Below are 72089 nucleotides of genomic sequence, written 5' to 3' on the forward strand. Positions count from 1 at the left end.
AACATCTCAATTTTCTCTGTCTTCCTTCCACTTGCAAATGTCTCCCTTTCTCCCTCCATTGTCATTTAACAGAGGATTTCTAATGACTCAGAACCACAAACCTCTACAGCTTGAGGCAATACCACCTGTGGATTTTTTTTCATCATCCAAGAATAATCAGAAGTGTCTTCTACTTACTTTGATATTAAAAAGAATAATGCATGATGACCAAGTGTGATTCATCTCAAAATGCAGGAAGGGTTTATCTTCCCAAAAGCAAATAATGTTATTCATAATGTTAATAAACAAAAATAAAACTGTATGATCATCTCAGTAGGTGCAGAAAATCTTTGAGCAATCTAAAATCATTCTCAACAAAGTAGGAATCAAAGAGAATGTTCTTAACCTGATAAAGGACGTCTATAAAAATCCTACATAAAAAATAGTGGGAAACGAAAACTTTATCCTACGATTAAGAACAGGACTGAAATTTATACTCTCATCACCTCTGGACAGCATTGTACAGGTGCATCCAGTCAGGTCAGTAAGGCAAGCAAAAGAAATAAATCTACTCAAATTAAAAAGTAGGAAATACAAATGCTTTTATTCATCAATGTGTTTATTTTGTTGTTCATAATATGCTTGTCTATTGTGAAAATCTGATTGAATACACAAAAAAGCTAGTAGAACCAATGAGTGAATTTTGCAAGGTTGCAAGATACTAGACTAAAATTTTAAAAATCTAATTTTACAGTCAGCCCTTGGAGCCTGTGGGTTCCACACCTGCAGATTGAACCAACTTTAGATTGAAAATATTTTTAAGACTTATTTTTATACTAAACATGTACAGGTCCTGTAAGGATAATGTGATTGTCATTAATAATGCCTTTATCATTATCACCTACACATTACAATATAATTATTTTCATAACAATTATGCCACACTAGGTATAAGTGATTTAGAAATTATTTAAAATATACAGGAAGTGTGGGGGCCCACGCTGTGGTGCAGTGGGTTAAAGCCCTGACCTGAAGCACCAGCATCCCATATGGGCACCAGTTCTAGTCCCGGCTGCTCCTCTTCCAATCCAGCTCTCTGCTGTGGCATGGGAAAGCAGTGGAAGATGGCCCAAGTCCTTGGGCCCCTGCACCCACATGAGACGACCTGGAGGAAGCTCCTGGCTCCTGGCTTCAGATTGGTGCAGCTCCGACCATTGCGGGCTTCTGGGGAGTGAACCAGCAGATGGAAGACATCTCTTTCTGTCTCTACCTCTCTCTGTAACTTTGTCTTTCAAATAAACAAAATAAATAAATCTTAAAAATAAAATAAAATATACAGGAAATGTGCATAGGTTATATACAAGTACTATGTCAACTTATATAAGAACCTTGAGCATCTACTGATTTTGGTGTCTGGTGCAAGGGAGGGCAGTGGCCCTGGAACCAATCCCCCATAGACATAAAGGGACAATTGTATTTCCATATATAAGTAAGGAACAATTGAAAATGAATACTTAAAAAGCAATAGCGTTACAAGAGTTTCAAAATGACAAAATGGGAGAAAGTGTTGGGCCTAGCAGTCAAGATGCCTGCCTTCCTCATCAATGTGCCTGGATTTGATACCCATCTCCACTCTGGACGCCAACTTCCTGCTAGTGCAGACCCAGGGAGGCAGTGTGGATGCTTCAGTGATTACGCTCTCAAGTGACTGGGAGATCTGGATTGAATTCCTGGCTTCTGGCATTGGCTGTATCCAGGGACCATTATGGATATTGGGGGGGGGGGAGGGCGGTGAACCAGCATATGGGAGCTTTCTCTCTCTCTCTCTCTCTCTCTCTCTCTCTCTCTCTCTCTTCATCTCCCTCTCCCTCTTTCTCTCCCTTTCTCTTTCTCTCTCACTCTAACACACACACACTCACTCTCTCCTCTCAAAAAAAAAAAATAGTGACAGAATTCATAAATTCCTAGGAATAAAATAAATAGATAAAAATTTTTTAATGGGCAAAGAACCTGAATAGATACTTGTTGCTTCTGATCTGGCTCCCTGCTAATGCTCCTGGGAAAGTAACAAAAGATGGTCTAGTGCTTAGGCCTCTGCCACTAAGGTGGGAGACCTAGATGGAGTTCCAGGCTTTTGACTTCAGCCTGGACCAGCTCTAGTTGTTGCAACCATTTGGGGGGTGAACCAGAGTACAAAAGATTTCTCATTTCTCTCTCTATTTCTCTTTATCTCTCTCTCCCTCCCTCCCACACTATCTCCCTCTCTGTTGCTCTGCCTTTCCAATAAATAAATCTTCAAAGGAAAATTTCCACATGTAATAAACCTTTAATTTTTAAAAAAAAGAAGTTCCCTCCAAAAATAGAAATAAAATTATCATATGACCCAGCAATTCTACTTTTGGGAATATATTGAGAAGAATTCAAATAAAGATCTCCCGTTGCTGATTTAACAATTGACACTCTTATTTATGACGTCAGTAATCACCCAAGGCTCTTGTCTGAGCTGCCAGGCTATGGAAGCCTCTTGAGTTCACAAACTCCGATCTTATTTATGCAAGGCCATAAACAAAGTGGAAGTTCTCACCTCCCTTCAGAGAAAGGTACCTCCTTCTTTGATGGCCCATTCTGTCTGCTGGGATCTCACCACTTGAGTCACTGTGCACCTACCCCCCATGTAGGATCTCTGTCCTTAATGTGATATACTATGCGAATTAACAGTAAAACTACTACTCAAACAGTACTCTATACTTTGTGTGTCTGTGTGGGTGCAGTCTGTTGAAATCTTTACTTAGTATATACTAAGTTGATCTTCTGTATATAGAGATAATTGAAAATGATTCTTGATGAAGAATGGTATGGGAGAGGGAGTGGGAAATGGGATGCTTGTGGGTGGGAGGGAGGTTATGGTGGGAAAAGCTGCTATAATCCAAAAGTTGTACTTTGGAAATTTTGTATTTATTAAATAAAAGTTGGAAAAATAAATAAATAATAAATAATACATAAAAATATAAAAATAATAAAAGTAAGTAAAATAAATAAATAAATTATGACAGTATTCATAATTATCAAGATGTGAAAACAACCTAAATGTCCATCAGTAGACAGGAGGATAAAGAGAACATATATATATATGTATATATATATATATAATTATTAGATATTATATATAATAAATTAGGCAATGGTATTTGGTCATAAAGAGAAAATCCTGCCATATGCAACATGAATGAACCCTTTAAACATTGTTAAATAAACCAGTCATAGAAATAAAAATATTGCATGATTTCACTTATACAAAATAGCTAAACCCATAAAAGCAAAAAGTAGCATCTTGGTTACCAGGAACTGGGAGTGGGGGAAATAGGGAATCTGTTCAATGGGTTATAATGTCTCAGTTATGCAAGAGATCTTCTGTGCAGTATTGTGCTTATAGTTAACATTACTGTAACATACTGGTAGAAATTGGTTGAGAAGGCAAATCATGCTGTATGCTCTTAGCACAATTTTTTTTTTTTTTTTTTTTTTTTTTTTTTTTTTTTTTTTTTTTTTTTTACAGGCAGAGTGGACAGTGAGAGAGAGAGAGACAGAGAGAAAGGTCTTCCTTTGCCGTTGGTTCACCCTCCAATGGCCGCCGCGGCTGGCGCGCTGCGGCCGGCGCACCGCGCTGATCCGATGGCAGGAGCCAGGAGCCAGGTGCTTTTTCCTGGTCTCCCATGGGGTGCAGGGCCCAAGCACCTGGGCCATCCTCCACTGCACTCCCAAAGAAGACTAGTCATGTCACGTGCAGGTGCGGATTCAGAGAGCTGGAACTCTCCTGTACTATTGGACACTGCTCATGAGAATGCTAAGTGGAACAGCCTCTTTGGAAAACATTTTGGCAGGCTCTGAAAAGTTAAACCTCTATTATTATCTAACCATTCCACACTAGGTATTTACTTAAGAGAAGTCAAAGTATATATCAATAACAAGGCTTTTGTGACTGTTCATAACAGCTTTATTTATAGTCAAAACTGCAATAACCTAAAGTCCCTAGATGCATGAATAAACAAACATAACATATCCATGTATGATAATAAGCAATGAGTTATGTATATACATAACAACATTAATGATTCTAAAAATCTGTAAAAATTTCTAAGAGATTCAAACTGATGTATAATGACAAAAAGCACATAAATTGTTGCTTGGGGTGTGGAGAAGGAGGGCTGGAAAAGAGCACTTTGGAGAATGTTTAGTGAGGCACATTGAAATTTTTGGGAGTGGTGCATACATTCATTTTTCATGAGGGGATGCACACATCAAAACATAAAACTGTATACTTAAATATGCAAAGCTTATTACACTCAAGTGAACCTCAATAAAGCTATTTTATACACTTGATCTTAGCCAAAAGGCTGAGAAGCAATATTTTTTGTTTGTTTGTTTTTTATTTGACAGGTAGAGTCATAGACAGTGACAGAGAGAGAGAGAAAGGTCTTCCTTGCGTTGGTTCACCCTCCAAATGGCCGCTACGGCCGGCACTGCGCCGATCCAAAGCCAGGAATCAGGTGCTTCCTCCTGGTCTCCCATGCGGGTGCAGGGGCCCAAGCACTTGGGCCAATCTCCACTGCCCTTCTGGGCCACAGCAGAGAGCTGGACTGGAAGAGGAGCAACCAGGACTAGAACCCAACACCCATATGGGATGCCAGCGCTGCAGGCGGAGGATTAACCAAGTGAGCCACAGCGCCAGCCCCGAGAAGCAATTAATAAAGCCTTTTTATAAATTTTAGCTAATTAGAAAGAATTTTGACCATATAGTTGAGTAATATCTTAAGACAAAAATTAGATAATCCATTATATATACACATGTATATAAGCAATTGGATAATTTCATATACTATTGTTAGAAATATCAATAATTAGTGTTTGGAAAGGAATTTTTTATTCCTTAAAAGATCAATTAAAAATCAATTAATACATCAATTAAAATTTTAAAATATTTGAAAGCAAGGTTGGTGACACTTTGGTGGCACCATCTGAATAGGTATTTACTACACAAATCTTTGACCCAACAGGCATCCTGGAACAACAGGCATCCTGGAAGGGCTTTTTTTTTTTTTTTTTTTTTTTGACAGGCAGAGTGGACAGTGAGAGAGAGACAGAGAGAAAGGTCTTCCTTTGCCGTTGGTTCACCCTCCAATGGCCGCTGCGGCCGGCGCACCGCGCTGATCCGAAGCCAGGAGCCAGGTGCTTCTCCTGGTCTCCCATGGGGTGCAGAACCCAAGCACTTGGGCCATCCTCCACTGCACTCCCTGGCCACAGCAGAGAGCTGGCCTGGAAGAGGGGCAACCGGGACAGAATCTGGCGCCCCGACCGGGACTAGAACCCGGTGTGCTGGTGCCACAGGCAGAGGATTAGCCTAGTGAGCCACGGCGCCAGCCCTGGAAGGGCTTTCAAAGGCACCTGAGACAACCCTGCTCTTTCTGGAGGAGCTTCAAATTTCCCCAAATTCTCCTTATTGATCAGCAAGAGGAAAAACATGAAATTTACACATTTCACATTTTTATCAGTCCATAATATTTACCCAAGTTAACCCAGCCCTACGAAACATTGAGACTATGAGTGCAATTGAAACCCAAACCTTGGAAGCAAATTGCAAGAACTGGAATCAAGGAGAAAGAGAGAAGAGAGTGCAGATGAGTAAATATGAGTTAAGAGGAAGCACTTTGAAGTAGAAGAAGCCCGGGGTCAGAAATGTCCTGTCTGCCACTTCTTCATACATAACTTGGATAAGTTATATAACCTTTCTGGGTCTTGGGTTTTTTCCTTATGCTGTTGGGTCAATAATAATTATTCTCTACTAAAATTGTTAGGACTAAAATAAATTATTCATATAAAGCTTTTAGCATAGTGTCTTTCACATGGTAAGAGTGCATTAGCTTAAGAGTTAAGCTAAAAATTATTAGTGAACTTTCCACTCTGGACATGTTTGAATCCAAAGCTAATCTGGACCCAGGAGGGAACAGCCCAGCCAATTCTGAAATAAAAAGGCCCAGAGATGAGCTATGGGTCCCTCTGCCTCTCGTTACTCACTGGACTCTGGAGCACCTTTACATTCTCACATCTGTCAGGTTGTTGTGACAATAAACGAGTCTGGCCCTGAGTAAGTGCTCGGGAAGTGTTCTTTCACAAATGAGAAGCAAGCTGCAATCTGAAGCGAGGCAGCTAAGGACAGATTCAACACTTCGGGGCCAAATACTAAGTCCTTTCTCCAGCTCAAATGTGTCTAACATCTGCTACAGATGCTCCTCTGTTAGAACAAGAGTGGCATGCCAGTGAATGGTTTTAAGTTGGCCTCCAAAATACACTCTGTAAAGTGTCTTCACTTGGTTCTTCAGTTTTTAAGTGATTTTCGCAAAGACATGCACAAAAGCTGATGTGTGAACCCAAATCTCTTTGCTACCCATGCATTTTTTGCATGTATCTTTTCTTAAACAGGCCTTTCTCATTCCTAAAATATCATCATATGTCCTTAAAGTGAAAGTTTCTAGAATTTCGAAGCCACTATTTAAGCCAGTATTTATTTAATCTACATACCTCACTTTCTCATACAAAACCACACACACACACACACGCACACACACGCACAAGTTTTATTTCCCAACATTAGTACAGAGGGGCTATGAAATGAATGTTGTTACTGCCTTCTACCTCCCCATATTGAACTTTTAACTTTTCTTCACCAGATAGAAGGAAGAAAAGTCCAATAGCAATGAATTCTGGGTGAGTGATATATGTAGTATGCCACAGATCGCAGCTAAAGCTAGAATGGTGGTTAAGAGCTCAGGATCTGGCTGGATGGCCTGCTTGCTTGCTGACTTCAGAAAATAACTTGATCTCTCTAGGCCGTAAGTGCCTCATCTTATCTAGAAAGCAGGAATAATACTAGAACACGCCTCTTAGAGGGGCCTTGAACATTAAATCAGATAATACCTATAGCAAATGCACTCTAACTCCTGGAAGTAAAAAATGCATCATAAATGTTAGTTGCTATCTATTAGTTGTTGCTACAACTTTAACATTATTCAGAAATAATAAGAAGGTGATAATAAAGAATAAATGTTTGGATCAAAACAGTAGTTGCATTTATAGCTAGCTTCATGATTTTCCAAATATGTTTTCATTGTGCATCAAATATTTGTTGCACCAGGCAATGTACTGCATCCAGCAGATACTACTGAATAAGACATACAAGGCCTCTGCCCACTCATGCACTGGGTTCTCAAAATTCTAGTCCTGTGAAGTATGTAAACCCAAATGGCAGGTAAGAAAACTGAGAACTGATGAAGTTGGAACTTGAAGGTTGACACTGGCTTCTGAGACTCCTTCATGCATTCAACATATACTTATGGAATGCTTTTGACGTGCTAGGTGCTTTGCCAATCACTGGGCATATAGAAATGAAATTCACTTGTAAATATGTTTGGTCTCATGTAATTTACTACCCAGTTGTGAGGGTCAGACAATACTAAACACATAAGTCATATATTGCATCAGATGGTGGCAAGTATTACACAGAAAAATAAACCAGAAAGCAGAAAACATATGGAGTTTGAGTGCAATTTTAAGTAAGGATGGCTAGGAATGCCTTCTCAAAAAAACAGAAAGGTTGCAGAAACTGAGGAAGGACACATTTCACAAGGTCCATCTAGGGTGTTCCAGAAGGCTTTGATCTGCACAGCAATTTCAGAACAGCCTCTTTGACTTCCTTGTTCCTCAGGCTGTAGATGAAGGGGTTCAGCATTGGGGTCACCACCGTGTAGAGCACGGACACTACTCGGTCTCCCTCCGAGGACTGGCTTGAGTTATCTCTCAGGTACATGAAGATGAGGGTGCCAAAGAAGAGAGCCACAGCAGTGAGATGGGAGGCACAGGTGGAGAAGGTCTTGGCCCGGCCCCCAGAAGAGCGGATCTGCATGATGTTTGTGATGATCAACACGTAGGACACCAAGATCACCAGGATGCAAGCTGGCATGACAAAAATGGCAAACACAATGATCACTACTTCCTGGGTAGAGCTGTCCCCACAAGTGAGTTTTAACAGAGGAGGGAGGTCACAGAAAATGAAGTCGATCTCATTGTTTCCACAGAAGGAGAGAGTGAAGGCTGTGACCGTTCGAACAAAGGCACTGGAAAAACCAGCCCCATAAGCCCCAGCTACCAAGCCCAAGCGAGCTTTCTCAGTCACGATGGTGACATAAAGCAGGGGCTGGCACACAGCCGCGTAGCGATCATAGGCCATGATGGCTAAGAGATAGCAGTCAATGGAAGCAAAGAAGGTGAACAGGAAGAACTGAGCTGCACAACGAGCTTGGGAGATGACTGTGCCACGTTCCCACAGCACAACCAGCATCTGAGGAACAGTGACAGAGGAGTAGCAGAGGTCCACCAAGGACAGGTGGCTAAGGAAGAAGTACATCGGCGTGTGGAGCCGGCGGTCTCTGCGGATCAAGATGATCATTCCTGCATTCCCCACCAGCGTGGTCACATAGAAACTCAAAAACACCAGGAAGAGAGGAAGGCCCCATTCAGGGTGTTCCTTGAATGCAATAAGGAAGAATTCAGTCACCAAGGTGAAATTCGTTGCAGCCATCCATTTACAGTTCACCTGGGAGGTAAGACAAGAGCCAGATTAAGAGGACCTCCTTGAGAAGAGTTCAAGTCATTTCAAGTGATACAACTTTAAACTGAGAGTCTGACATGTAGATATTCAAATTCAACAAACTTTGCAGTCTATAGAAAAATACAGAGCTCACTACAACACAAGATAAGAATGATGAATGCTCTTATGGCGGGAAGAATGGAGAGCAGGTGCTTCTCCAGCTTACCAGTCTGCTCTTGTTCTTGCCACTCTGTCTCCAATTAGCTGTTTGATCTTTACACAGGCACTTAACCTATCTGAACCACAAGTTCCTCCTCTTCTGCCCTGTTTATGAGATAAGGTTAATGTACATATTAAAACAGGCACATTGGAAAGCTAAAAGCACTCCACATACACATGATGGTTATTTACATTTTAAAATGTCTGCTGTAAGGAAGGAAAATGTGTATTCTGGGGCAGGCATTGTGGCATAGCATGTTAAACCTCTGCCTGCGATGCCAGCATCCCACCTGGGTACTGGTTGGAAACCAGGCTGCTCCACTTAAATCCAACTCTCTATTAATGCACCTGGAAAAGCAGTGGAAGATGATCCAAGTGTTTGAGCCCCTGCACCTACCTGGGAGACCCAGAAGAAGTTCCTGACTCCTAGCTCCTGACTTCAACCTGGCCCAGCCCCAGCCATCGCAGCCATTTGGGGAGTGAATCAGCAAATGGAAGATATTTCTCTCTATCTATCTATCTACCTACCTACCTATCGATCTATCTATCTGTCACCTATCTGTCTATCTCCTCTGTCTCTCTGTGTCTCTCTGACTCTCTATAACTCTTCAAGTAAATAAAAAAAATTAAAAAAGAGAAAATGTATATTCAATCAACAAAAGAGCATGAATATAAAACCAATCCATTGGCAATCAGCAATGGGATTTGGTGGTAAGAACATTTCTATTCTCATTCTAGCAACATGAATGTTTAACGAACAGCTGTTATCCTAATTAGAGTTGGCTGGCTTATGAAGGGTGTGTGTGTATATTTGTATATATCCATTAACCTTGGATTCAGAGTGCAAGCATAAGCTCCTTTAGTGTCTAATAAAGCTCTATGGGCCCTGCTTGGCTATTCTCAAAGTCCCTCATAAAAGCTGTACTTTGATAATAAAAAGCACCCGAATTTGAATACAAGAAGGAAGCAAACGTATTTCTGAAATCTAGTGTTGTCTGTGTTCTGCTTGAAGAACCAGGCAGAGTCCTAGAGCGGGGTAGTAAAGGAAGGCTTTGATGATGTTAGCATATCTAGGATGTACCAGTAGCCAGGCCAGGACTAAGCCAATCTGTCTGGGCTCACAACCAAGAGAAGAAATCACCTCAGGAAACCATGAGCTGGGCATGAACCATCCTCACCTGAATTCCACCTTGCACTGTCTTCCTTCTTTGTGTAGCGTTTCCTCCACCTGTGAGCCGTCACCCATCCAGAGGACATGCAGGTTCTAGCTCCCCCACACTACACGTGTGACCCTGGGCAAGTCTTGTCTTTGTGCTTCCAGCACCTTGTCTTTGTTCACTTTCACTAAACAACAAGGCGGCAGGCGTCCACAATCACAGTGAGCTGACCCAGATGGCATCACTCCCAGGACCTCAATGCCTTATTCTCACTGCTAGGAGTCCCTTTCCTTTACCCTTGACAAAGCAATACATCACTCACACCAGAAGTTCCAGGGATTCTTTTTAGTCTCAGTTCAGTAAAGGAGGACCAGGGGACCAGCCTTTCTCCCCGAGCTTCCACTCCAGCACTGGACCTTACTGGCAACACACCTCATATTCACCGCCCCCACATTATGCCCTGATTGGCTGCTGAGTTATCTCTCCAGGGGAAGGTAGCTTATCTTCGAGTACTTCCTAATAAGCAATCTAGCATCTTTGAAGATTTCTGTCTAATTTCAAACTCCCAAAGCCCCATGCTATTTTTTTGCCCTCCCTTTTCAGGCTCTTATAAGGCTGGTCTCTAGCCATGTTTTATTCCTGTCTTGTAGCAAAAGAAATGTCTTTGACAGTTTCCAATATCTCAGTTGGAAATTTTGTCTGGAGGGTTTTTTTTTCCTACATATTATTATTTATTTTATATATTCGTCTTTCCATTTTATTTATATTTTTAATTTGTAGTTTTTAATAAATTCAATGTGCTTTGTAGATATAATTCTTTTTTTTTAACTTTTATTTAATGAATATAAATTTCCAAAGTACGATTTATGGATTACAATGGCTTCCCCCACATACCGTCCCTCCCACCCACTACCCTCCCCTTTCCCACTCCCTCTCCCCTTCCATTCACATCAAGATTCATTTTCGATTATCTTAATATACAGAAGATCAGCTTAGTATACATTAAGTAAGGATTTCAACAGTTTGCTCCCACACAGAAACATAAAGTGAAAAATAATAGATGATTTTTTTTTAAATGATGATGAAATCAGATCAGACCTATTGTCATGTTTAATCCCAGTGAGAGTCAAGTTGGGAGTTGATAATTTCTTTCTTTTTTTTTTTTCTTTTCTTTTTTTTTTTTTACAGAGGATCAGTTTAGTATGCATTAAGTAAAGATTTCAACAGTTTGCACCCCCATAAAAACACAAAGTGAAATATATTGTTTGAGTACTCGTTATAGCATTAAATCTCAATACACAGCACATCAAGGACAGAGATCCTACATGAGGAGTAAGTGCACAGTGACTCCTGTTGTTGACTTTACCAATTGACACTCCTGTCTATGGCATCAGTAGTCTCCCTATGCTCCGGTCATGAGTTTCCAAGGCTATGGAAGCCCTCTGAGTTCTCCGATTCTTATCTTGTTTAGACAAGGTCATAGTCAAAGTGGAGGTTCTCTCCTCCCTTCAGAGAAAGGTACCTCCTATATAATTCTAAGAACATAATGATATTCCCGTCCTCCCTCCTTCCCCCTCTCCCTCCTACCTTCCTTACCCCTTTTCTTTCTTTTTCTATTTTTTGAGATTACATTTTAAATTTGCAATACAGTAAAATGCTTAATACTTCACCAAAAAGAAGTTTAACAAGTAAAAAAAAAAAAGACCCTAGTTTAGTGGGAGTGTAGAAAATGGCTATAAACAATAATTGAGTGGAAAAGTAATCATTTCAACTACATACAGTAAATTTTAAAGTAATCACAGATCATTAAAACTATAATAGTATAACATTCTTACTCATTGGTTTCACAGAGGTATAAGAGTTTTACAAAACTATATTCACAGCAATACTAACACACACGGACATTTCTTGTTTTCTTCTTCTTTTTTTTTTTTTTTTTTTTTTTTTTTTTTTTTTTTTTGACAGATAGAGTTAGACAGTGAGAGAGAGAGACAGAGAGAAAGGTCTTCCTTTTCCATTGGTTCACACCCCCCCCAAAATGGCCGCTGCAGCCGGCCCTGTGCCAATCCAAAGCCAGGAGCCAGGTGTTTCCTTCCTGGTCTCCCATGCAGGTGCAGAGGCCCAAGCACTTGGGCCAACTCCACTGCCTTCCCTGGCCACAGCAGAGAGCTGGACTGGAGGAGGAGCAACCGGGACTAGAACCTGGCGTCCATAAGGGATGCCAGTGCCACAGGCGGAGGAGTAACCAAGTGAGCCACAGCGCCAGCCCGTTGCTTGTTTTTTTGAATTTTAGTTCCCACATGTAAGGGAGAACATGTGATGTTTGTCTTTCTGGGTCTGGCTTATCCCTCTCAATGTGATGCCCTCCAGTTGTGTCCATTTTGCTGCAAATGGTAGAGTTTCGTTCATTGTTATAGCTGAATAATAATCCATGATATATATACACCATGTTTTCTTTATCCATTCATCTGATGGTGGCCACCTTGGTTCATTCCATATTTTCGCTATTGTGAACAATGCTGCTGTAAACATGGTGGTGCAGGCATCTCTTTGACACAACGTGTTCATGTCTTCTGGATATATAACCAGTGGTGGGATCATTGGATCACATGGAAAGTCTATTTCTAGTTTTTTGAGAAATCTCCACACTGTTTTCCATAGTGGCTGTATTCCCACCAACAGTGTGTAAGTGTTCTGCCCATCCGCATCCTCGCCAGCATTTGTCACTCTCTGTGTTTTAGATGTCAGCCACTCTGACAGGGGAAGGTGCTATGTCATTATGGTTTTGATTTGCATTTCCTGATGGCGATCAACCCCTCCAGGACAGCATGGGTTCTCAAACTTCAGTGTGCATAAGAATAACCCAAGGAATTTGTTTAAAATGTGAATAGGCGGTGTCCACCTCCACAGACTCAGTTATAGCAGGTCTGCCTTCCAGGGAGAGGACAGGGGCCTACATTGCTCACAGACAGCCACGGTGATTCTGACACAGTGAATCTCCAAAAATTATAACTAAAGAAAGCGCTTTGGGAAGCACTCTCAGGAGCTCCAGCCCTGCTGGTCCAGTGCTGTGCCCTAAACCAAAATAATTAAAATGTGCTTTTTGTTTTCTTTTTTATGTTGGATTAACATGTAATAATTTTACATACTTATGGATAGAATGTGCACACACACATATATGGCATTTTCTAATCAAATCAGGTTAATTAACATTTCAATTTCCTTATCATTTCTTTATATGGGGAGGCTTTGGGCTTATGTCTTCTAGTTCTTCATAAGGCATGCAGGTTGTTGTGGACTGTGGTTGCCCCAATGTGCTATGGGAATGCAAGAGCCTGTTCCCTCCGGCTATGTTTTGGTGTCATTCAAGCCCCCTTCCAGTCCCCATAACTCCTCACTCTTCCCAGCCTCTGGTCATCCCAATTCTAAATTCAAATCAACTTTCTTAGCTTCCCCATGTGAGAGAGAATATGAAGCATTTATCAAGAGAGACACGTCCTGGGAGAGCATGTTTTCTCCGCAGTCCCATCTGTGCCTGTCTCCCTCACAGGAGACCTGGAGACACGGTGAGTTTGTTGTTTCCCTGGATGTTCATGAATTTTAAAAACCTATATTCTCAGAGGACTCAGAAGCTTCTTGGTAGCAAATAAATAAATAAATAGAAAAGAAATCAAAGCAGGTCAGTGCTCTGTGAACTAAGCCTGGTCAGAAAGAACAAAACAAGTTCAGGGCAGTGGTTCCCAAACTTTGCTTCACAATGCAATCACCCGGGAGCCTTTAAAAATCCCGAGGCTCATGCTGTACCCCTGAACAATTAAGTCAGAATGTCTGAGCTTGGAGTCAGACACCAGTGCTTTCGTAAACCCCCAGGTGATCACAGTGTGCAGCCAGGCTTGAGGATCTCTGGCAGAAGGCTCCTGTTTTCCCCAGGTATCTTAGGTACATGTTCTCACGTGGAAAAATCACATTGTATATCAGCATACCAAAGGTTCAAAGTCCTATAATCAAGCAAGCTCACCATCTTGCTCTAACCCACAATTTCCCGATTGTGTTTGGCCACAGAACCTCTTTTTCACTAGCATCCTACAAATCTAGAGTTCCCAGCAAAGGACACTTCTTAGGCCATACAGCTTTAAAGAGCCTCAGAAGTTTCTCAAATGCCAAAGAGCAAAGTAGTGACTGTTCCAGCAAACAAGATCTCTTGCTGATTCATCTGAGGATCTGTTCCTTTAAGTCTCTGTGGGACCAGCCCCCCAAGGAGCAATCGCTCCTACGCAGACAGGAATATGGAAGGAAGCAGGAGGGACAGCAACCTTCCAGATGGATCCCTCAGGAGCCATGGGAGAGGGAAGTACCTTGTCCTTTAATGAACGCTTTTCTTTCAATGGTGAAATGGGCTCCATAGGTGACACTTGCAAGTTTTCCTGCATAAAGAGTGGTAACCCCCAATGCCCCCAACCTCAGGGGAAATAGGTGCTGAGGCCAACAGCACCAAATCTATTCTTTTATTGCAGGTTTTTTTTTTCATATTTATAGAATGCAATGCAACAGTTCTATACCCGCTTTCAAGGTTTAAAGATCAAATCAGATTGGTCTGTATTTCCAGCTTCTTAAACATTTAAGAGACTTATTTTGACTAACACTTAATAATTATATATATTTATGGACTACAATGTGACGTTTCAATAAGTGTATACAATGTGTATAGATCAAGTCAGGTAATGAACGCTTCACTTTCCTTGTCCTTAGTTTACGACTGGAGCCCTGGAATTCCTATCTTCTATTTACTCAGAAAATATACACTAGATATCCTATTATGCTGTGAAACATTAGGAACCTATTCTCTCTATCTTACTGTGTTTTGGTACCTAGTACTCCACCACCCTTATCCCACTTTTCCTTCCACCATTCCTAGACCGATAATCACTATTCTGGTTTCAACCATCATATTTCATTAGGATGTTTAAACCTTTCTACAGTATATTTGTAGTTCAAATATCACATTGTACTCCATAAATAGACACAATTATTATTTTTTCAATTAAAATTCTTAATTTTTTTAAATGGTTAAAAAATACTATGACAAGAATGATTAGTAAAATGTGGCCAGCCCCTGAAAAGAAGCAAAGTGAATGTCAAATAGTATAGATTTAAGAAAGTATATAATATGAATATTGGTAAAAAGACATTTGGATCCTTTTTACCTAAGACCTGGAGAGCTGACCAAAATTTGGGAAGGAAATGCAACAGGATAATTATAGCAAAAAGTATCTAAGCTGCTTACTATATGCCAGTTCACTCTTTCTAAGATAGATGATTGATAGAAAGATAGAAAGATAGATAGTAGATAGATAGATAGATAGATAGATAGATAGATGCTATTATTACTGTTTTAAGAAGATGATAAAATTTAGACACCAGTAGTCCCATGGTAAGTGGCAGAGTTAGGGCTTCAACCTAAGCAGTATTACTCAAGAACGCACACTCCTAACTTCTATCTTCTACTGTAAAGCCTCACAAACCTCATGTTGGAAATAGTTGAGCAGTTCTTCTTTCTATGTCTGTGGTTTCCTTTTAGCCTTTTCAGGAAGATAAGAACTTTGCCTAGAGATAAGACCTACATTACAGAGTGAGTTAAGGTTGTGATAGAGGGGCCGGCGCCGTGGCTCACTTGGTTTAATCCTCCGCCTGCTGCGTCAGCATCCCATGTGGGCACCGGGTTCTAGTCGGTTGCTCCTCTCCCAGTCCAGCTCTCTGCTGTGGACTGGGAGGGCAGTGGAGCATGGCCCAAGTGCTTGGGCTCCTGCACGCGCATGGGAGACCAGGAAGAAGCACCTGATTCCTGGCTTCGGATTGGCGTAGCTCCGGCCGTAGCAGCCATTTGGGGGGTAAACCAATGGAAGGAAGACCTTTCTCTATGTCTCTCTCACTGTGTAACTCTATCTGTCAAATAAATTAAAAAAAAAAAAAAAAAAAAGATTGTGATGGAAAATTCTTGGGACATTTAGCCATGACCCCTATGAAGTATCAAAGTCACTGGTGAAGGGGTGGTCTTAACATCTGCTGTAGCCCCATGTAGCCTCACCTTTCTAGACAAAGTTAATTGAACAAACACAAGACTTCCCTTGAGTCAACTGCAAGAAATAATTCTCTCTTTTTCCCAAAAGCTATTTGAATGAACTGCATTAAGTGCATATCTGTTCCTTGTAACAAAAATGTCGTGACCTGTGGCCTGGAGGAAGCACTAGGAAGGATGTAAGGACATGTCTTCAGCATCACCCTGGGATCCATCTCCACTATCTCCCTGCATCAAGACTTGGATGGATATCAGGCCAAGGCCAAGCCAAAGAACACCTAGTGCTTACAAATTTATTTTGGAAGGACTTCAGGAGAAATTATTAATCTACAGAATTTCCCCCTCTTAATTTATCATTGGTATCCCTGCCCTCGCTTTACACATATTCTGAAACTGTTGAATTTTTACAGGCTTTTGTAAGATGCCAGAAGCAAAGTGGATATTAGAGGTCAAATGACCCACTCTTTCCAATTTACAGGACAGGCTGAGGCCCCTAAGTAGGAAAAATGTTAGTGGTTGGATTAATTCATTTGATTCCCTGACCCTAGCTTTTTAAGGACAGATTAGTGAGGACTTTATCCAGTGATCTCTTATTGCTCTCAAATTCAGAAGAAACCCCAAATAATGACGACCCAGATAACAACGTGAATTCATCTTGATCCAATTCTGTGTATCTGCCTTTCCTATCCCCCAAGTTGTCTCAGAGATTTCCCTCATTGCTCCCTGTGAAATTTCTTCAAGTTTTTTTTTTTTTTTTTTTTTTTTTTTTTTTTTTTTTTTTTTTTTTTTTTTTTCCTGAGGCTCCATATCTGAACTGCCTCAAACTATGTACCCAGAAGGAACTTTGGAATCCGGTTCAACTCTTTACCTTGTAGGTATGGTGAAAGAGTTCCTGAATGGGTGATAACCTGTAGTCCCAGGGTATCTCATTGAAAACTTCTTTTGTCGCAAGTGAGAGAAACCCAGGGCATAACATGGCTCGGCCACACAGGCGAATTCACTACAAGATTCTCAAACAGGCAACGATGCCGCTAAATCTCAGTGACTGCTGTGACATCGGGGATTTCTCCATTCCCCATAATTTTCTCCAGATATAAGCTTTATATTCTTCCCAACTCTACTTCTGCACAAAGTAGAAAAAAGTCCCAAAAGCTGTTTCCACACATCACATACCATAGATCAGATTTTTTTCCACCACAAAAGAGATTAAAATCACTTTTAATGGAACCAAGTTAAAGCAAAAAAAAAAAAAAAAAAAAGACCTTAGATGTCAGATAGCCAGGAGATGGTGTATCAGGATTGGTTCAATATTGGTCAGTTGCCAATTTGTTAAGACAAGAAAGACAGAATCTACAAGGCAATGGAAGAACTCGTGTGAACCCCATAGTCAGAATAAAGAGAGGAGATTTTGGGGCCAGTGCTGTGATGTGGTGGGTAAAGCCACCATCTGCAGTGCTGGATCCCATATGGGCGCTGGTTCTAGTCCTGGCTGCTCTACTTCCGGGGTAGCTCTATGTTATGGCCTGGGAAAGCAGTAGAGGATGGCTTAAGTCTTTGTGCCCCTATACCCATGGGGAGACCCAGAAGAAGCTCCTGGTTCCTGGTTTTGGATCAGCACAGCTCTGGTGACCACAGCCATCTAGAGAGTGAATCAATGGATGGAAGAGGTCTCTCTCTCTCTCTCTCTCTCTGCCTGTAGCTCTCTGTAACTCTGCCTTTCAAATAAATATAAATCTTTTTTTTTAAAGAAAGTAGATTTTTTTCCCAGATGAGAGAGGATGCTGTTTTGGGAAACATAAAAGAAAAGCTCTTCTCCACTCTAAAGTAAGGAGAATCCAAGAAATTCTCAGTGCACCTGTGTTGCAGGGCCTCCCACAGACTTGATGTCTGAGTAGTGATTGACAGAGGTAACAGGTGGCAGAGCTGAAGTAAATATGCCACTGATATTTAAACAATTCATGTCTACATCCTTCCCACCATAAAAAGGCATTGGAAAGAGGTCAACTTTATGCTGACCTCCTAGGGCCAATATAATAAATAGAAATTTTGTCTATGACCACTCCATCTTCCTTGGTCTTGGCACTCTGTACTTCTCAGTTATCAGCTTTGCAAATTCTCACTGTCCACCATACCCTGTGCTTTGAGAGAGAGCTGAGACAACTCCCTTCTGAAGGAATTGGCTAGCAATGTTTAATGTGAGATTTTTCTCAGATAATTTCTTTTTTTTTTTTTTTTTTGACAGGCAGAGTGGACAGTGAGAGAGAGAGACAGAGAGAAAGGTCTTCCTTTTGCCGTTGGTTCACCCTCCAATGGCCACTGCAGCCAGCACGCTGTGGCCGCGCACCGCGCTGATCCGATGGCAGGAGCCAGGTGCTTCTCCTGGTCTCCCATGGGGTGCAGGGCCCAAGCACTTGGGCCATCCTCCACTGCACTCCTGGGCCACAGCAGAGAGCTGGCCTGGAAGAAGGGCAACCGGGACAGAATCCGGCGCCCTGACCGGGACTAGAACCCAATATGCCCCGCAAGGTGGAGGATTAGCCTATTGAGCCACGGCGCCAACCAAATAATTTAAATTTTAACAAGATAAAACCCCAGAGAAGCAGAATCTAATGCCACAGTGGGAATTCCTTTGTTCAACAATCTCCCTCATTTTGTAGATGAAGAAGGAAATTCCATCAGAGAAGGACATAACGCTGGTTCTGGCAATCATCACCCAACTCTTTCTATTGTATCCAACCATCTGCAGAGATCAAGAAGCCTACTTTCAAGCAAAACAATTGCAAATGAAGACTGGAAGTTTAAGAAAGAAACAAGCTCTTTGTTGGCACTTCTGAAATCACGCATATCGCTCATGTCTTGCTTCAACCAGAATAAAGTCATATCTGCTTATCTGGCCCTGGAATGCATATGGCTTTCCTTCTCCCGTCTCTTTTACTAAGTAGAGCAGTCCTCAGAACACTTCGTTTGTGTCTGAGGCAAAAGAGGATGCAGAGATCTCTTGCGGCTCATCAGAACAGTCATGATACTAACAGGTCTCTTCTTTGACAGCTCAGGACGTGGCTCCTGGTGGGGAACTTCTGTTCAGAGAACACCAGGTATTGGCAGGCACTTGAGAATGGTAAGCAGAAGTGCCTAGCTGAATGCCAGGGGCGAGACCAGGCAGGGTTCACGTAAATTATTATACTGGCCATCCCCTATTAGATGTGCAAGGCTTCTCTTCAGAATATCTTTTTTATTCTTTTCAATATCAGAGCCACTTTCAAAACCTCCCAGTAGATGGTGTTCCTAATCTGAACAGCCTGGTTTTCCCAAGACATGTAGATCCAAAATCAGACTTCTCTAAACTTTTAAAGCATAATGGGTATACAAAAAGTATTTACTTAATGTATTCATTTTGTTGAGTTTGTACATATGTGTATACTTGCAATCTCAGGGTACTACAAAAATTCACGGAAATGAATTTAAAAGTATATTTTGATACAAAATGCTTGAAATCCTTGTACAGTTTTTCATAATACACATTTTCCATGATTTTTTAAAGACAACTTATATCATCACCATAGTCGAGGTTATCATATTCATATATTCATCATCTCCAAAAATGTCCTTGTGTTCTTTGGTGGGTTTTATTTTGGGGGAGATTTTTGGACGGTTGGGTTTTGGTGGTAGGAACACTTGAAACAAAACCTGTCCCTTTAACATATTTTAAAGTGCACAATATAATATTGTTAATCCAGGTACTATACTATTAAGCAGATCTCTAGAACTGACTTGTCTTGGATAACTGAAATGTTCTATTCACTGAACACCAGTTGTCCATTTCTTCCTCTCCCAGCCCTGGCATCCACTATCCTATTGTCTACTTTTATGAGTTTTATTATTTTGAATATTTCTTACAAATGAAATCATGGATTATTTCTCCTTCTGTGACACACTTACTTCAGTGAACATGATGCTGTCCATACAACTGGTAGGATTCTGTTCCATTTAAAGGCTGTATAACAATCCCTTTGATGAAGATAGCACATTTCCTTTATCTGTTCATCTGGTGATGGACATCTGGATTATTTATCTCTCATGATTATTGTGAATAATGCGGCAAGGAAAATTACATACCCATTGGATATGTAAACAGAAGTAAATATGCCAAATCGGGAATAATTCCATTTTTATTTCAAAAGCAGATTTTCAAATAACTTATCAGCTAGAATCAGAGCTTTTAAAATTAAAATAACTAAATAAAATCAATCACAAGTTTTTAAAAATAATAATTGTCCGTGTTTATGGGCTGCTGTGCAAAGCTTCAACCCATGTGTACAATATGTACTGACCAAATTGGAGTAATCAGCATTTCACCTTCTTTGATATTACTTTATAATTGGAACCTTGTAACCCCTTTCTTTAATTTTTTTCTTAAATATATAATAGATTATTATGAACTATAGTTGGCCCTCTATGCTGTGTAATACTAAGAACTTTTTTTTCAATCTATCTCTGATTTGGTACCCATCATTGAAATTTCCTCTATTCTCTCCATCCCTTTCCACCTCTAATAATCACTATTTTGTTTATAGATTGAGAGTTTGTATACCTTATTTGATGAGTTCACCATAAGTTATAAAAGTAAGGATATACAAATCCTCATTTAGAATCAGGCAACTTCCTTATTATCACTTATTTTTTTAATTCCTCATTGAACCTTGTCTCCCCTGCAATACATAAGTAGACAGGCAATTTTTTAACTACCCCTGGGTTCTATTCACAGACTTAAGAAGCTTATGGAGTCCTATATACAACTTGGGGTTTCATGGCACCTCTTCCTTTTTTTTTTTTTTTTTTTTTCTGACAGGCAGAGTGGACAGTGAGAGAGAGAGACAGAGAGAAAGGTCTTCCTTTTGCCGTTGGTTCACCCTCCAATGGCCGCCGCGGCCGGCGCACTGCGGCCGGCACACCACGCTGATGCAATGGCAGGAGCCAGGTACTTATCCTGGTCTCCCATGGGGTGCAGGGCCCAAGCACTTGGGCCATCCTCCACTGCACTCCCTGGCCACAGCAGAGAGCTGGCCTGGAAGAGGGGCAACTGGGACAGAATCCGGCGCCCCGACCGGGACTAGAACCTGGTGTGCTGGCGCCTCAAGGTAGAGGATTAGCCTAGTGAGCTGCGGCGCCAGCCGGCACCTCTTCCTTTAGCCCTTACTTCGTGAATGAGCATCTTTACACACCTGCTTAGCATTTAATCGGAAGGAAGCATTAGCTTATTTCCTAAAGCCTGGCCATGCGTTCTCCTAGTACTCCCTTTTGAGTTGTCAGGGAAGAGAGCAAGCATCTTCTCAGCACATTGATTTTATTCACTTAGACCAAACATTCTTTTTTCAATCAGGAGGGAATTTCATACATCTAGTTCAAACTTTCTAACTTCTTTCTTATTTCACACCACCTGACAATGGACACATGAACTATTTATTAATCTTCCCCCTTAGTGGAGCTATAAGTTTTCAGCCTGGGTTTTAATATCAAGGCAAAACACCATTAAAAGGATAAAATACTTCTTGGGAAAATTGTAATGTGTGTTTTAAAGTGCCCTGTCTTCTAGAATAAGCATAATGTCTTTAAAGATTTAAGATGTGCTTCTATTGTACTATAGGCTGTGTTAAAATGAATTTCCTCTGACTCCATGAACTCTGAATCTTCCATCTTTGATGCATCTGCTTCTTCTAATATAAAATCCTGTTACTGGAATTCTATGTGTGACACAGCATTTTTGGCTAGCCAAGTTTTGAATCATCCTGTTTGTAAGATAGTATTAACTCCTGCAGTACTCCTCCCATAGTTGTTTATATCATTTATATACCTAGGTTTTGCTTTTTGATAATTCAGGTGAGGAAGAAAATTTTGAGTTTCAAGGATAAAAATCCAAGAAAACGCAGAAGAGATGAATAGATGTGCCAGGGTTCCTTCCAGTGCCTTGGGTTTGATGGAGACAAAGAAGGTATTGGTAGAGAATTGAAGATTAAGACCCTGTAGATTTTATGGGGCTTTGGGCAGAAGTGAGCAGTTGCAGAGCACAGGGACTCAGGATAGAAAATGCCACCCTCTCACCCACCCCTGCATGGAATGCAGCACTATTCTGCCTTCCTGAAGAAGAAGCATTAAGAACATAGAGAGTCACCAGTCGCTGGAAACACCATGGTCAGCAATGGGAAAGCATAATTTCACCAAGTGGATCCTCAGTCCAGGAATGTGACAAATGGGAGCTGGGGTAGGTAGGGAGGAAGAACAGACAAGCCATATTTCCAGTGGCGATAGGTATTAATGACCTCCTGTTGAAGACATTTATGGATTTGTGTGAGGCATCCCTGGGAGCTACTAGGAAATTCTAAAGAATATATTGAGCAGAGTCAGCTTTACTAATTGGGTAATGAAACGACCATAATTTCACCATTATAAGTAAATGTAATCTACTCCTTGAATCCTAGTTAGTGATGTAATTCTGAAGTGCACATAGATGAAGGGTACCAATGCTGATGTCTGCAAAGCACTTTGAAATGGATCAAAACATAAGAAGACTTGATAGATGGATATATATATATATATATGTCAAGAAGTAAATATAGAAAAATATAGCAATTGCTGAATCTGCATAATAAATATAGGGAGCTCACTATACATTATTTTTGACATTTGTAGATGATAGCATTCTACAAAATAGGTGATAGAAAAGTTTTCAATAAATGGAATCTTTCTGAGGTGTACAATTTGGGACATGCTCAATCGGACTTGCCCCAAATGGTAGAGTTAGAAATGTGCCAGGGGATTCCAATTCAATCTCATCAAGTTGGCATGTACCAATGCCATCTCACTAGTACAAGTGATCAGTTTCTGTTCACAACTGATCCTAATGATAGGACTAAGAACCAAAGGGATCACATAAATAAGAATAGTGTCTGCAAATACTAGCTGATAGAATAAAAAAGGGAGAGAATGATCCAACATGGGAAGTGAGATACACAGCAGACCCATAGAATGGCAGATGTCCTAAACAGCACTCTGGCCTCAGAATCAGCCCTTAAGGCATTCGGATCTGGCTGAAGAGCCCATGAGAGTATTTCAGGCATGGAAAGCCAAGACACTCTGGCCAAAAAAAAAAAAAATGACCTAAATGAAAGATCTCTGCAAGTGAGATCCCAGTGAAAAGAAGGGAGGAGAGAACTTCCACTTTGACCATGGCCTTGTCTAAATATGATCAGAGTCGGTGAACTCAAAAGGCTTCCATAGCCTTGGCAACTCATGACAAGAGCCTAGGGTAATTACTGATGCCATAAACAAGAGTGTCAATTTGTTAAGTCAACAACAGGAGTCACTGTGCACTTAATCCTCATGTAGGATCTCTGTCCTTAATGTGCTGTACATTGTGATTTAATGCTATAGCTAGTACTCAAGCAGTATTTTTCACTCTGTGTTTCCGTGTGGGTGCAAACTGTTGAAAGCTTTACTTGATATATGCTAAATTGATCTTCTGCATATAAAGAGAATTGCAAATGAATCTTGATGTGAATGGAAGGGGAGAGGGAACAGGAGAGGGGAGGGTTGCGGGTGGGAGGGAAGTTATTGAAATCCATAAGATGTACTTTGGAAATTTATATTCATTAAATAAAAGTTAAAAAAATGTAATCTTTCTATGATTGTTTACAGCCCTTGTCTCCACAGTTCAGGAACAGTGTTTTTTTCTTCATACTATTTGTTGAACTCTACTTAGTGTAGGGTTGAATTCATGAGTATAAAGTTAACTGAAAATAGATCTTTGTAAAAAATAAGAATGGGAATAGGAGAGGGAGGAAGAAGAAAGGTAGAAGTGCAGGTAGGGTGAGAAGAATCACTGAGTTCCTAAAATTGTATATATAAAATACATGAAGTTTGTATAAATTAAATAAAATTTTAAAAATTAATAAATGTAATCTTGTATAAATACAGCCTGATGAGGTCTGTGAGTTGCACTGAATTACACAGGATTTAATTTCAGATTCTATTGTGTTTTTTTTTTAAATTTCAGATTCTTTTGTGACTCGTCCTAGAAGTCATAGTTCTCACTCCAATGTCTTCTCAAGCTACCTCTTCCTTTTCTTCTTTCTTCTCCCTGGAGCTGAAATTTCTGGGGTTTTGGTTTGTTTGTTTGTTTTCTGGATTTTTTGAAGATTTATTTGTTTATTTATTTGAAAGTCAGAGTTACACAGAGAGAGAAGGAGAGGTAGAGAGAGAGAGAGATCTTCCATCGACTGGTTCACTCCCCAACTGGCTGCAACAGTCAGAGCTGCGCCGATCCAAAGCCAGGAGCCAGGAGCCAGGAGCTTTCTCCAGGTCTCCCACATGAGTGCAGGGGCCCAAGGACTTGGTCCATCTTCTACTGCTTTCCCAGGCCATAACAGAGAGCTGGATGGAAAGTGGAGCAGCTGGGACTTGAACTGAAACCCATATGGGATGCCCCCACTGCAGGTGGCAGTTTTACCCTCTACGCCACAGCGGAGGCCCCATTCTGGTTTTTATAAGTTTGCACCACGAGCTATCCACTTAAACATTAAGTGTGCTATAAATAGCTAGTTCCTAGGATACAGAATACGTCATTCCTGAAATTTCCTAAGGTAGGAAATATTCAGGACCGCTTGGTTCTACTGAGAATTTTCCATAGGGCCTCCTTCACTTCCTTGTTTCTCAGGCTGTATATGAGGGGATTCAGCATGGGAATCACTGTTGTGTAGAACACAGATACCACCCGATCCGTTTTTGAGGACTGGCCAGAGTTATCTCTCAGGTACATGAAGATGAGAGTTCCAAAGAAGAGAGACACAGCTGTCAGGTGGGAGGCACAAGTAGAAAAGGTCTTGACCCTCCCTCCTGCTGAAGGGATCCTCATAATGGCCACAATAATAAACAGGTAGGACACCAAGATCACCACCATGCAAGCAGGAATGACAAAAATGGCAAACACAATAATTACCATTTCCTGAATAGAGCTGTCCCCACAGGTCAACTTTAAAAGAGGAGGGAGGTCACAGAAAATGAAGTCGATCTCATTGTTAGCACAGAATGTAAGAGTGAACGCTGAAGTGGTCCGTACCAGTGCACTGAAGAGACCAGCAACATAAGCCCCAACCACAAAACCCAGGCGAGCCTTCTGCGTCATGATGGCGGCGTAAAGCAGTGGTTGGCACACGGCCGCATAGCGGTCATAGGACATGATGGCCAGCAGGTAGCAGTCAATGGAACCAAAGAAAGTGAACAGGAAGAACTGAGCAGCACAACGCATATAGGATAAAGCTGCTCCATGCTCCAATAGCACCACCATAGTCTGAGGAACAGTGACGGATGAGTAGCAGATGTCCATGAACGAGAGATGGCTTAGAAGAAAGTACATGGGTGTGTGGAGTCGGCGATCTATGTGGATCAGAACAATCATGCCAGAGTTCCCCAGTAAGGTGATGAGATAAATTAATAAGAACAGGAGGAAGAGAGGGAGTGCCCATTCAGGAAATTCAGTGAATGCAATTAGGAAGAATTCGGTCACCATGGTGAGATTTCTCTGCCATGAAGCCAGTGCTTCCTGAGAGATCTATAAGAGAAGCATGTTAGAAAGCTGCAAATAGGATGTACCATTGTTTCCAGGTTGCACTTGTTGAATACGCACCATGCACAAAATGTTCCAGGTACTTACGTGAGGCTTCAGAGATGACTGGCAGTACTGCCTGCCTTCAAAAGAGTTCTTGATGTACAGTCACCTTAGTATGTCAAGAAAGCAAATACAGGAAAACGTTTTTGGAATAGGAGTGCTCACTGTCTCACCTCTGCTGCAAAGTGGCTGAGTGAGCTCTGCCTGTTGGACAACTACTGTGAACCAAAATCTCCCCATAGCTCCAGGAAGAGTTAGGATGTGGGATCCTGCTTCCATGCATCTGTACATCTCAGGGCTCTATTCCTTTTGCTCCATGACCTCAGCTCTGCATTTTTTTTAAACTCTAATCATCTCTTACCAGGATTAAGAGTGGAGCTAACTGCTTTCCCTGCCTTCAGATTTGCTTCTTTTCCAACTCTTGCTCCTTTCTGTGGCCAGAATAATATTTATTAGATTTTGATTTGATTATATCTCATCTGTCTATTAAAGCCTCTAGGGTATTATTTAGACTTTTCAGCATATTGTGAATGAACTCAATAAGATCTCTGCTTACTTCCTTACCTCTCAAGTCCTCACCACACCTCACCTTGCCACACTTTTCTCCAGCCATACTAAATGATTGTCACTAGCTTCTCTTTTGCTCTGTATTCTGACACCATTGCAATTTTGCCAGGATACCCCTTCTGCCTGGAATACCTTCCTCTTCTCCCTGAGGTCCCTCCCAATTCCTATACTACCTTCAAGCCCCAACGTAAGCTGTACCTCCTACTAGAAGTCTCTTCTTTTTTTAAGATTTATGTATTTAAAAGTCAAAGTAACAGAGAGAGGAAGATCTTCTGTCCACCGGTTCATTTCCCAGATGGTCACAACAGCCACGGCTGGACCAAGTCAAAGCCAGAACCCAGGAGCTTCGTCCTGGTCTCCCACATGTGTAGCAGGGGCTCAAACACTTGGGCTATCTTCCGCTGCTTTTTACAGGACAATAGCAGGGAGCTGGATGGGAAGTGGAGCAGCTGGACATGAACAGGCACCCAAGCAATGGCTATACCTACCACACCACTCCAGCAAAAACTCTTGAATCTGACTTGTCAGTTGTATGTTTCCCCAGAATTCACCACATTACAGTAAGGGCTTAATGTATTTTTGTGGAATAAAGTTATCATGTGAAGTGTGAATCATCTCGCAAAAGGAAAACTACTGTAGATACTTCCAAGTGATTATTCTTATTTTTGTGTACTATTTAAACAGAAAAGGCTTAAAGTCTAAAAACTCCATAAGATCAATGAACAACCACAAAGGTCAAGCCATGCTTAGGTTCTCCCCTTGACCTAACAATGTGTCTTATCCAGAGCCTCCTCATTCTTCAAATTTAGATTTTATAAGAACTATGATTGTCATGAATAATTGAAAATACATAATAAGATATTATTCTACATCATTTGTAAATTAGCCCATTTATTTCCTATAACCACTTTGTGATGTAAGACATTTCCTTATCCTCATTCTATGGATGAGGAAATTTAGAAAAATTTGAGTCACTCAACCAAGATTGCTCAGCTAGTTGATGGTGGAACTGTCACTGAGAACAAACTGCAGAAGCTCAGTTTACCTTGTAACAGACTTCACAGGCATCGCATGACTATTCCAACAGCCCTTACTCAGGAAGTGGCCACCATTAGGTAAACAAACACCAGCACTGCAGTCTATTAGTATCTAATGGCTGATGGAGGCTTTTGAGCTAATGGATAGAACGTCCTTTGGCAGAGTTGCAGCAATTGGATAGAGAGACTATTTGATCATCTTTAAGACATAAGACTTTGGCAGCCATACTAGCATTGGACAGACCTATCAGGGGAAATGATAAAGGAAATTTGATCTGGGAATCTGAATTGAGCATAAGCCAAAAAAAAAAAAAAAAAAGCCAATTTTCTCACCTTAATTTCACTTTCCTTTTACCTGACTGGTCTTCTCTCTTTGTCCAATATTTTTCCTTAGTCACTAAAAGGTTATTTTTTCTTCCACTACTTGGAGAAGCCATCTTAAGGACATAGGAGAGAGCACTATGCTCTGGTTTGAGTGAGTCTTGTCCTCCCCTACAAGTTCAGATATGATGCTGGGCAAGTCTCCTAAAGCGTCTGTGTCCTTTTTCCTCCTCCTCCATTACACACACACACACACACACACACACATACAGAATGCCTAAGCTGTCTAAAAGTCAGTTTCTGTACAGTATGACCTTCAAGAAAATTCTAGCCAGTTCTATTCTGTCAAGGACTTACTTCTGTTAGTGTTTCTGTTTCCATGATCTGCTAAATCTAGTTAGGGTCCATTTTTCTACCTGGTCGTGTTCAATTCCAGATAATGAACAGCCTAAATATTTGAGAAAGGCCTTTTCTTATAGTCTTCCAGATCCAACAGAAGTCTCTTTGGAGAAAACAATGATGGCTGCTAGGAAAGCTCTGAGGTATCCAGAGCCAACGGTGAAAGAGGTCTCTAAGGAAAAGCAATTGTTGCCCATGTGAATTCCAAAAAAAAAAAAACAAACCAGGTTCTCACAAAGGAGAAGAGAAGCAGTTCAAAAGATCTGCATGGTCCACAGGGAGTCACACATCACAAGCTTTCATTTTTTCAGTCACAACAATGTTAGAAGCATTTAGAAGCATAAAACTTCCTGGCAGAAGTAAAGTTTTGATTAGCATTATCTAGGAATGCCAATCGGGCACCCTGCACAGAGACCTCGACAAGACTCATTATGTCTTCTGTTTGCTCTCTCTAGGGAGTCAGATGTCTCATTAAATCTTTCCTGTATTTCTCTAGACACAAATGAAACCATAGGGAAAACAGAAGCCTGGGATGTTGCCCAGGGAAACTGGCAAGTTCTTTTCATTGGCATGGCCTTTGCTAACTTACTCTGCATCTTTGACACTAGTCTCCAATTCATAGGCATTTTGTTAAGTCACTGAATTTCAGGTTGACTCAACTCAAAAAAGCAAATAAGGGAGATGAGAAAGAACTGAGAAATAATTGTTTTTAACAACTAGGAGAACCAACAAAATATGGGACTACATAGTTCAATGATTCATTACTGTGCTAAGAATTCAAAGTGAAGAACAAGGGATTCAAGAGAAAAACAAAAAGAATGCACAGTGCTTGTCTATAAGGAATATTCGCCCTAAGAAGTGAGATGATCAGCTGCAAGCCCACAAGTACTCAACTCTTAATCAATATGTAACTAAGATTACGGACAGGTTGGGTAGATTACAGAGTGTCCCAGAGGACATGGGCTTTGACAGTTAGTTTGGACAGAGGACAGGAAGGAAATCAGCATGATCAAATGCATAGGGCTGGAAAACTCAGGGACAATGAGTGGCAGTTTGACATCAGCACAGGATGGCACCAGGCAAATCAAATCCAGAACTAAAATGAGAGGAGTAAGGTGCTGGCTTGCATGCATAAGTTAATATGGCACCAAAAACTTCAGTAAACAAGATAAATATTATTTGAATGAAGTATTTTTTAAAACCAGAATCAATGCAAAAACTTCATGATAAATAAAGCATCAAAATATTCAATAAAGACAGAACAGCATCACTGATTTTTCTTCTGCCTTGATCCCCAGTGTGATCCAACATGGCACTGGGATTAGGAGATATGCTTGAAAAGGAAAGGCAAGCCCAAGGGACTTCCAGGAACAACCTTAACAAGTGCCTTCCAATCACCAAGGGATATCTCCTTTCTTTTCTTCCTGTCCTCTACATATGAAAAGAAATGGCAGGAGTTCAACTTTGTAATGCTTGCAGAGTGTCTCTAGCCATTTCGAGGTACTTTCTTCATCTATCTTAACAAGATTTGAATTGAGAGATAAGACTCCTTTTTGTATCACAGATATAGATAATATGCATGAAGTTATTCAATGAGACTAAAATTCAGTCTGTCCTGCTCACATCAGTTGCTAAAGGACTCTGCCTAGGCTACAACAACCTCTGCCCAAGAGGACACTCACTATTTTTATAACAATGCACACACACATGTACATTTGGCACACATGCATGCCAGGGCTCATTAGGTTAAAAAGTGAGTCTTCTAGGCTATGCTGTGTTAACAAATAACATTAAACAGCTCCTTTACGAAATAAATTTATGTTTTATTCATGAATGTGGCCTTCAAGACCATGTAGACTACAGCTAAGACCCAGATCTGTAAGTGGTCTGCCTCACTCCCATTCACATCCCAGAGACCAGAATCCTGCCACATGGCCTCAACATAACTGCAGGGGATTCAAGAAAATGCACAGAACCACATGGATATTTGTGCAAACTAATGTTTCAGCTAAAATCTCTGCCACATCCCCTAACCTTTGTGTAGTGTAAAATCTAAGCCCTCCTCAAATTTTGGATGACACCCAAAGACTCACAATTACCTTTGCACGGCTCTCCATTTTCCTGTTTCTGTTAACACGTTGCTTATGCTTAATGCCCATGTCCCGTGACCACTCACCTTTCCCCATAGCACATGCCAAGCATGAAGACTCTTTTCATCTTTCTTCATTCTTTAAGGCAAAATTAATATTTGGGTAACAGACTTTTAACAAAGATGGTATAAAAAATTTAGGAGATTTACAATACTAAGCAGAAGAGGAGGGGGGAGTTGCTTTAAAGATCAATGGGGGCCGGCGTCGTGGCTCACTAGGCTAATCCTCCGCCTAGTGGCGCCAGCACACCGGGTTCTAGTGCCGGTCGGGGCGCCAGATTCTGTCCTGGTTGCCCCTCTTCCAGGCCAGCTCTCTGCTGTGGCCAGGGAGTGCAGTGGAGGATGGCCCAAGTGCTTGGGCCCTGCACCCCATGGGAGACCAGGATAAGTACCTGGCTCCTGCCATCAGATCAGCGCGGTGCACCGGCCACAGCGCACCAGCCGTGGCGGCCATTGGAGGGTGAACCAACGGCAAAGGAAGACCTTTCTCTCTGTCTCTCTCTCTCACTGTCCACTCTGCCTGTCAAAAAAAAAATCAATGAGAAAAGAGAATCTCCAACCACTCCCATCACAAGAAATTTGTCATTAGTTGCTCCTTGCCTTTACCTTAAGCCTCATCCAACTCTCATCTCTTTTCCCACTGAGATAATCATTTGTTTCTATTCTCTTCTCCCAGCTCCAAAGTCACCTAAACCTCTCACCTACCTAATCCAGTAAGAGAAGACTTAAAATTATTTATTTATATTGTTAGGTTAGATCATCTAAATCTTTTTCCCACATGTTCTCCCTTACATGTGGGAACTAAAATTTATTTTCACTTTTCTTATTTATAGAAGGGAACAAATTTCATGTATTTAATATATACAGATTTACAAGCATAATACTTCTCACCCTTCTCTCCCTCCCTCCCTAGTTCTCACCCTTCCTCCTCCTTCTTGTTTTTCTTTTACTTTTTACATCAGCATACTTTCAATTTACTTTGTAACCACAAGCTTAACCATCTTTAACAAGTAGTAAATACAAAAACCACTGTTCCTCAAGAATATAGACAAGGGCTGAAACAGTAATCAAATTCCAATATGTCAATTTTGCTAATATACATTACATTTTTTGTATATCAGTATACCACAATATACCATTTTGGTATATTGATATTTGGTATACCACAGTATCCCATTTTGTATACCAGTTACCACAAATCAGGGAAAACATGAGCTTTGCCTTTTCGGGGATAGGATTATTTCACTAAGCATAATGATCACAAGTTACATCCATTTCATTGCAAAAACAGGATTTCATTCCTTTTATGGCTGACTAGTATTTCATTGTGTATAAATACCAAAATGTCCTTATCCTATCATCAGTTGATGGACATCTGGGTTGATTCATATCTTGGCTATTGTGAGCTGAGTTGCTGAATTACTCCCCTTGACAAGAGGGGAGTCCTATCTTTAGCAGAGGAAACTTAGGAAAAATGTCAGCTAACTTCTATTTTTTTATTTTAACATACAAAGAAAGGACTCAAGACCCAAAATAATTCTGAGACTATGAGTTAAGTGAAGTTACACAATTGTCTTTACTAGAGAATTTCTCAAAAAGTTTAGCTCTATTCCATGCTTTGCAAATCACCAAATGGAATGTCTATTATGCAGCAATTCCCAAAAGTATTTGGCCCTAGAGTACTTAGTTAGCTACCACGGTGTTTCAAGCACTCACAAATTCAGTGCCACACAGTAATAATTCTCATACTTGCAGGTCTATGAGTCAGCCAGAATTTAACTTACTTATTCTGGGCCTGAGCAGCTTGGCCAAGCTGCAGTTTGGTTCCTGGTCTGTATCACATGTCTTTCATCAGCTCTGGGTCAGTGAGGTACTCTGAGCATGTTCTTCTAACAACAGCAGAAGTACCAGCAGGTAAGTCTTTGCTTGCATCAAGTCTACTTACTGACATGCCATCAAAGTAAATCAATCATCAAGCTCAACATCCTTGAGTAGGGGTTATTCTACTCACAGTGGAAACAGAATGAGTATTTTCTGAACAATCATACAGCCTTCCTATTGCCCATAAATATTCATAGTCTAGCCCCTCAACTACATGCAAAATATATTGACCACCACCCTGAGATTCCTTCATAAGTTTCAGCAAATTACATCATTGAGATCAATGCCTTAGGACCATGAGATCTCCATTAGGTCCAGACGCAACTCCCCTGGGGACAGAGAATTATGAACTAAGTAGTCAAGTTATATGTCTGCCCACAAACATTCAAAATGTATTAATTCTCATGTAGGATAACTTCAACAAAGAGTCCCATTAAAAAGGGGGGAAAATGGAAGGTTTATGACAGCCATTAGTCCACAGCAATTCTGAAATTCCCCCAACCCTGGAGTATAAAATGTACCTTGTTAGGCCATGAATCCACTCCTTAGGTAGGGGAGAGGGTAAACAAGGTGGCAGAAAAAGATCTCCCAAACCTTTGTTCCTTTTGGCTCTTAGAAAATACCTTATGTTCTTTTTATACCCAAAACTATATAAATCCTAAATGAAAATCCCTCTCCATTTCAATTCTTCATCTACAAATGAGAATCATAAACCAAACTCAAAATGGAGAAAATTAAAATAAAGGAAAAAGGGGCTGTTATTGTGGTGCAGTGGGTTAAGCCACTGCCTGTGACACTGACATCCCATATTGGATTTCCAGTTCTGGTTGCTCCATTTCTGACCCAGCTTTCTGCTCATGCACTTGGGAAGGCAGTGGATGATGTCCCAAGTACTTGGACCCTTGCCACCTATGAGAGAGACCAAACCAGGGTTCCTGGCTTTTGGCTTCAGCCTGCCCCAGTCCTGGATGGTGCAGCCATTCAGGGAGTGAACTAGCAGATGGAAGATCTCTATCTTTCTCTCTGTCTCTCCCTCTTTGTCACTCTGCCTTCCAAGTAAAGACCTACCTACATACATAAATCTCCATTCAAAAGCAAAGAAAGTAAAGCCACTCTTTGATAAGACAATAAGAAACCCTGATCTTCACCAATCAGGAAGGCACTTCTTGAAAACTTCCATATCCAACCTTTTTTCCTACTTCCTGGCCTGAATCTGTATTCATTCAATGATGTTATAGACTAATATAAATGGGTTCTTTAAAATAACAATAAAACCTCTGTCTGGATTTGCATGAATGTAGAACCCATTTATATAATAATTGTGATAACCACAGATATAGGTAATATGCATAAGTGCCCACTGTGTGCCAGGTACTATGCCAAGCACTTCACAGTTAACTTTCCACTTAAAAATGAAACTATAAATCATTCAGAAAAAAATATAGTACTTCTAATCATGTAAGGAAGTATCCTCCTAGATTATAATGACTGCTTCTTTGGATGGAAGATCTCATAAATTCATTATGCAATTGTGTTCTCATCCTTTTCTTACCCCATCTTGTTCTTCTCTGCTTCAAGTTTAATGACACTACTGATGTAACCTTTGCCTGTTGTTATCATTCTATAATTTAAATTCAAATATTTATCAATATTTCTCCCCATTAACATATAGGATGTATAAGTTGATATTCTGTCTCTGAATTTTATTGCCTTTCCTGTAGCTGGCCCTAATGAGAAACTCCTTGTAGGAAAATTCCCAGTCTCTGGGTGCCTGGTTCTATGCCTAGTATGCTGTGAACACTTGCAAATGACAAGAGCCCAGATGGTTAGTCCAACAGAAGAGTTTGTTTATGAGCATCTTGCAGAGCTGCGAAGATAATTAGAACAACTTGGCTTTATTAAGAGCTTTCCTCAAGGCCTCCTTCACTTCCCTGTTCCTATACAATTGGGAAGTTCAGCCTGAGGATCACAACTGTGTAGAACACAGGCACAGACTTTCCCCCCATCAGGGATTTGCCTGAATCATTATGCATAGATTAAAGCTAGTATCCTGAAGATCAACTGCACAGCGATTATATAAGAGGCAAAGGTAAAGGAAGTCTATCTGAAGACCTGGTTTATACATATTTGGATGGCCTAATTAATGAACAGATAAGAAAAGAGGAACATGAGGAATTTGATCAGAATCGTATAGAGAATAAGCAGGAAAATCATCAGCTACTAGAGAAAAATAAATCCTAGGTAAGCTTCAGTGTCAATGGGGCAAACAGAAAATAAAATTAATTGAATAGATCTAAAAAAAGGAATTCAAAGGTGAAATATACAGATACAATTATGTTATTAAATCCTCTATACTATGTAGTCACTAGCTTCACCCAGCCATCTTCAGAGCCATGATGGCGGCATAAAGCAGAGACTGGCAATGACAGAATAGTCAAGTCACATCTGAAAATTTAAGTAGCATTTCCAAAGATGATGCTACAATTTAGGTCAAATAGTATTTTCAGATTTTAAATTTTGCCTTATCACCACCCACTGCCCTCAATTTCTCTTTTTTTAATATTTATTTATTTATTTGAAAGTCAGCGTTACCAGAGAGAGAAGGAGAGGCAGAGAGAGAGAGAGAGAGAGAGAGAGAGAAATGTCTTCCACCTGCCGGCTCACTCCCCAATTGGCTGCAATGGCCAGAGCTGTACCAATCTAAGGCCAGGAGCCAGAGGCTTCTTCCGGGTCTGCCACACGGGTGCAGGGTCCTGAGGACTTGGGCCATCCTCTATTGCTTTCCCAGGCCATAGAAGAGAGCTGGATCAGAATTGGAGCAGCCGGGACTTGAACAGTGCCCATATGGGATGCCGGAACTGCAGGCAGTGGCTGTATCTGCTACACCACAGCGCCAGCTCCCCTCAATTTATATCATAATCTCCACCCAGTACTCTGTTCCTGATAGCCCTTGGTTTACTTCCATGATTTAGGAAGCAGTGATTATTAGATACTTTCCCTTTAGGAGTAGCTCTGATAAATCATGAAATAAAAACACCAATTGAATTTCTAAATGAATATTTTAATACATTAAAGAAGTAATCATCTTCACACCAAAACTTTTTAGTTGTAAGAGTGACTAGGGCCGGTACCGCGGCTCACTAGGCTAATCCTCCGCCTTGTGGCGCCGGCACACCGGGTTCTAGTCCCAGTCGGGGCACCGGATTCTGTCCCAGTTGCCCCTCTTCCAGGCCAGCTCTCTGCTGTGGCCCGGGAAGGCAGTGGAGGATGGCCCAGGTGCTTGGGCCCTGCACCCCATGGGAGACCAGGAGAAGCACCTGGCTCCTGCCATCAGATCAGCGCAGTGCGCTGGCTGCAGCGCGCCAGCCGCGCCAGCCATTGGAGGGTGAACCAACGGCAAAGGAAGACCTTTCTCTCTCTCTCTCTCTCTCTCTCTCTCTCACTGTCCACTCTGCCTGTAACAAAAAAAAAAAAAAAAAAAAAAAAGTGAATATATTGAAAAGCAAGAGTCTTTCTTTGGAATTGCCCAATATGGATCATTTAACATAAAAGGCAATCCTAGAAGATAAGAATAGAAGAATTTATACCATGGGCATAAAACTCACACTATATCAAATAGTTATTTTCTTATTCAAAATGAAAAGGATGTTATCAACTGGCAGAGAGTATGAAAGCAGAGAGTATCTCCCACTTAGATTACAGCTGTTATTTGGATCCTTGAGAAGGGACCAGTACTACAATACCAAACAACCTTGGACGAGTCCCGTTGGGATCATTAAATTACATTAGAAGCTTCTAGAAGAGAGGATACTTATGCCTCACTTCCTAAGGCGATGGAAAGACTTCCTGGGATTTTCTGCATTCAACATAGTACAGAGCAATATAACTACAATGATTGGTGGAGTCGTCCAGGCAGAAGGATCACAACAACTTCACAGAATCTTGAAACTTTTATATAAAATTAGTTGAGAAAGTCAGAAGACCCATATGTCCATACAAAGAGAATGCAGAGTATATGTCTCTTGGGAGAGAATCATGGCTTGACCATGGACAGCAGCAGTCAGTAGGCGTGCATGCAATAAGAACCAGAAAAGATGAGCTACATCTGCTCAGAGGGCAGTGAGGTCAGAGAATCAGTTGTACTGAATGTCCTGACCCCAGTGCACAAGGCCTCTTGGAATTTAGATCTCTCCCCAAAGGAAGGAAGGGAATAGAGAAAAGAGAAACTTGTTCAGACTGAATTTAAATCGTGAATGGACTATGTTTAAAACTGAAAGTGACTGAGTTGCCTTGGATTAAAAAGGATTTTTTTTTCTTGCTGTGAGTGGTAAACAGACTCAGTTCAGTTAAAATAAAATTTTAAGAAGTTATTTTTGCTGCTCACCTGTATTGAGACTAAATTATAAACCTGTTATGCTTCCCAGAATATAAAGCAAAAATATCACTAGAAGGAATGAGAATCATGAAAAAAGAAAAGAGATACAAAAGGTAGATTCTGTTTAATGTAAGCTAAAAAGAATTTTAAAAGAGGATGATTAAATTGAAGAAATAACAGAGAGAAATTTCCTTGAGCTAATAAAGAAAATCTTGAGAATTCAGACCCAAAGATCTCACTGAGATCCTGATAGAAATATCGAAAAAAGAAACACTTGGAGTGATGGTTGGTGAACCAATTAAGATGCTAATGGGGACACCCACATCCCATAGCACAGTGTCTGGGTTGATTTCTGCTTTCTGCTAATGCACACCCTGGCAGGCATCAGGCGATGACTCAAGTGCTTGGGTCACTGCCACGTTATGTGGTAGACCTGGGTTGAGATTCCAGCTTTTGGCTTCAGCCTGCCCCAGTCTCCGCTATTGCAAGGGAGAGTAAGCAAGTGGATGGGAGATATCTCTCCCCTCTCCCCTTCTCTCTCCCTGTATGTCTCCGTCTCTCTGCCTTTCAAAATAAATTTTTAAATTTTTAATGTATCATTAAACTAAAAAAATTTAAAAGACACACTTCTAGACTCAAGAGGGAATAAATATATTACATATTTTTAAAGGAAAAAAAAAAGCGAATGTAGCTCTCCCTGAAGTAGTAAACTGTTTAGAAATAATTGACATTGTTATATACATATTAAATCCTATGAATTATAGCAACAAAAGGAAGGAGAGGGGACTAGACCTGTAAAGGCATTTATTAGACACTCTGGACAACAAAGTAAATAAAATATATACAAGGAAATACTAACATGCATACACAGAGACAACATATACAAAAAAGAAACAGTCAGAAAGTAAAAAATTTAAGAAGCGGTAATGATATATAATACAAATTTTTAAATGGCTGCAACAAACCAGGAGCTGACTTTTTGAAATATTTGATACATTGCCAGTCTAAAGGGTAATAAGAGACATAAAACAAATAAATGTCACTAAGACTAAGAAATGTAGAAAAAACTGTCTACAGAGATAATTTTAAATTATGAGAAAGAATGCTTTACACATATTGTCACCAGCTAATGCCCCAAGCAACTCAAAAGCTTTGCTGTGACTCATTTTTCTTTCAAGACTCTAAAAGCACCTTACGCTTTGTCTTTCAGGTTTTCAGATTTGTCTTTCAGGTTTTCAGTCACGTTTCTTGGAGAGGTGCAATCACCAGTCACCCTAGACTGACCTAGACCCGGCTGCCAGAACAGCGTCTGTACAGATAGATCAGAAGATATCCAAAGTTCACCCTTTGCTTCATATTAGCACTAAGATCTCCAAGCCAGGAGGAGCATAAGCCTTATTGCCATAGCATCACATCTGTGATGACACATAAAGCATGAACTGTACACACCCCTACATGGGAGGGCTTCCTTTCCTACATATTCATTTTCCCCTAAAATAAATAATATCCATGTCCTCTTCTTGGAGAAGAACCACTTTTGAAATTATTCCCATGGCCTCCTTGTCTGCTGCAAATAAATCATTTTGCATGATAGCTGTTTTGGTGCATTTCTCAGAACTCTCCAGGAAGTGGGCCCACAATCAAGTCAATAAAAATCAATGACCTGAAGGTATGTATATCCAATGGGTGAATCTCAAAATCTTCGTGTTGAACAAATTGCTAGAGATTTGAACACCATGAACATCATGGCACTGTGAATGTGAAATTTTAAAATAAATACAAATAAGCTGTGGGTTTTTAAGAAGATATGAATATATAGTGAAAATATAAAAACAGGCAGCAGAAGCAAGGTGACAGCCGAATGACACCCTGGTGAACATCTCTCCAAGCGACATAAATCTGAACAGCAGTCTACCACCAAGTTGCCTTCATGGCTGCTACAGAAGCAAAGTGAAAGACCATACGGTACCTGACTGTAGTACAACAGTGAGGAAAAAGTGCACTGGAGAAAGTAGAAAGCAAAGAGTTAACTGCATCCTCCTCTTTCAACTCCAAATAGTGCAGATAGTGGGAGAGGGAGAACGAATTCAATCTAGATCTTAGGCTTGAAATCCTAAAAGCCATGATTTTTTTTTTTAAATGCCCAACAGGGTCCCATAGTCCCTGTCCCCAGGCTTGTGTGTGAGAATTAGGTTTTAGGAACCATTTTTAGCCGGGTGAGCAAGACACCTCCTGCACCACCACCTCCTCTCCTGACCTGTGGCAGAATTCAGAAGGAGATTGCAGCCACAGGGAATAAGGCATAAAGAGGTCTTGGGGTCCTGAGTTGAAGTACTGAGCTGGGCTTCTAATAGGGGGACACAGCACCTGATAAAATCCAAAGGCCTCTACCACCAAGCCAGTGCCTTCAGAGCCAGCCTGCAATGTCAGAGGTCTGTGTCCCGGGGGATGGACCCGCTTCAGTGTCTTCCACTGCCAGCTTCAAGTGGGCCTGGTTTGCGCGTGAGACCGTGCAGGAGCTAACTGGGGGACTCAAGTGTGATCCAGTTTATTAACAGCCTAGGTGGTCAAGGTGTTGCCTTTAGCACCCTTTCTCAAACCTTGGGTGGAGAACATGAAACCACAGGACTATGTCTTCAGATTCAACAACAAGCTGGTGAAAACCCAGGACTAGGGAGGTCTTAATGGTCACTGTCCCCACACTGTGCCTCTAGCTTCCTCAATATCATGCAGAGAACTTGGCTTTTCTAGGACAGACTCATCTCGTGTGTCACCACAAGCCTCAAGTGAGCCTGCTGTGTGTGCATTCCTAAGATTGCCCGAGGCCTACTGACCGTGAGACCCAGATGGGACCCAGTTTAGTCCTAGCCTGGGCAACAAAGGGATTGCCTTTATCAACCTCTCTCCATGCTTGGACAGATATGAAGAAACAGCAGGATTGCGTCTTGGAACTTAGTACTCGATGAATAAAACCCAACACTGGGTAGATCTTGACTGTTCCCATGCCCAGGTCAGTACCTGTGGGTAGAACTTCTGGATGTTTGCTAATGCCAAGTGGAGCTCTTTCTCTCCCTGTCGTTCTGTCTTTTGCACAAATAAAAATAAACTTTACAAAAACAGAAAAGCAAAAAAGTTTTTGAGAAAGAATAATGAGATATTTTTCTATGTTAGACACCAAAATTAACTACAACCCTCAAAAAAGAAAATAAGCTATGTTAAACATTACTGTAGAGTTAAAATAAATTTAAATAACAGAAAAGTACTAAAAAGAAACTCAAATGTATTGGTCTGTTTTCCATTACTACAATGAAATGCTTGAGGCTGTATATAGAGAATGGACTTATTTAGCTCACAGTTCAAGGACATAGTGCCTGCATCAACTCAATGTTGGTGAAGATCTCGTTGCATTGGCATCGCAACGACATGTGGAAGAGAGAACGAAGCAGCAGATAAATGATTGTTGAATGTGAGTTGCAGTGGACACTCTCACTCCAACCCCTGCACCACTCTTCAGAGCCCAAAAAAGAAAATAGTTTCTATTTGAGTCCCTCTTTTTTCCAAATATGGTGTAAAATGTCTCTTGTGGTCCCCACCAGAAAAATACACAAGAAGAGAAATTGTGGAAGATGGGGCTCCAAGGAGGATAAATCAACACAAGACAAATCCACTGCCAAATTCACTTTTAAGCATTTATTATGCAGAGTAGGGTATATATCTAGTCACATTCAAAGGTATTTATTGCAATGTTGTCACTGGAGGGAATTAGGGGGATAAATGAGAATCCCTTCATACGATGGAATACTATGTAGCCTTTAATAAGAAGACATACCTGCAATTAACAAGTCACAAAGACATGGCAAGGAAAATGGCAAGTTGTAAAAATTTTATGAAATATGATCTATTTTGCATAAAACACATGAGTAAATGTTTGATGAGCACATAAAGATTCATACAAAAATGTGGAAAAAAGATCCATATTCCCTTTTTTACTTTTTATATTTATGGATCCTTTAATTTTATTATAACAAAACATATTATTTTTGAAATAAGAAACCCAATAAAATCTTTAAAATACTGGCTAAGTGTTTAAAATCATACATCACAGGAACTGATAAAATGCTAATAAAAATTTGAGAATTTTATGCCACGCACTCAATGCATTTAATCATATCTAATCTATTAGGATAAATGAAATTAACAATTATTTTTTATAATTATTATTTACTTACTTAGTCCAAGGAGATTTTTTGATGATCCAGCCATCTCTGCAGTTTTCCTCAGTTAAAAGAACACAGAGAGGCTGGTGCTGTGGCATAGCAGGTAATGCCGCCATCTGCTATGCTGGCATCCCATATAGGTGCTGATTTGAGTCTCAGCTGCTCCATTTCTGAACCAGCTCTCTGATGTGGCCTGCGAAAGCAGTAAAAGATGACCCAAGTCCTTGGGCCCCTGAACCCACATGGGAAGACCCAGAGGAAGATCCTGGCTCCTGGCCTTGGATCAGCACAGCTTGGGCCATTTCAGTCATCTGGTGAGTGAATCAGCAAATGAAAGACCTCTCTCTCTCTCTCTCTGTCTCTCTCTCTGCCTCTCCTTCTCTCATTGTGTAACTCTGAATTTTAAATAAATTAATTAATTTTAAAAAAAAGCCAAAGAGAAGCCGGTGATGTGACATAGGAGGCTAAGCTTCCATCTCCCATATGGGCATAAGCATCCCATATGGGTGCCAGTTCATGTCCCAGCTGCTTCTCTTCCAATCCATCTCTCTGCTATGGCCTGGGAAAGCAGTAGAAGACAGCCCAAGAGCTTGATCCCCTACACCCATGTGAGAGACCCAGAAGAAAATTCTGGTTCCTGGCTTTGGATCAGTCCAGCTCCAGCCATTTTGGCTGGAGAGAAGACCTTTCTCTCTGTCTCTCCTTTGCTCTGACTATAGCTCTACCTCTCAAATAAATAAACAAAATCTTCTTGTTTCAAAGATTTACTTATTCATTTAAAAGTCAGAGTTACACAGAGAGAGAAGGAGAAGCAGAGAGAGAGAGGTCTTCCACCCACTGGTTCACTCCCCAGTTGGCCACAACGGCCAGAGCTGCACTGATCCAAAGCGAGGAGCCAGGAATTTCTTCTGGGTCTCCCACATGGATGCAGGGACCCAAGGAGTTGAGCCATCTTCCATTGCTTTCCCAGGCCACAGCAGAGAGCTAGATCTGAAGTAGAGCAGCTGGGACTCGCACCAGTGCCCATATGAGATGCCGGCACTGCAGGCCCCAACAAAATCTTTAAAACACACACACAGAGAGGAGCAATGTTTAAATATACAGAAACCTGGGTGACATTTTGTCATTTTCCTGTGTTATTGAATAAACAGGAGAATCTTTATGTTCAATCTCAGAACTCCAGAAGGTGCATGGTTTTCTAAATGTCACTCTTCACAGGAAAGAATTTCCCAAAAGATGCACTCACTGGTGCACACACAAGGAGGTAGTTTCCCAGAAGGGTTCCTCTGATGCCTGAGATCAAGAAATGTGTTTTAATCCCTCTTTAGCACCGCTGATGATACCTGGCCCAGTAAACAAATACTCATTTACTGTCTACCACAAGTCAGACACTGCATAGGAAGTGTGGGAGGCCGTGGCAAAAAAGGCTTACAGACCCTACCCTCTTGAAACATTTAAAGCCCGCTGGGAAAACATATGTCAAACAAGTAATAAGTGGTTTGTGTATTTCAAAAAGAGCAGTGAGGATGCAACAGGAGCAAAAAACCAATAAGTTTAGCCCACTTAGGGAATTGGATAAAAGCTCAATAATGTCTACAGAGTTTATTAGACAGCCTGAATGTGGGAGAGACGGTGCACACACAGTCCCTCCACAAAAGGGATCAAGGCGTTGTAAAGCCACAGGAGGTAATACTAAGTGATCAAAGATGGTTTTAAATAGAACTCGGTATAAACAAAGTTTGTCCTTTATTCCATTAACATTAAGTATGTGTGAGGTGTCAGGAATTGGCACAAATGTGTCTAACCTGCAAGAGTGCAATACGCATTGATCATTTATTCCACAAATGTTTACTGCATACTCACTACCTGCCAGGGACTGTGTTAGCACTGGGGACAGCCGAGAACCCTGTCCTCAATGAGCTTAATGTTAGTGATGGCAAAGAAAACACACAAGAAAAGCATAAAGCAGGTGGCAATACACACTATACAGAAAAACAAAGCAGAAGAAAATGCATCTTGAGTCTTTAAGTAGGCTGTTCAGAAAATGCCTCCGTGGAAGGTGATGTCTGAATGGATTTGAAGAGAGCAAGTTATATTTGTATATGAAAGAATTGAAGTCTAGCAGAAGGAAGAGCCAGTGCAAAGATTCAGAGGTGAGATCATACCTGGTATATCTGAGAGACAGCAAGAAGTTCAAGGTCTACCAGAAGAAAAAGCATATGAAAAACAACTATGCAATTCAACATGGCAAGTGATCATGCTGGGAATTTTTGCAAATTAATTAAGGTAGACTGTGAGAGAATTCTAGTGCTAGGCTACAGAGAAAATATTAGACATTACTGGAAGCACCTGGACAGCAAGGTGAATGTTAATCAGAACAATTGTCTATATGAGAGTTTTTTTAAGACTTATTTATTTATTTGAAATTCAGAGCTACAGAGAGAGGGAAAGAAAGACAAAGAGAGATCTTCCATCCACTGGTTCACTCTCCAGATGGCTGCAAAGGCCAGCGCTGAGCCAGAAACCAGGAGCTTCATTCAGGTCTCCGTGGGGGTGCAAGGGCCCAAACACTTGCTCCTTCTTTCTCTGCTTTTACTAGGCCGTTAGCAGGGAATTGGATCAGAAGTGGAGCAGTGGGGACCCCAACCAGCACCCACATGAGATGTCACCATCACAGGTGGTAGCTTTGCCTGCTACACCACAGTGCCAGGCACATATGACAGTGTTTAAGAAATTGATTTGGCAGCATTGGTATGTGTGAGGACTTGGTGAACCCAACTAGTTTCCTCACCTGAAACCCACTTCACCTTTCCTGGGACACTCTCTTTCTCTCCTTGTTCATTGTTTTTTCTCTGTCCTTGCTCTCCCACTGACCTTAATCCTAGGATGGATGTGAAGATCCGGATACCCGCCCCCTCCCACCACCATGCTTGCCTAGCAATGTGATCCCAGCTAGGTCTCTTATACACTGGACTTCTACTCTTTTATCTTCTCTCTCTCTCTCTCTCTCTCTCTCTCTCTCTAATTGACTCCAAAGAATATGGAATAATCATATTTTAACCCCTGAAAGACAGAAACCTAGAGAGAATGAATTTCAAGATTCTCTTCTTTTCCTCTATTTCTTCTCATAGACATTTACATGTGCATCCCCCATCAAAGCAGAGTCAAGGTTCAGGCACATCCATGTCTGTGAACTCCTGGTTCCAGAGCCACACCCTACTAGACTTTGTGCCCACACTGCCATCTCCGGCAAATGACTGATCTGGCTCTAGCTGGAGAGGTTATGGCTGATATTGAGATTCCCTATGTGCAGATAGCACCTTGAATGTATTTCTCTTCAATCTGCAGTTCTAAAACCATACACCCTGCTGGACCATCATGAAGAATGGTTGAGGGATCCTGAATTCTGGTTCTGACTTGTCCCAAGAGGAAATATATTTTCCCAGGATTCATTTCTTTGATCAGAATAATGGCGTGCATCATAGGCTATGGCATCCTTGTCAACTGTGACCAGGAGAAAGGTGTTTTTAAATACAGGACTCTCCGCCCTTTACCCAGAGGTGGAATGATGGGAACATGCTCACCCAAAGAAAGAAAGCCTCATTGTAGCTACTAATTTGCCCTCCCTAGAGTCAGGTGTTTTATCAAGTTTCTCCCTTTAATCTTGAACAGAAAAGAAATCCTAGTGAAGGGATAAGTAGGACAACTGTATTGCTGGGAGAAGCAATTGGCATAGTGTGCAGGTTGGCATGACCTTTGCCAGCTCTCTGAGACTGAGAAATTGTGGAAATTATTATTAGCAGCCTATGCACAAGCATTTTTTATAAATCTCAAAGTGTCCAGGAAAAAAAAAGAAAAGAACAAGGTCAGAAATAAAGGATGGGACCAGGAAGGGGACAGGTGGGAGCCATCTGCACAAGCAGTCATTTTGTCATTTTTCATTTTGGAAGGGGTTCTGGAAGCCACAGTTGAAATTTACACACACACACACACACATGCACACACATACACAGAGAGAGAGAGAGAGACAGAGAGAGAGAGAGAGAGAGAGAGAGAGAGAGAGAGAGAGAGAAACATGCATATACCCTGCCTTCAGGAGTTTTATATGTCATATATACAATCAGGCATGTCCACACTGGGATGGCAATTCCAGGGAGATGATTTCCAAGGGAGAGGCATGTGGCTTGCACCTTGACTCTTAAAATCAAAAGCTCCCTATTCTTCTTGCCCTGTCTTATTTTCTTCCATATCATTTGCTAAAATAACTTATGAGCTTCTTACTATATTTATTCTCTAGCCCTCTCACCCCTAAGAAAGCCCTGACCTCCCTTTCTTTCTACACACTCCTCCTACTGGAGAAAAATACAAATAAAGAAAAAATTCATAAGTCCTATATTTACAGAGTACCTTTGAACTTTCAGAACAATAACCATCCATTTTCTCTCCCAGGAGACTTCTATAAAGAACGGAGATTGTGTGACTCTCCCCACTCTGCAGATACATAGACGTGGGAGGAGAATGAGGAAAGGCTACCCAAGTTCATTTACCTAAAATCCAAAAACCTTGCAGAGATGTCATTAGAATCTCACCTGGCATATAGGAAGCAGTATAAACACAGACATTATGTGATTTCATTTCTCTCATATCATATTTTTTTCGGACAAAGATAGTGAGTCACTTTCTTAGTACCATACAGTACCAGCTGGCACTGCACACATTGCATTGACCCCTTTACCCTTCCTCCTCCCTACAGTGCCAGAAAGCAAAATCACCCTCCACTTAGTGCTGCAGCTTTAACAATGACCCAGGAAGGGCTTTCTTCAACTGCTAGAGCAGAGCACAAACAGCGTCACTAACACAAGACCTTCTTACTCCATGCTCTGAAATGATTTTAATAGCATGTGTTCACTAACACATCCCCAGCACAGCTGCAAGTGAGAGAGCCCCAGTTTTAACATCCTGACAACCTTTTATTAGAATGATATTCTCTGTCTCATTCCATAAAACACGCCCAAATAAATATAGCATTTCTGAAAGATGAAAAGTTATTCATTAGAGAGTTAGGACATTGTTTTTCATGGCATTGTGTTACTGGTAACAAATGAAAGTGATGATGTTTTAGTACATGATGCTCTTACAAAGTTGGTTAAATAACTGTTAGGAGGCTTCCTCAAAGACACCTTGAAAAGGCTCCAGGTAGAAATGGCATGTGTAAACCATATAACCACCTACCCATATTAGTGTGATCAGTATCCAGTTGACAATTAAAACATGAGGTTGAGATTTACATACCCTGAGCAGATGAAGTAGGGCTCTGGGTATTTAGAAAGCTCCATAGTTTGGTCTGCCTCCCAGCAATGCTGCTTCAAAGAGCCTTGGGGTTGGCGTTGACTGCTGGAAGAGTGAGGACATTCTCATTGACCATCTATATCAGTTTGGAATTTTTGGTTGAAAGTTACAAAAAAACAACTTGAACAAAATAAATTAAGTTTATGTGTATTCAGAATCCAAGCCAGAATTACTATTAGGTTAAGTTCTCACTGGAAATCCAGTGAAAACTTGGACAGTACTTTCTTTTCATCTAGTTGTCCCTTAGTATCTGTGGGACATTCATCCCTGGACCCCTGTGGATACCAAAACCTGTGGGTGCTTATGTTCCTGCTACAAGGAAAATGCTATTTAAATAGTTGCTATAGTGCATTGTTTAGGGAATAATAACAAGAAAATCTTGTACATGTTCGGTACAGATGTGATTTTTGAATATTACATTTTTAATTTGGAATTCATTACATTTTGAACCTTCAGATATGAAGTCAGCTGTGTTTGCACAACTACACACTCTGCCCCCACCCTCATTGTTTCAAGAGGAAGAATATGGTTGGTTTGGGCCCAGCAGTTAAGTCACTGATTAGGCTTCTCACATCACATCTCAAAGTACCCAGCTTCAATACCTAGGTCCAGCTCTGACTCCAGATTTCTACTAATGCTAACCTTGGGAGACACTGATGATTATTCAAGTAATTGGGTCCCTGGCACCTACATGGAACATATTTTTTAAAGATATTTTTAAATTTATTTGAAAGACAGAGTTATGAAGAGAGGTAGAGACAGAGAAAGGTCTTCCATCCACTGGTTAACTCCCCAAATGGCCACAATGGCCAGAGCTGAGCCAATCTGAAACCAGGAGCCAGGAGCTTCTTCCAGGTCTCTCACTTGGATGCAGGGGCCCAAGGACTTGGGTCTTCCTCCGCTGCTTTCCCAGGTGCATCAGCAGGGAGCTAGATGGGAAGTGGAGCAGCCAGAACTCAAACCGGCACCCATATGGGTTGCTGGTGCTGCAGGCTGGGGCTTTAACCAGCTAGACTACAGAGCTGTCCCCACATGGGATATATTGATTGAGTTTAAAGGCCCAGATCCAGCCCCAACCTAGTCCCAGACATTGAAAACATCTGCGGAGTGAACAGTCAGATGGTATCTCTCTGTGTATCTCTCTGTATCTCTCTCTCTCTCTCTCTCTCTCTCTCTCTCTCATGCTTTCCCTCTGCTTTTCTCTTTCTCTCATGATTTTTTTAAAAGAGTAAGACTCATAGACCCCATCTCTTTATGAAGGCATGTATCAACATGCAACACCATATTCTAAGAAGAGAATATGGGATGGAATGTAATTTGGTGTGATGATCTTCAAAAAGTTAAATACACTATCAATCTGTAAATCTTGTTAAATCTAGCTGCAAAATATATCTCAAAACTGACCTCCACTGGCACCAACCTAGACTAGAGGACTAGAAGATGGTTTTATACCATGGCAATTACCTTCAGATTGGCTTCTCTGCGTTCAGTCTTAGCCTCCTTTCTGTCCATTCTTTCCACAAAAGCCAAAATATATTTCCCCTCTTCCATCTACCTTATCACCTCACCACCCACAGAATAACATGCAGTTGCAATTGGGAAATGCTACTGCTGAAGAGCACCAAGAATTCAGGAAGTGTTCCTTCTCCATCTCTCATCTCTCCCCTTTTCACATCAGCTTCATATTTCTTTACATGTGAAGAATTGCTTCTCTTGCAAATCAGTCTCCATGACAGTATGGTCAACCACAACTCTCAAGCATAGTCACATCAATCATGCACTTTCTTAGGGTCTAACCCCATACAAAGACCAGCTCTTCATAGTTTCATTTTCAAGTTCTTGAAGAAGAGTCTCAAATTATCACGCATGCGACAAGTGGTCTCCTCTGTTCCAGTGATCAAGACAACCTTAGTTACTGAACACCCATTCCTGTCCTCTTGGCAATGGTGAACCCATTTCCAGGAAAGCAGGGCATTCAAGAGCTCTCTAGTGTAGGCTCCTCAGACACATGAGTGGTATAGCAGGGACCTGGACTCTTTATTTTTTTATTTTTTTAATATTTATTTATTTGAAAATCAGAGTTACACAGAGAGAGGAGAGGCAGAGAGAGAGAGAGGGGTCTTCCATCCGTTGGTTCACTCCCCAGATGGCTGCAATGGCCGAAGCTGCGCTGGCCCAAAGCCAGGAGCCAGAAGCTTCTTCCAGGTCTCCCACATGGGTGCAGGGGCCCAAGGACATGGGCCATCTTCTACTGCTTTCCCAGGCCATAGCAGAGAGCTGGATTGGAAGAGGAGCAGCCAGGACTAGAACCAGTGCCCATATGGGATGCCAGAGCTTCAGGCCAGGGCATTAACTGCGCCACAGTGCCAGCCCCCAGGACCTGGACTCTTAATGCAACTGCATAATAATCATGATTTGGAGCTGATATCCCCAGTGTGATCTACTTTTCCTAAAACTCGCCCTGGGTAGACATGTTTATATTATGATCTAGACCTCTCTGAGTGTGTGCAGGACAACCTACCCAACAATGCAACTGGTCTGCTGACCTGCATTCCTTCTCTAGTGAATTTTAACTAGAAACATAGAGACTGTGTTAGTTTGGTGGTAAGGACTTGAACTGATTCTTTTGAGAGATGGTGGCCATCCTAAGACCCTTTTTAAAGAGGGGAAGCTAGTTAAGGACACAGAATGAATCAGTGGAGAAGAGAGATGGATCCAACCATGATTCCCCTGAGACATGAGAATGAAGCTTGTGTTCTCAGTAACTCCTGGTGTCCAGTTTACATGAGGTCTCATGGTAGTTCAGACCCTTTGTCCTTGAAATTACCTACATTATCTTTATAATAACATAACCACTTTTATTAAGCTAACTTGAGTAGATTTCTGTTTGCCACAGCCAACAGTTACTGATGAAGAAGGTCTGAGAGGGTGCCACATGGGCAGTGATGCCTAAAGATTCGGGCAACATCCTATCAGCCATGTAGCTGAAGCACTCAGAAGAGCATCAACTCATGCACCTGTTGCTCATGTATATTTCCTCTATTGTCAGGAAATGAAGTTCCCAAAGTCCTTTAAAAATCTTCCACCTGAGAGCAGACATTTTTCCTAGCAGTTAATACACCTGCTTCCCACATTGGTGTGCCTGGGTTCAAGTTCCAGCTCCAGCTCCTGATTCCAGCTTTCTGGTTTCAGAGCCAGCTTAGACCCAGTCATTGTGGCCATTTGGGGAATGAGTCAGCAGATGGGAGTGCTCTCTCTCTCTCTCTCTCGCTCTCTCTCTCGCTCTCGCTCTCTCTCTCCTTCTCTGCCTTCCTCCCTCCATATCTCTGTCTATCCTTATCTCCTTCTGTTTCCCTCAAATAAATAATAATAATTAAGTTCTCACTTTTTTAAGCCTCATTAGGAAACACCTGCCAAGGAGAGGCTACTAAACATTAAAATATTAATAGTGCATTTTTTTGGAAAAGACGAGCTAACCTCACTTGACTGACAGGTCAATAAGTAGAACTTTCAAGCCTCATATGCATAATTAATCAGATGCCACTCCTTCCACTACAAAATCTCCTTCCCTCCTCTTCTTCATCCTTTCTCCCTCTCTCCCTTCCTCCTTGCCTACTGTTCATTCCTTTCTCCTCTTTCTTCATTTATTTTCTTCCTTTCTCTCAACCTTATTTTTATTGCTAAAGGATAAGGATTAAATGATGGACGAAAAAGACATAGCCCCTGCCCTCATGAAGATTATAAACCACTAGGGAAACATATAGTAACTAAATATTAAATACTCACTGCAAATATAAAATTACACTTGTTAAGTCCTACAGAGGAGAAATACATGAAGTTCTGAGGTAGATTAAGAAGCTCCTATGGTCCCTTTATGGAGGTCTTGTAAGAACTACTCAGGAGGTGAAATGCAACACATCACCGTGCCCCAGGGCGAGACGTTTTCTGGGATCCCTCAGTTGCTGGGACATGTGCAGGTTAGACTCTGTCCATCCTGGGCAACTTTCTTGAGCATTGAGGGACCAGACAGCCATGGATGCTAGGTCTCTGTGGTCCCTTACTTCCCATCTGACAAATGGTGGTAGAGGCAGTCGGAGCTGAGAGACACAAGGAGAGGTTTGTTCTTGACCAGATGTCCTAGAGGAGTGACCCGGTCAGTGGTACAGATGGGTGAGACACATGGGTGAAGAGTTCCAACTAAACACAAGAGATGATGTGAAGATCATTCCCCTTCCCAGTGTCTCAAATGGAAGTGCCTTTATCAAGGATCATGCATCCAAGTCCCAGAAGTTTGTTATCCAAGACGATGAGTGCTGACATGAATGATCTCACTGCAAGAGTAGACGCAGTTAAGGAAGACAATCTGCAGCTAAAATCAGAAACTCGAGTCCTTGGACAGTATAAAGAAAATCTCATGTCAGCTTCTAGTGTTCTTCAAACGGCTGATACAAAAAAAACCAAAACAAAACAAAAAGTAGGGGATTGATAGCACTCTTGATAGCACTCTTGTTTCATGAAATTGCTGCTGACCTTTAAAAAAAAAAAACTTCAATAGTTTCCCAAAGTTACCTGTGACTTTATTAAATATTTATGAATATAATGTCAGGTGTAGGCAAAGTTAACAACTGGAGATTTCAAAAAGTTTGTGTGTTATGTTAGTCTATGAAAACGTGCACATCTATTGTTGAGACTTTATAATTAGAATTGCATATATTTACAACACTTGAAGATGAATGTTTCATTGGATTCACTCTGATTTATAGGCTTAGCACTATCTTCTATTGCAGGGATAGTAAGATATACAAGAAAAAACACCATATTGTGAGAAAGAAACCAAAATCATCATGTCTTGAATATACAACTTTATGCATCTGTCGACCATGTTCTCCTGTACTTATCTCTGCCTTCCCTATCCATTCCCCCAGAGAAAACAGTTTCACATTTATAAAAGTAATTTTAAGGCTGGCACCAAAGCTCACTAGGCTAATCCTCCACCTTGCGGCGCCGGCACACCAGGTTCTAGTCCCGATCGGGGCGCCAGATTCTGTCCCGGTTGCCCCTCTTCCAGGCCAGCTCTCTGTTGTGGCCCAGGAGTGCAGTGGAGGATGGCCCAAGTGCTTTGGCCCTGCACCTGCATGGGAGACCAGAAAAAGCACCTGGCTCCTGCCTTCGGATCAGCACGGTGCGCTGGCCATTGGAGGGTGAACCAACGGCAAAGGAAGACCTTTCTCTCTGTATTTGTCTCTCACTATCCACTCTGCCTGTCAAAAAAATTAATTTTAATGCCTAATCATCTATGACAGTAACCTGAACTCTAATTGTTGAGACTTAACCAAAATAGATACTTTTTCAGCAAAGACTTGTCATTTGTGACAGTAATAAGATAGGATTGCTGGGTTTCTCTTTAATCGATTGAAAACAGATGGAGGCTGAAAAATGATTTTTCCTTGAATATGAATTGTCATAATTCTTAATAACAGCCTTTGAACAGACAATATACTTGGTATCTGTAAAGATAAGAGGTCTAGTCATGTGTGTGTTTCAAAATAGAAAATCTTGAGATTCTAAGATGGTAGATTAGGGAATGACATACTGTGCCAGGCTAGGAATAAATAGTAAAAATAAAAAGTTGGCTGGCGCCGCAGCTCACTAGGCTAATCCTCCGCCTTGCGGCGCTGGCACACCAGTTTCTAGTCCTGGTTGGGTGCCAGATTCTGTCCCGGTTGCCCCTCTTCCAGGCCAGCTCTCTGCTGTGGCCAGGGAGTGCAGTGGAGGATGGCCCAAGTGCTTGGGCCCTGCACCCCATGGGAGACCAGGATAAGCACCTGGCTCTTGCCATCGGATCAGCGTGGTGCACCGGCCACAGCGCGCCGGCCACAGCGGCCATTGGAGGGTGAACCAATGGCAAAGGAAGACCTTTCTCTCTGTCTCTCTCTCTCTCACTGTCCACTTTGCCTGTCAAAAAAATAAAAAATCAAAAAAAAAAATTAAAAAAATAAAAAGTGTATGAAGTGCACTCTCAGGGAAGAATTAGAGAGAAAACCACACTGGATATCCTACAAGAGGAAGAGGAACTCCATGGACCTGGGTGGAGGGTGTCAGTGAGCAACAAGAACATAGACACAACACACAACTGCAGCAGCTGAGAGCCAGAGCAGGCAGCAACTTGGAGAGGGTGGTGAGACTGGACTGCAGCAACCTGTGGTGATATAACTAGAAGGAGATCATGGTGTGAGTCCAGACTGGAGCCCTGGGGCTAGCAGTTGCCAGCAGTTGTCCACGGAGCCAGTAGAAGTAGAGGGGGAACGTTTATCTCACCCCAACTTTCCCACAACAGTGCCAGCTGCCTGGCTGAGAAAGAGTGGATGCCATTTTCAGTTTGAATGGGAGCTACAGAAGCCTTTGTGCATGTGCACAGCAATAGGCTAAGACAGGACACTATATTCTTGGTAGCAATGGCCGAGAGAGAACAATATTCGGCCAGTGACACTTGTGTATGCATGTGATTCAGAGATGCTAGTGGAGGGAAAAATCATCAGTTCCCACTGACTTTCAGCCTGGCTGGGAGGTGGATGGGCACCTATGTAGGACTGTGAGGAGACCCCAGCCTCCCAGGATCAAGATGCCATGGCAGAGCTGGTTCAGGCAACAGCTGCCTCTCTGTTGACTGGACAGAGTAGAGTGAAACCTCTATACCCAGAAGCCTTGTGTTCAGAGACCATGGGGACTCGCTGATTATATGAGAGGTTTCAGGGTGTAGCTGGGTCTCTGGGCAATCACTGGATGCTTCTCCACAGGCTCAGAGTTTCTTGGCTTCCTGGGGCAGGTCATTGCCGTGGGAACCGTGTTCACAGTGAGGACTGAGCATATCATTTGTGCAATTCATACAGCGGTGCAGATGAGTGTTGAACAAGTAGGGGGATAACACCTGGGCACTATTTGGCTTGGAACAGGAAGTGAGGGAGTGATCACACCAAGAGAGGTGACAATTCCCCCACTTCTGTTAACAAAAGGCAATCCACCATGCCCAACTTGGGTGTTACCCTGGATAGTCACCCCACTCTGAGCACTTACATGTGCTCCCTGGCCACACCCACAACACATTCCACTAAGCCACAGATGTATAGCTCAAAGATAAAAGCCTTCAGAGGGAAAAAACAACAGTGAACTCCACAAATGCCTAAAAATAAACTCAGAAATTCAAAAAAACAAGAGTAAGGAAGATGTCATGATCCCCCTCAAAGAAACACAATAACATCTCAATAGTAAAATATGAAGATAAAGAGATTGATGAAATATCAGAAAGTGAATTCAAAAAATTAATCATAGGATTACTCAAAAACAATCAGAAGAGTTTGTGGCCTCAAGAGGCTTCCATAGCCTTGGCAGGTCATGACAGGAGCCTTGGGTGATCACTGACATCATAAATAAGAGTGTCAATTGTTAAATCAACAACAAAAGTCACTGGGCACCTGCTCCCATGTAGGACTTCTGTCCTTAATGTGTTGCACTATGAGAATTAATGGTAAAACTCTCTTCAAACAGTACTTTATACCTGGTATGTCTGTGTGGATGCAAACTGTTAAAATCTTTACTTAGTATAGAGTTGATCTGCTGTATATAAAGATAATTAAAAATGAATCTTAATGAAGAATGGAATGGGAGAGGGAGCAGGAGGTGGGATGGTTTGGGGGTGGAAGGGTGGGTTTGGGGGGAAGAACCGCTATAATCCAAAAGCTTTACTTATGAAATTTATATTTACTAAATAAAAGCTTTCTATAAAAAAGAAGTCAGAAGCAAATCCATGACTAAAGAAAACCATACATGAAATGAATAAAAATTTTTCTATTGAAATTGAGATTTTAAAGAGAAATCAAAATGAAATATTAGAAATGAAGGATTCAATAGAACAAAAAAAAAATGTAGTGGAAACCTTAAGAGCAAATCTGTAAAGCAGAAGAAAGAATATCCAAACTAAAAGACAAATATTTGGAAATCTTTGTCAGACCAAAAAAAAGATCAAGAAGAAATTAGAAAACTTAAAAACAATGATAAAGAATTATAGAATACTATCAAAAGACTCAACATACAGGACATAGGAATTCCTGAAGGTGTGGAAGAGAGACTGGATTGGAAGGCCTATTTACTGAAATAATTATAGAGAATGCCTCGATTTGGAGAAAGAAAGGGATGTCCAAGTACAGAGAGTACATAGAACTCCTAATAGACATGAACAGAAAAGATTTTTACCATGACACACTGTAGTCAAACTTTCCTCCGTAAAACATGAAGAAAAGATTCTAAACTGTGCACAAGGAAAATGCCAGATTATATTCAGAGGATCTCCAATTAGGCTCACAGCTGACTTCTCATCAGACACCCTACCCGCAAGACAAGAATGATGAGACATAGCCCAAGTCTTAAGTGAAAAAAACTGAGGTTGGCATTATGGCATAGTGGGTAAAGCACCCACGTGCCATGCTGGCATCCCATATGAGCTGGTTTGAGTCCCGGCTGCTCTACTTCCAAACCAGCTCTCTGCTATGGCCTGGGAAAGCAGTGGAAGATGGCCCAAGTCGTTGGGCCCCTGCACCTGTGTGGAAGACTCAGAAGAAGCTTCTGACTCCTGGCTTCAAATCAACGCAGCTCTGGCTATTGTGGCCACTTGGGGAGTGAACCAGCAGAGAGAAGACCTCTCACTCTCTCTACTTCTCCTTCTCTGTGTGTGTGTAACTCTACCTTTCAAATAAATAAATAAATCTTTAAAAGAGAGAGAGAGAAACTGTCAACCCAGAATACTGTACCTGCACAGCTCTCATTTATGAATGAAGGTGAAATAGAGACATCCCATAACAAACAAAAATTGAAAGGATTAGTCACCACTCATCTAGCCTTACAAAAGATGATTAAGGATGTGCTACACACATAAACAAAGATAGACATCATTATGAAAGAATGACAACTGACTCAACACCAAAAAGGAAACCTCCTGAAGTGAAATGGACACTATGAGAAATGGTGACTTGATCAGCATAGCTCTGACTGCTAATGGACAACTTAATACATTATCCCTCATAGTATTTTTTTTGTCTGTTCTACTTAATATGACTGGTTTAATTCTGTAATTATCACACAGTTATTCTTAAGTGTTGAAAATTAACCGAAATGTGATCCCTGTTAAACATAAGAGTGGGAATAAGAGAGGGAAGAGATGTATAATTTGGGACATGCTCGGGCTGACTTGCCCCAATTGGTAGAGTTGGAAACATACCAGGGGATTCCAATTCAATCCCATCAAGGTGGCATGTGCCAATGCCATCTCACTACTCCAAGTGATCAATTTCAGTTCACAATTGATCATAATGAAAGGACTAAGAGTCAAAGGGAGCACATAAACAAGTCTAGTATCTGCTAACACCAACCGATAGAATAAATAAAGGGGAGAGTGATCCAACATGGGAAGTGAGATACTCAGCAGACTCATAGAATGGCGGATGTCCTAAATAGCACTCTGGCCTCAGAATCAGCCCTAAAGGCACTCGGATCTGGCTGAAAAGCCCATGAGAGTATTTCAGGCATGGAAAGCCAAGACACTCTGGCAAAAAGACCTCTGTGAGTGAGATCCCAGTGGAAAGAACAGGTCTTCAAAGAGGGAGGTGCCTTTCTCTGAAGGGAGGAGAGAACCTCCACTTTGACTATGACCGTGTCTAAACAAGATAAGAGTCGGAGAACTCAAGGGGCTTCCATAGCCTTGGAAACTCATCACTGGTGCATAGGGAGATTACTGATGCCATAAACAGGAGTGTCAATTGGTAAAGTCAACAACAGGAGTCACTGTGCACTTACTCCTCATGTAGGATCTCGGTCCTTAACGTGCTGTACACTGAGGCTTAATGCTATAATGAGTACTCAAACAGTATATTTCACTTTGTGTTTCTATGGGGGTGCAAACGACTGAAATCTTTACTTAATGTACACTAAACTGATCTTCTGTAAAAAAAAAAAAAAAAAAAAAAAAAAAAAAAAGAAATTTTCAATTCCCAACTTGACTCTCACTGGGATTAAACATGACAATAGGTCTGATCTGATTTCATCATCATTTTAAAAAAATCATCTATTATTTTTCACTTTATGTTTCTGTGTGGGAGCAAACTGTTGAAATACTTACTTAAGGTATACTAAGCTGATCTTCTGTATATTAAGATAATCGAAAATGAATCTTGATGTGAATGGAAGGGGAGAGGGAGTGGGAAAGGGGAGGGTTGTTGGTGGGAGGGACGGTATGGGGGGGGAAGCCATTGTAACCCATGAGTCGTACTTTGGAAATTTATATTCATTAAATAAAAGATAAAAAAAAAAAAAAGAAAGAATGTGAAGGCAGAAAATCCCCCAGTAAAAGCACAAAAGAAATCCAAAGTGAACATTAGAAATATTTATTGAAAATGGCAGGGTCAAGACATTACTTATCAATATTCCCCTTGAATGTAAATGGCCTCAACTCTCCAGTCAAAAGATACAGACTTGGCCAAATGGATTAACTTAAAAGATCTATTTGTTGCCTACAAGAAACACATCTCACCAACAAGGTACATGCAGACTGAAATTGACAGGATGAAAAAAAATATTCTGTGCTAATGGAAAGCAAAAAATGGAAAGTATTGCCATTCTACCATCAGACAAAAAAGACTTTCACACAAAAACTGGTAAAAGAGATGAAGGAAGAACAAGGAAGTTTATAGCAAGTGATGCCTACATCAAGAAATTGGAAAGGCACCAAATAAATAAGCTATCAATGCATCTCAAGGATCTAGAAAAACAACAGCAAACTAAACACAAAACTAGTAGGAGAAAATAAATAATTAAAATTAGAGAAGAAATTTGCAAAATTGAAACAAAAATGCAAAAGATCAATGAAATGAAGAGCTGCATTTTTGAAAAAATAAACAAAATTGATACATCATTGGCCCAACTAACTAAAAAAGAGGGAGAAGACCCAAATCAATATAACCAAAGATAAAAAAGGAAATGCTACACGGATACCACAGAAATAAAAATAATCACCAGCAATTACTACAAAATCTGTATGACAATAAATTTGGAAATCTAGAAGAAATGGATAGATTCCTAGACACATATAATCCACCTAAACTGAATCATGAAGACATAGAAAACCTAAACATGCCAGTAACCAAGACAGAAATTGAATCAGTAATTAAGACACTGCCAACAACGAAAAGCCCAGGACCCTACAGTTTCACTGCTGAATTCCATCAGACATTTAATAAAGAACTAATTCTAATTCTCAAACTATTCAAAACAATTGAAAGGGAGGGAATCTTTCCAAACTCCTTCTAGGAAGCCTGTATCACCTTAATTCCTAAGCCAGTAAAAGACAAAACAGACAAAGAGAACCAATATCCCTAGTGAACATATATATAAAAATCCTAAATAAAATATTAGCTAATCAAATTCAACAACACATCAGAAAGATCATTCACCAGGAACCAGTGGGATTTATTGCTGGTATATAGGGATGCTTCAACATTCACAAATCAATCAATGTGATACATCACATTAACAAACTGAAGAAAAAACCATATAGTTATTTCAATCGATGCAGAAGAAACATTTGACAAAATACAACACACTTTCATGATGAAAAGCTTAACCAATTTGGGTATAGAAGGAACATTCCTTAATACAATCAAGGTAATTTATAAAAAACATATAGCAAGCATCAAATTGAATGGGGAAAAACTGGAAGCACTCCATCGAAGATCCAGAACCAGAGAAAGATTCCCACTCTCACCATTGCTTTTTTTTTTTTTTTTTTTTTTTGGACAGGTAGAGTTAATGAGAGAGAGAGACAGAGAGAAAAGTCTTCCTTCCATTAGTTAACCCCCAAATGGCCGCTACGGCCGGCGGAGCGCGCCAGCCCAAAGCCAGGAGCCAGGTGCTTCTCCTGGTCTCCCATGTGGGTGCAGGGCCCAAGCACTTGGGCCATGCTCCACTGCCCTCCCAGTCCGCAGCATAGAGTTGGACTAGAAGAGGAGCAACTGGGACAGAACCTGCACCCCAACCAGGACTAGAACAAGGAGTGCTGGCACCACAGGTGGAGGATTAGCCTAGTGAGCCGCAGCACTGGCCACCATTGCTTTTTAATATAGTCCTGGAAGTTTTAGCCAGAGCCATTAGGCAAGAAAAATAAATTGTAAAGGAGGACTCAAACTATCCCTATCTGCAGATGACATGATTCTATAAAGGGGATCCCGAAGACTCCACTGAGAGACTACTGGAACTTATAAAAGAGATTGCTTAAGTGGCAGGATATTAAAATCAACATGGAAATATACACAGAGATGCCTTTTTGTACACAGAAAATGCCATGGCTGATAAAGAACTTTTAAGTTCAGTCCCATTCACAATAGGTCCAAAAAAATTAAATAACATCTCTAGTTAGAGATGTCAAATATCTCTACAGTCAAAAATTACAAAACATTAAAGAAAGAAACGGAAGTCATTAAAAGTGGAAAAATCTTCCATGTTCATGGATTAGAAAAATCATTATCATCAAAATGTCCATAGTACCAAAAGCAATTTATAGATTCAATGTGATCTTAATCAAAATACTAGTGACATTCTTCTCAGATATAGAAAAAATGATGTTAAAATTCGTATGGAAGTGAAAGAGATCCTGAATAGCTAAAGCAATCTTATACAGAAAAAACTAATCTGGAGATATCACAAAACCTGCTTTCAAGACATACTATAGGGCAATTACCATCAAAACAGCCTGGAACTGCCACAGAAACAGAGGGACAGACCAATGGAACACAACAGAAACCCCAAAAATCAATTTAAGCATCTGCAACCAACGTATCTTTGACAAGGAGCTAAAAACAATCCCTGAACTAAGGACAGTCTCTTCAACAAATGGTGCTGTGAAAATGGATTTCCACGGCCGGCGCCACAACTCACTAGGCTAATCCTCTGCCTGTGGAGCCAGCACTCCAGGTTCTGGTCCCGGTTGGGGAGCCAGATTCTGTCCCGGTTGCCCCTCTTCCAGGCCAGCTCTCTGCTGTGGCCCAGGAAGGCAGTGGAGGATGGCCCAAGTGCTTGGGCCCTGCACCCCATGGGAGACCAGGAGAAGCACCTGGCTCCTGGCTTCAGATCAGCACAGCGCGCCAGCTGTAGTGGTCATTTGAGGGGTGAACCAACGGAAGGAAGATCTTTCTCTCTGTCTCTTTTTCTCACTGTCTAACTCTGCCTGTCAAAAAAAAAGAAAATGGATTTCCACATTCAGAAGTATGAAGCAAGAATCCTATCTTACACCTTACACAAAAATCCACTCAAAATGGATCAAAGACCTAAATTTATAACCAAATATAATCAAATTACTAGAGAACATCGGGGAAACTCTGCAAGACATTGACATAGGCAAAGACTTCTTGGAAAAGATCCCAAAGCATGGGCAATGAAAGCCAAAATTGACAAATACGATTACATCAAGCTAAGAAGGTTCTGCACTACAAAAGAAATACTCAGTAAAGTGAAGAGGCAACTGACAGGATGGGAGAAAATATTTGCAAGCTATGCAACTGATAAAGGGTTAACATCCAGAATCTATAAGAGCTCAAAAAATTCCACCATAACAAAACAAACAATCCAGTTAAGAAATGAGCACCAGTTCTGTGGTGCAGCAGGTTAATGTCCTGGCCTGAAGCACCAGCATCCCTTATGGGCACCAGTTTGAGACCCAGCTACTCCATTTCCAATCCAGGTCTCTGCTGTGGCCTGGGAAAGCAGTAGAAGATGGTCCAAGCTCTTGGGCCCCTGAAATTGTGTGGGAGACCCAGAGGAAACTCCTGGCTCCTGGCTTTGGGTCGGCACAGCTCCAGCCATTGCAGCCAACTGGGGACTGAACCATCAGATGGAAGACCTTTCTCTCTCTCTCTCTCTCTGTCTCTCCTTTCTCTGTGTAACTCTGACTTTCAAATAAGTAAATAAATTTTTTTAAAAAATGAAAAGAAATGAGCAAAGACCTTGAAAGGCATTTTTCAAGATAGGAAATTTAAATGGCCAACAGACACTTGAAAAAATTTCAGGATCACTAGCCATCAGGGAAACGCAAATCAAAACCACAATGAGATTTCACATCATTCCAGTTAGAATGGTTTTCATGCAGATATCAACAAACTACCAATGCTGGTGAGCATATGGGGGAAAAGGTACCCTAATCCCCTGTTGGTGGGAATGTAAACTGGTGCAGCCACTGTGGAAGACAGAATGGAGATACCTCAGAAATCTGAATATAGACCTACCATATGATCCAGCCATCCCTCTCCTGGAAATTTGCCCAAACCAAAAATATCAGCATATGAAAGAGTGATCTGTACCCCCATGTTCGTTGCAGCATAATTCACTATAGCTAAAATATGCAACCAGCTCACATGTCTATCAGATGTTGACTGGATAAAGAAATTATGATATATATGCATTATGGAGTACTACTCAGCTATATAAAAATTGAAATCCTGTCTTTTGCAACAAGACAGACACAACTAGAAGCCATATACTTATTGAAATAAGCCTGTCCCAAAAAGACAGATATTATATGTTTTCCCCTGATCTGAGGTAATTAATAGCGTACCTAAAATGCTATGTTTTGGAGTAAAATGGACATTTTGAAATTCAATGATTGCTTACAGTCTCTCTTCCATTGAGGAACAGTGTTTTTTTTTTTTCTTCATATTACTTGTGGAACTCTTTTGTATAGTATAGAGTTAACTTTACAAGCATTAAGTAAACTGAAATTAGATCTTTGTAAACATTAAGAGTGGGAACGGGAGAAGGAGGAGGAAAAAGGGTTGGGGCATGGGCAGGAGGGAGGGTAGGGTGGGAAGTGTCACTATGTTCACAAATCTGTATATATGAAATGCATGCAACTCATGTAACTTAAATAAAATCTTAAAAAGAAAGCCTTGAGGAAAAATAGGGTGTAAAAGTACTTTGGTAAACAGTAGTCAAATTACTCTGAACATTTCACTCCAGATTTGTGTTATCTCTGATACAGAGTAGATATTTGGGGAATATATGTGAAAGGGAATTGTGTGACTGATCTTATATAAACACCACTGGGGGCCGGCGCTGTGGCTCACTAGGCTAATCCTCCGCCTTGCGGCACTGGCACACCGGGTTCTAGTCCCAGTCGGGGCACCGGATTCTGTCCCGATTACCCCTCTTCCAGGCCAGCTCTCTGCTGTGGCCAGGGAGTGCAGTGGAGGATGGCCCAAGTGCTTGGGCCCTGCACCCCATGGGAGACCAGGAGAAGTACCTGGCTCCTGCCATGGGATCAGCGCAGTGCACCGGCCCCAGCGCACCAGCCACAGCGGCCATTGGAGGGTGAACCGATGGCAAAGGAAGACCTTTCTCTGTGTCTCTCTCTCACTGTCCACTCTGCCTGTCAAAAAAAATTTTTTTTAAATAAATAAATAAAAAATAAACACCACTGGAAGAGAACAGTTACAAAGAATTTTGTCTCATGTTTATTTGTAGTACCCAGCAGATCAACTGCAAAATTACTTTAATGTGGTTGGTTCCACGGCTCCCTAGGCTAATCCTCCGCCTGCGGCACCGTCACCCCGGGTTCTAGTCTCGGCTAGCGCTGGATTCTGTCCTGGTTGCCAGCTCTCTGCTGTGGCCTGGGAAGGCAGTGGAGGATGGCCCAAGTGCTTGGGTCCCGCACCCGCATGGGATACCAAGAGGAAGCACCTGGTTCTTGGCTTCAGATCACTGCAGCGCGCTGGCTGTAGCAGCCATTTGGGGGGTGAACCAACGGAAAAAGGAAGACCTTTCTCTCTGTCTCTCTCTCTCTCTCTCTAACTCTGCCTGTCAAAAAAAAAATACTTTAATGTATAAATATCAGAAAAATAAATAAATTGCAGGGTTTTCACCATCCTTTAACAATTTTTAAAAATTTAGTTTATAGATTGCCTAGTAAGGAAATTATCAATGTCAAAAGTAATATTAAAATGTTATGGGGAAAGAGCTCAATTAATATAGTTTATGATGATTAAATTCGGCTACTTTAAATCATAGAATAATCTTACATATTAGTATAAGGTTTGATAAATGACATTAGCTGTATAAATATATAATAGTTATACTGCAAACATTTTGCATCTGGCTTGTGACCTAATTAACAGACATTTAAATCATGTTGCAGTTCTGCTTTTTTGTTTAATAAAAAAAACTGTTTCAGAAAATAAAAAAGAGAGAGAGAATTTGCAGGAGGTGAGCTGAGATCTGCATGTCAGTAGGGACAGCTCTAGTAAGAAAGTGCATAGAGCAAGCGTAGGGGCTCATCAAAAAGACCCTGGACTGGAATTAGCCGCGGCTGGGTATCTGAGTGATTTGCAGACGCTTTCAAGGCCTGAGCTCAAGAAAATATGGTGCAAGACGAGCACAACAGCAGCGTGGGCCTGCAATCTGCAACATCTTACATGCAGGTTCAGGATTCTGGTCTCACACTAAGACCAACTGAAACAATGCGCTCCAAAGCATTCTGAGATTGGCACGAGGTTCTTAGGGAAATGCCCTTTTGCCTTATAAGGAAGTTCAAACTTTCCTGTTCTCCAGCATCTAGTTGGCCTCTGTTTCTCACATACTGATAGTTCATGAAGATCTTCTACAACTGAAAATATGAAACGTTGGCTCTATCAGAGGGCTTTGAAATCTATTAAATTAACCAAAAATCAAATATTTGTATAAATAGATAGATATCCAGAGAGACACAGAGAGAAAGAGAAAGAACAGGTTGTCACAGAGTATAAGTCTCCTGTTGTCTCCCAAATGTCTGCAATTATGTCGTCCCATTTGTTAAGTAATATATTTATTATCTGAAAGAAAATGCATGGTTAAACTATGTGGCTATGAGAAGAGTAACTATATGTATACATATTTTTTCTTAGTATCATAACACCTAAGTTTTATGAAAGCCAATATGAATAGGAAAAAGACTGAATTATAAAATTCCTAATTTATTACCTACATATCAGCTTATAATTTGAGCTAACTGCTAACAAAGTGGTGTGGTAGAGACTTCTTGCCCTACTTTAATCAACAGACACAAAGTTCATCCCACACAGTGTGGCCACCAACCACACCTCCTTGTGCTGCTGTGTGGTGTGCGTCTTTCTTCATCTGCGTAGCACTTCAGGAATGAACTTTGTCTTCTATTTCTTTGCATTTCTGGACTCTGCAAACCAAGACTAGGTATCAAATGATGCACAAAATGAAGGTAGTCCTTTTCACATGCCAAAATTACAATAAATGTTAACCATCATAATTCCTTTGCTGTAATTTTAAAAAGAATTTTCCATAATTAAAGGATTAAAAGCATTTGTTCTGCACTCTCTTTCTGTCTGAGTTGGTATTCTATCACCTCACAACATCCCTGGACAGCAAATAATGGCATCATCCCATTCCACTGTTGAGAAAACTGAGGCTTTCAATGATCGTGCCATTTGTCAGAGAACCCACAGGAATGATGAAGGCAGAATTCAAACCCTGGTCCATCTGACCCCCAATCCATCCTGCTGTGAGAAGGCTCAGGTTAAAGACCCAATTCTTTATCTTTCATGGACATCAGGGATACAGCCACAGTAAGACAGGTAAGACACAAACTTTACAGAGATGATCAATAGCAGGTGCTGATCCTACACCTGCACAAATCTGAGAGTGAGCACCTCCTTAATTGTGATTACGGGTCGGTGCCACGGCTCACTAGGCTAATCCTCCGCCTGCAGCGCCGGCACCCTGGGTTCTAGTCCCGGTCGGGGCGCCGGATTCTGTCCCGGTTGCCCCTCTTCCAGACCAGCTCTCTGCTGTGGCCTGGGAGTACAGTAGAGGGTAGCCCAAGTGCTTGGGCCCTGCACCCCATGGGAGACCAGGAGAAGCACCTGGTTCCTGGCTTCAGACCAGCATGGTGCACCGGCCATAGCGGCTATTGGGGGGTGAACCAATGGAAAAGGAAGACATTTCTCTCCGTCCCTCTCTCTCTCTCTCACTGTCCACTCTGCCTGTCAAAAAAAAAAAAAAAAAGAGTTATTGCTGTCTTGTGCAGTCTTCAAAGGACTTGTGATGGTTTGTTTCCTGTGTCAAACTAGCAAGGCTGTAGCATCCAGTTATTTGATCCAACAGCAATCTAGGTGTTGCCATGAAGATTTTTTTCAGATGCTGTCTCTGTGTCCAAATTTCTCCAGTCATAACAGACTAGGGCCCACCCTAATGAGCTCATTATAGATGCAATGCCTCTGTAAAGACCTTGTCTCCAGAAAAAGTTACAACACAAAATATTAAAAGTTAGAACTTCAACGTGTGAATATTAAAGAGGCTATGACGGTACTAACAACCCTGGAATCACAGCGCCCCTGGGTTAGCTTGTGCAGCATGGGAGAGGGGGTTTCCCCAGAATCAGATCTGGAGGGAGAGGAGTCAACAGTAAATGATTTATTGTGACCCTCAGAAGTGCAGATAGGGAAGTGGGGAAGTGAGATGGGAAGGGAGGGGAGGGACCCAGAATGGGCCATGATGTGAGCAGCCTCCCTACATTGTGAGCTAAAGCTCAGATCCATTTGGAGCCTGGAAGACACAGCTGCAGGCCATCCCCAGAATCTACCCATCCTGGGAATGTGGAATCTGAGGGCTGCTATAAGGGTCTTAGATCTCAGAGTGACAAGTAGAAGGCAGAGAAAAAGAGTGGCCTGTGTTTGCAAAACAGCAGCAGGTTCACAGATGCTGATGCTAAGGGGATATGAAAGGGCACTGATAGCATCTACCATGGTGCTGTACACACGTGGAGTCATGACTTCATGTTAGATGGATGCCAGGCAGAGATTCTGGCTTCGCTTCAACAATTCCTTCTTAATACTCTCCTCCAAGAAGGGAATTTTCTTCCAGGCCACAGGTTTCGGATAAGGGAAAGCCATCTCCTTGACTGTTCATTCAGCCTCCCCAGTAATGCTTATGAAGATGCAACAAAATTATGTTGGGTCACAAAGCAATAACCATTCCTGTTCTTTTCTGTCCTCTCACCTTCATCACAGAACAAAAAAATCCATAGCATTGATTTTTATTGCTAAGCTGAAACACTCCACTTGATTAGTAAATGATGCAGCCTGAAGAACATTTTGTGTCTCCAGGCCCCTGGGCTCAAAGCAGTCTTCAGACTTTCAATTTCTCTTTCTGCACACTAGAATTTCTATACAAAGCTTCTTCCCACTTCTCTCTCTCTCTCTCTCTCTCTCTCTCTCTTTCTCTTATTCTCTCTGTTGCCACTATAAAATTTCCTGGCTCTTTCTCTTCTTTTAGGAATGGCTTATATGACTTCCTCTACTCTATTATTCCCAGTGATTAATATTTATTGGCATAAAATGATGATAGGTGGTACAGAGCAATCTAATTCCAGAGACACTCTTCCTTCCATCAAATCCTAATTCTTCCTGCATCTTTTCTGCCCTTCTCAAATGCTGAGTTATATTCCAATGATATAGTGACACTATTAATAACCTCTCTCTCTTCTATGTAACTCAGGAAATCAGAGAGCCAAGGTTAGAAATTTGTGAAAGGTCATCAGAAACTGGGGCATTTTCTATATACAATTCTCCTTTTACCTGAGCCAGAGCTTACAAACCGACAGGCCACAAGAGAAATCCAGACATCACATAGGTCTTATTTGGCCCAGGAAGAATTTTAGAAGTCAAGAAAATTCTCATTTTTTAAATTCAATTTCAAATTTATCTTGCAGCAAAAAAAGTCTTCTTGCAAAACATGACAGCAACACAGTGGCTGCTGTGGAGCAGGGCTCTCCCACTCATCTTCCCCACTCTCCTTTTTGAATAATTTTCAGTCTCTATAGCTCAGCAGCTTGGCTCCTGATATTTGAATCTTCTTCCACTGCCTCCCAAGAATCCCAAAAGTCCATGCTTAAGTGTTCCCAGGGAAAGGGAGACCACCAGCTCCAAACACAACACATTCCTCCTTTGAGCAACTCATTGTAGGTCTCTTTCTCTTATTTTCAGACTTATTTTTGTTTGTTTGAAAGGCATAGTGACTGAGAGAGAGGGAGAGACAGAGTAAAAGACATTCCCTGAATGGCTTTAGCAGCCAGGTTTGAGCCAGGCCAAAACCAAGCACCATAAACTCCATCATGGTCTCCCACACGGTTGGCAAGGGCCCAAGTAGTTGTACATCTTCTACTGCCTTCCCATGCACATTAGCAGGAAGCTGGATTGGAAACAGAGCAGCTAGAATTGGAATCGGTGCTCCAACATGATGTACCAGCATGACAAGCACAATGCCGGCCCCAAGGGCTCCTTCTTAAGCTATGAAAGCCAAAGCATCGGTCTCAACAAAGGAAATCAGTCTCTCACTGAGTTTTCTCCAAAATAAAGCATCCCTAGCTCCTCATCTGACTTGATTTCTGGTTTTTTTAAGCACTCTGGTTTTACTTTCTGTATATACTGTGCTCTGGTTTTGTTCCTTTGAAATATAAAATCCAGAAATGATGGTTTCTTCTTGATGAATTGAGCCTATCCCTCTAACTTCTAGAAGTTCACTAATGTGCTAATTTAAAAAGAGCTTCCTAAACACCTACCCAGGAACTGGTGCTATGCCAGCCACCTGCATACATTGGCAGACAGCAAAAATCAGTGCCTACCCTCCTGAAGCTGAGATATCAGTGGAGAGACCCAAAAATATCCCCCAAAAAATGTAAACGCTCATTGTCATGTGTGTAAAATCTGGATGAGTCCAACATTTTAGAAATAAAAAAATGAAATTATAGTAATAAAAAAGAAAATACAGGTAGATACCTTGATTATTTTAAACAGCAAGCTTCCTAATCACAAGCCCTAAGAAAAGAATGGATTAATCTAACTACATCAGATTTTAACATTTTTGAAGACTGAATACAACATTAAGAAAACTCAAAAGGCAACCTTGTGAAAAATATTTGTAGCACAAACCTGAGACAAAGGACTGCTTTCTGCAGTACACAAACTACTTTTAAAAAATCAATTGACAAAACACAAAAAAATTTCAAGAAATATAAATGATGCAACCAAAGGAGATAATTCGTAACGTCATTAATAATCAAATACTAATTAAAATAATGAGATATTTTCCAAATAAATAATGGCATGATATTTTAAAACAGATGCCCTCCTCTGTCAAGAGTGGAGGGAAACTCGTGCCTTCATTCACTGCTCATTGAAACAACCCTTCATTAAGGACTTCAGCAATTAGCTAATTTTAAATGTTCTGACTCTGCGATTTCCATTGTTCCTGCCTTTAATTCTCTCAGCCAGCCTATTCCAATCACATCATGGTATCCAGAACTAGCTTCCACCTGCACCCTGGAAGCCTGTAGTTCCTGTTATTTAGAAACATGGTTATCCTGGACTGAAAGAATCTCCTAGGAAATGCTACAATGGCATACAGCTCTGTGTAGTAATTTCTGATGATCTTTTTAATTCTGTGGTGTCTGTTGTTACATTTTCTTTTTCATCTCTAATTTTATCGATTTGGGTCCTCTCCTGGAAGAACAGTGCCTGGAGGCTAGTACCAGTGAGTCTGTTATTCATCTGCTCTGTCATAAGGACCACACGAAAGATCTGTACAGTCCTCATAAGCTCAGATTCCCCAGCAATGTCTCTTGCCAGGTAACAGGGAGCCTTGATCATGTGGAGCCTTGCACAGTGACTGCCCAGTGTCCCAGCCACACCGTGAGCCCTTGCACACAACCTCAGTGTTTTCACTGTCCAAGCACACAAGCCTCCCACATTCCTGAGCACCCAGCCCCCTGTCTATTCTCCCCACCAGGCTCAGGAGTCTCCACTTGGCTGGTTGCTGGGTGTAGACATGAGCTGGCATAGCTGTTACATATGTCCAAATGTTACTTGCTTTCTGTCAGCTTGTTACAGGACGCCTTTGCAGGATGATCAGGGAGAGAGAAACTGTGCCCCCTCTTTTTTTTCTCCTCCAGTTTGGCAGGTACACAATGCTCCACAGAGCTACAAGCCAGATTCCTTCTAGGCTCTTCCTGCAGCTTTTTATCTAGTGGCTTGGGTTGTTGCAGTCTGGTCTCACCTCACTCTCCAATGCTGGTGTGGTGGCTGTCGGCTGAAGTCCTATGTTGTGAACATTTCTCCCCCTCCATGTAGGTTCACTGTGTTCCTCCAATTTGTGTAGAATTTCTTCTGCTGTTTTCTCTCTAACTCTTCCCTGAGACTGAACTCTTTCCACTCTTTTTTTTTAAGATTTATTTATTTATTTGAGTCAGAGTTACACAGAGAGAAGCAGAGGCAGAGAGAGAGAGAGAGAGAGAGAGAGAGAGAGATCATCATCCACTGGTTCACTCCCCAACTGGCTGCAACGGCTGGAGCTGTGCCTATCCAAAGCCAGGAGCCAAGAGCTTCTTCCAGATCTCCTACATGGGCTCAGGGGCCCAAGGGCTTGGGACATCTTCTATTTCTTTCCCAGATGCACTAGCAGAGAGCTGGAACGGAAGTGGAGAAGCCAGGACTTGAACCTGCACCTATATGGGATGCTGGCACTGCAGGTGGTGGCTTTACCCGCTACAACACATCGCCAGCCCCTCCACTCTTTTTAAACCATCTTCTCCTAGATTTCAGCAGCAAGCTCCCTCCCTACTCCGCCCTAAATTGAACCATAAAGACATAGGAAACCTGAAGAGGCTCATTAGCAAGATGGAAATTGAATCAATAATAAAGACCCTGCCAACAATGAAAAGCCCAGGACTAGATGGCTTTACTGCTACACTATCCCAGACATCTAAAGAAAAACTAACTCCACTTAAGTTATTCAAAACAATTGAAAGGGAGGGAATCCTTCCAAATTCTTTCTACGAAGCCAACATCACCTTAATTCCTAAACCTGAAAAAGATGCAACAAAGAAAGAGAATTACAGATCAATTTCCCTGATGAACATAGACACAAAAATCCCCAACAAAATTCTGGCCTATTGAATCCAACAATGCTGGTGAGGATGCAGGGGGAAAGTACACTAACCCACTGCTGTCGGGAATGTAAACTGGTGCAGCCACTGTGGAAGTCAGAATGGAGATCTCTCAGAAATCTGAATATAAACCTAAACACCACCCAGCCATCCCACTCCTGGGAATTTACCTAAGAGAAATGAAATCAGCAAATAAAAGAGTTATCTGCACCCCCATGTTTATTGCAGCTCAATTCACAGTAGCTAAGACATGGAATCAACCTAAATGCCTATCAACTGAAGACTGGATAAAGAAATTATAGGATATGTACTCTATAGAATACTACACAGTGGTAAAAAAAATAATAAAATCCAGTCATTTGCAACAAAATGGATGAATCTGGAAAACATCATACTTAGTGAACTAAGCCAGTTTCAAAGGGACAAATACCTTATGTTCACCCCGACCTGTGAGAACTAATAGAGCACCTAAAAGGAAATCTGTAGCAGTGAATTTGACACTTTGAAAGGCAATGATTTTAAACAGCCCTTGTCTTGACTATCAAGGAACAGTTTTTTTTGTTTTGTTTTGTTTTTTGTTTGGTTTTGTTTTTTTTTGTTTTTGTGTGTTTTTTTGTTGTTGTTGTGTTTTTTGTTTTTTGTTTTTTGGTTTTTTTTTTGACAGGCAGAGTGGACAGTGAGAGAGAGAGACAGAGAGAAAGGTCTTCCTTTGCCGTTGGTTCACCCTCCAATGGCCGCCGTGGCTGGCGCACTGCGGCCGGTGCACCGCGCTGATCCGAAGGCAGGAGCCAGGTGCTTCTCCTGGTCTCCCATGGGGTGCAGGGCCCAAGCACTTGGGCCATCCTCCACTGCACTCCCTGGCCACAGCAGAGAGCTGGCCTGGAAGAGGGGTAATCGGGACAGAATCCGGTGCCCCGACTGGGACTAGAACCCGGTGTGCCAGCGCCGCAAGGCGGAGGATTAGCCTAGTGACCCACGGCGCCGACCAGTTTTTTTTCTTAATTGAAAATGGGACTGGGGGTGGGAGAGGGAGAAGGAGGTAGTGTGAGAGTGGTGGTGGGAGAGTGGGTATGGTGGGAAGAATCACTGTATTCCTAAAGTTATACTCATGAAATTTGTACTGATTAAATAAAAGGTTTCTTTGGGAAAAATAATAAAGTTAATTAAGTTTCAAAAAACAAGAAGAAGAAATGGAAATACTTGGAGAAATTGAAGAGAAGTGGGAGAGTAGGCCTGAAGTTGAGTTCAGAGACTTTTCCTCTCAATCCTGGGACCTGATATCATGTCTCCTCTCATTGTTTTGAGGATCTCAGTGAAAGATAGTTGAGTGTCTCTTTTCAATAATGATGTAAAAACTGAATGTCCACGTGCAAAACAGATCAAATAGATGAATGGATAAACAAAACAAGGTATCTGCATACAGCAGAATACTATTAATCCATAAAGAACAATGAGGTTCTGATACATAGTGCAACATGGATGAAATTTGAAACTGGTACACGAAGTGAAATAAGCCAGACATAGTAGGACAAATAGTCTCCAATTCCATTATATAAGATCCCTATAATAGGCAATTTTATAAAGACAAAACTAGAATGGGGATTACCAAGGACTGAGTTTAGAGGGTGATGGGGATTTATCCAATGCCTATATGATTTTAACTTGAGATGATGAAAGGTTCTGGAGATGGATAGTAGTGATAGTTGCACAACAATGTGAATTGTAGTTAATGCCACCGAATCATACACTGAAAAAGATAAACTGGTAGGTTTAGTTCTATGTATATTTTACCACAATAAAAAATCCAAAACAATCAAGAATAACAATTATTTTAAATTTAATTGTCAACTATGTGACCAGTCTTAAGCTATACCCTGGAATACAGTGAGTTGCAAGGTTCACAAAGTCTCTGCTCGCACAGATTACTACTATGCAATGAGCAAAGCAAATAAGTAAACCAATAAAAAATCTTAGGTAGTGTTAATTGTTTTTTTTTAAAAAAAAAGGGTTTTTTAAACCCTTTTTGTTTGTTTGTTTGAAGGCACAATGAAAGAGAAAGAGAAACAGAGAGATCTTCAGTTCATTGGTTCACTTCCCAGATGGCCACAACATCCAGGTCTGGGCCAGGTCTGGCCAGAAACTCCATCCTGGTCTCTCACATGAGTTATGGTTCATCTTCCACTGTGTTCCCAGGTGCCCTCAGCATGAAGCTGGTTCAGAAGCAGAGCAACCAAGACTCAAACCAGCGCTCTGATATGGGACGTGAACGTTGCCTGTCTCAGCTTAATCCATTGTGCCACAAGGTAGGCTCAAGTAGTGATAATTTAAAGCATAAATGAAATTATATAAGGAGGTCATAGTAAATGACTGGAAGTATGGTTGGAGTACCTTTTAAATGCAGCGTCCAAGGGTGATTTTTGATTTAGGGAATATTTGAGCAGACATCTAAATCGTAAGGAACAACCACTTGAAGGCTTGGAGAAAGAATTTTTCCTGGAAGAGGGAGCATCAAGGGCGAAAGCCATGAGCTAGGGGTTAGCTTGGAAAGCTTAAGGGAAGTAGGACAATGTAGATGGGGACCACAAATGAGAAGGAGATGAGAGCAGAGCAATGGGTGAGAATCATCCCATGTGGGCCTTCTCGGTTTTAGTTAGGAGCTTAAGTTTTAATTTAGTAGCCAAAGGGAGATACTGAAAGCATTTAAACAGGAGAATGCCATGGTCATTCTAACATTTTTAGGAAAATCACTGGATACCATAAAGGGAGGGAAAGTTGATGAGGAAAACGTAGAGTGGGGACTATTGAGCCACAAGAAATCCCAGTATAAGCTAGAGTGGATGCCCAAAATCCATCCAAATGAGCCAGAAATGGTTCTTTATAGTGTGTGATACATCAGGCAAATTATAATCCAGGTCCTCTGTCTCTGTCAATATCCTGTTTTTGAACACTCAATGTTCTTGTAAAGTTGACTCTTCATATGGGTGAAGCAAAGAACCACCATATCCTGCTTCAGAACCAAGAAA

The 72089-nt window shown here is 41.3% G+C and overlaps 2 protein-coding genes across 2 annotated transcripts; both read right to left on the reverse strand.

Annotated features, from left to right (window-relative positions):
* Window positions 1–7546: 7546 nt before the first annotated feature.
* Window positions 7547–8620, reverse strand: OR9Q2 (olfactory receptor family 9 subfamily Q member 2). Its single transcript, XM_002708972.3, has one exon. It carries the CDS (start codon window positions 8609–8611, stop codon window positions 7667–7669), a length of 945 nt encoding a protein of 314 aa, XP_002709018.3. The 5' UTR covers window positions 8612–8620; the 3' UTR covers window positions 7547–7666.
* Window positions 8621–24719: 16099 nt separating this feature from the next.
* LOC100339291 (olfactory receptor 9Q1) lies at window positions 24720–30216 on the reverse strand. The gene is made up of 2 exons (XM_008273189.4): window positions 30157–30216; window positions 24720–25676 (listed from the first exon to the last, which is right to left on the reverse strand). Exons 1-2 carry the CDS (start codon window positions 30214–30216, stop codon window positions 24720–24722), a joined length of 1017 nt encoding a protein of 338 aa, XP_008271411.4.
* Between the last annotated feature and the right edge of the window lie 41873 nt (window positions 30217–72089).

The sequence above is a fragment of the Oryctolagus cuniculus genome, chromosome 1, assembly GCF_964237555.1.
Source record: "Oryctolagus cuniculus chromosome 1, mOryCun1.1, whole genome shotgun sequence".
In the NCBI taxonomy this organism is placed as follows: Eukaryota; Metazoa; Chordata; class Mammalia; order Lagomorpha; family Leporidae; genus Oryctolagus; species Oryctolagus cuniculus.

Coding starts and splice junctions, on each gene's coding strand:
- OR9Q2 (XM_002708972.3), bottom strand. CDS start 8,611: ATGGCTGCAACGAATTTCACCTTGGTGACTGAATTCTTCCTTATTGCA.
- LOC100339291 (XM_008273189.4), bottom strand. CDS start 30,216: ATGGGCATTAAGCATAAGCAACGTGTTAACAGAAACAGGAAAATGGAG. Junction 25,677..30,156: donor AAATGGAGAGCCGTGCAAAG/GTAATTGTGAGT, acceptor CTTCTCTTATAG/ATCTCTCAGGAAGCACTGGC.